This window comes from Myotis myotis, unplaced genomic scaffold (genome assembly GCF_014108235.1).
Source record: "Myotis myotis isolate mMyoMyo1 unplaced genomic scaffold, mMyoMyo1.p scaffold_m19_p_10, whole genome shotgun sequence".
Taxonomy (NCBI): domain Eukaryota; kingdom Metazoa; phylum Chordata; class Mammalia; order Chiroptera; family Vespertilionidae; genus Myotis; species Myotis myotis.
In genome coordinates, this window is record NW_023416314.1 from 575,364 (window position 1) to 643,751 (window position 68,388).

At 58.5% G+C, this 68,388-nt stretch overlaps 3 protein-coding genes across 9 annotated transcripts; 1 reads left to right on the forward strand and 2 right to left on the reverse strand.

The window, feature by feature from the left end:
- Positions 1-6,861: 6,861 nt before the first annotated feature.
- LOC118664095 lies at positions 6,862-21,824 on the reverse strand. Its single transcript, XM_036323970.1, has 4 exons — positions 21,724-21,824; positions 18,127-18,302; positions 7,942-8,971; positions 6,862-7,650 (listed from the first exon to the last, which is right to left on the reverse strand). Exons 1-4 carry the CDS (start codon positions 21,822-21,824, stop codon positions 7,608-7,610), a joined length of 1,350 nt encoding a protein of 449 aa, XP_036179863.1. The 3' UTR covers positions 6,862-7,607.
- Positions 8,706-38,692, forward strand: BCL9L (BCL9 like). 7 transcript variants are annotated; one of them, XM_036324083.1, is made up of 9 exons: positions 8,709-8,841; positions 26,018-26,116; positions 27,461-27,852; positions 28,505-28,624; positions 30,967-31,171; positions 31,847-31,931; positions 32,028-34,317; positions 34,711-34,989; positions 35,368-38,692. In XM_036324083.1, exons 2-9 carry the CDS (start codon positions 26,091-26,093, stop codon positions 36,456-36,458), a joined length of 4,488 nt encoding a protein of 1,495 aa, XP_036179976.1. In that variant the 5' UTR covers positions 8,709-8,841; positions 26,018-26,090; the 3' UTR covers positions 36,459-38,692. The 7 variants fall into 7 exon arrangements, with proteins under 7 accessions (XP_036179981.1, XP_036179983.1, XP_036179976.1 ...); XM_036324085.1 differs by having other exon boundaries at positions 34,813-34,989; XM_036324084.1 differs by lacking the exon at positions 8,709-8,841 and adding an exon at positions 9,860-10,092.
- Positions 38,693-39,880: 1,188 nt separating this feature from the next.
- On the reverse strand, positions 39,881-50,610 carry CXCR5 (C-X-C motif chemokine receptor 5). The gene is made up of 2 exons (XM_036324091.1): positions 50,390-50,610; positions 39,881-40,942 (listed from the first exon to the last, which is right to left on the reverse strand). Exons 1-2 carry the CDS (start codon positions 50,447-50,449, stop codon positions 39,881-39,883), a joined length of 1,122 nt encoding a protein of 373 aa, XP_036179984.1. The 5' UTR covers positions 50,450-50,610.
- Positions 50,611-68,388: the final 17,778 nt, after the last annotated feature.

Sequence of the window (68,388 nt, forward strand, 5' to 3'; positions counted from 1 at the left end):
AGCCCTTTGTATTCAGTATGTCTCTATCAAAATAAACCTACGTTTCTATGAAAATTGAAGCTTTTGTTATTTTTGCGGCCACATAAATCTTGTTTATTGGGCCTGTTGTTAGCCTTTGAGTTTGACATGCTTGCCCTAGAGTGCTACATACAAGACAGTCATGCAGTGGCTACTTCGACCCTGTGAGCGCTGTCTCAGCATGATGGCGGGAAGGCAGTGCAGGTGATGCTCTGACAGCCTCTCCTGGCCTCTGAACTCTGCCCTCCCTTCCCACGCAGACGCGAGCTAAGGGTGTGTTGTTCTCTCAACAGATCAAGCCTGCCATTTACTCCATCTATTTAATACCTTCCTGAGAAAGAAGAGAAGATAAACTCATCCAGCCCTCTTGTCTCACATGTGAAGACCCGAAGGCAGGGAGTGCATGGGCCGCGGTTACACACTTGTGACTCTCAGGCCAGTCTTCTTTCTTCTGGGACTCAGAGTTTATTAAAAATGGGTTATTTGCCCTGGCCAGTTCGGCTCAGTGGATAGAGCGCCAGCCTGTGGACCGAAGGGTCCGGGTTCGATTCTGGTCAAGGGCACATACCTCATTTGCAGGCTCCTCCCTGGCCCAACCCCTGGTCAAAGTGCATGCAGGAGGCAACAAGTCGATGTGTTTCTCTCACATCGATATTTCTCTCTATCTTTCCCTGTCTCTTCCACTTTCTCTAAAAATCAGTGGGAAAATATCGTCAGGTGAGGATTAAAAAAAAGGGGGGGGTGCTTATTTGAGCCCGGCCGGCGTGGCTCAGTGGCTGAGCATCGACCTATGAACCAGGTCACAGCTCAATTCCCTGTCAAGGCACGTGCCCGGGTTGTGGGCTCGATCCCCAGTGTGGATGCAGGTGCTTCCAACCACTTCCTCTCACCCTGCTCGAGGCTGCGTCCCTTCTCCCTCTATCCAGAAGCCCTCCTAAGTTAGTGAAGGGTTCCCTGTTTTTAGTGAACTGCCTTACTTTCCTCCATCTCCCCAATTCCCGTGATCCTCTACCTCAGACTGTCTGTTGTACAGGCAATTCTGGCTCCTTGTGGACTGTGATGTCTGAATCTACATGTACCATTTCCAAAGTGCATGCAGGAGGCAACTGATCCATGATTCTCTCTCATCATGGGTGTTTCTATCTCTCTCCCCCTCTCCTTTTCTCTCTGAAAAAAAAAATATATATTAAAAAAATTTTTAAGTATACTTTTATTGATTTCAGAGAGGAAGGAAGAGGGGGAGAGAGATAGAAACATCCATGATGAGAGAGAATCATGGATCAGCTGCCTCCTGAAAGTACCCCACTGGGAATTGAGCCCACAACCCGGGCATGTGCCCTTGATGGGAATCGAACCTGGGACCTTTCAGTTCGCAGGCCAACGCTCTATCCACTGAGCCAAACTGGCTAGGGCTAAAATAAATTTTTAATGGGTTGTTTGAGAATGCATCCTTAGAGATATCTCATAACATCTGGTGAAGATCCCTTGCTGGGATCTTGTTCTGTAGGTTCTGTAGGTGAGAGGCACTGAGCCCAGTCAGACCTCATCCTAGGCTGGAATCAGCCTCAGCTTAGATGCTGTTTCCTGCAGGAAACTTTCTCAGATTCCCAAGCCTGGACAGACGTCTCTCTAAGGTCTCCCCACGCCTCCATGACACGGAACCAAAACTGTCCATTCACTTGTCGTTTGTCCCCAACTAGACTGTGGGCTCTCTGAGGGCAGGGACCACGTCTGTCTTGTTTACCAGCATGCACGTTTGTCTACTCCCATGCCCAGCACATTCAGTAGTCATTGAATAAATAAGTAGGTAGGGTTGGTGAGGAAGAATTCCTGGAGGAAATGGTACATGTAGATCAGACATCAGTCCACAAGGAGCCAGAATTGCCTGTGCAACAGACAGTCTGAGGTAGAGGATCATGGGAATTGGGGAGATGGAGGAAAGTAAGGCAGTTCACTAAAAACAGGGAACTCTTCACTAACTTAGGAGGGCTTCTGGATAGAGGGAGAAGGGACGCAGCCTCGAGCAGGGTGAGAGGAAGTGGTTGGATGCACCTAGAATCTCTCAGGAGGGTCCTGTTATGGGGAGAAGCTCAGAGGGTGTCTGGGTGGAGGGGAGGAAGCTGGCGGTTAGCAAGAACCAGGCCTAGAGTGGGTCTGCTCTGCCAGCCTGGAGGATGTGGGACTCGGTGCAGGAAAGACTTCACACAACACATGTCCAGGTGGTGGTGCGAGTGTGTTCATTAAAGCTGGGACAGTGAAACAAGGGCTTAGGGTAGGAAGAGGCAACAGGAGGGGGCTGGGCCGGCTGCTTTGGTTCTTTGGAAAGTCAGAGAAAGGGGACGTTGGGGACAGGTTCAGGGGGAGCTGGGGACCAGGGCCGCTGCCCATTGCTCCCCTTGTTGCAAGTCTCCTGGGGACCCTGAGAGTTTAGAAGATTCAGGCCAGAGAGGAAAGCAAGACATAGGCGGAGGGAGAGCAAGCCTGGCTCTCGAAGGTGTTTTTTTTAAAAATATATATTTTTTCTTTATTGGTTTCAGAGAGGAAGGCGGGGGGGAGATAGAGAAACATCAGTGATGAGAGAATCATTGATCAGCTGCCTCCTGCACTCCCCCTACTAGGGTCAAGCCCAAATCCCAGGCATGTGCCCTTGACCAGAATTGAACTTGGGGCCCTTCAGTCTGCAGGCTGATGCTCTATCCAGAGCCAAACCAGTCAGGGCTCTCAAAGGTTTTAAAGGCGGGAGTTTAGGGGAGACCTTATAGGAGGGCCTCAATAGGATATTATGAGTTCTATACTGATGTGACAAAATGAGATTTATTCCCTGAACTTCATCTTTCCTTGGTGTGGTGGGCACAGTGGCGCTGATTGGAGTTCTCTCTGTCTCCCTGAATAGGGTGATTTAAGCTATTTGTCCTCTGGTTGGGGACTAGTGAAAACCATTTACTCCCAAGGGTCCTTGGTTAGGGAAGATAGGATTTTTCGATTTACCGGATGGTGGTAAACTGCTTGGCCATTTACCTATTTGTCTCAATTTCCCTATTTCACTTGTCCTGGCTGACGGGCCTGTCTCCACAGGAGCTGGAAAGCCTGGCCAGAGGGGTGAGTTTGCTGCTGAGGCCTGAAGGGCACAAAAGAAGAGGTGAGGGCAGCCTCCTTCTATGGAGCCCTCTGTTAGGTCTAAACCTTGGGAGGACTTCTGTTTGGCCTATGTCTTCTTTCTTCCCTTCCCGCCTGCAGGGGTCTGGGCACCTGGGACCCGCCTGAGTCCGCCAGGCCAGGATCTGGGCGTGGCTGAGGCGGCCTGCTGCCTGGGGCTCCCTCATCCATCAGCCCATCCGCAGGCGACTCTCCCGGACAGGGGCCGCGGGAGGAGGGAAGCTGTCCGCCAGCCCTTCCCAGCTCCACAGAAGCTGGCTCCTGCAGAGGCGGCTAAGCCACGCCTGGCCACCAGGGGGCAACAAGCAGCTTGAGGGGCACTCTCCCTCCAGTTCCCCACCCACGCGCGGGGCACCCAGAAAGGCGGCGCCTCACCTGGCCCTGCAGCCGGCAGCTCCGTTAACCCGTTCCTGCCGGGGCGGAGGCCATTCACAGCATCATGGGAGGGCAAATCTGATGGCGGAGCCCGGCCGTGTGGCTCCGGGGTGAGCATCCGCCTATGAACCAGGAGGTCCCGGTTGGATTTCCGTTGCGGGCTTGATCCCCAGTGTGGGGCGTGCAGGAGGCAGCTGATTGCTGGTTCTCTCTCATCATTGATGTCTCTCTCTCTCTCCCTCTCCCTTCCTCTCTGAAATCAATAAAAGTACAACATTAAAAGCACCTGATGGAGGAGGGGTGCCGTGGAGAAGTTAGCCTTTCCGATCACTGCGGCCCTCGTCCGGGCTGGAGCTGGGGGAGGCCGGCATATCTGCCTCCGGGGGTAGCTGCGCCCCCCAAACCCCCCGTGGGTGCAGGAGGCCCCGGAGGGGAGAGAGGCGTGGTTTCCCAGCGCCGGCCTCGCAGGCAGGATGCGGAGGCGGCTACCGAGCCCACGCTTCGGGGTTCCCCTCTGCCTCTAACTTCCAGGACCCCGTAATGCGGGGGCGGGGCGGGGCGGGGAAGGGGGCGTAAGAGGGAGGGTGCCGAGAGCGAGCGGGGAAGGACCGCGAGCGGGGCGGGCAGACAGGTACGAGTTGGCCGGAGAAAGGACTGGGTGAGGCGGCTCTCAGGCGCCCGGTGTTGTGGGTCGCTCATCGGGCCCCAGACAACCTTCCAGGGCTCGGAACCCCCACATTCTGAGCTCGCGTCCGGGCCGCGAGGCGTTACACTGCGGAGGGCGTGGGGTGGGCCGTCCCTCCCGCCCCTCCCGCCCCCAGGCGTCTCCACCTCGGCGTCCCGGCCGCGCGGAAGGGGTGAAGGCGGCCCGAGCCGGCGGGGCTGAGCCGGGAGGAGGAAGCGGAGGGCGGGCGGCGGAGGCGGGGACACACTGCGGGGAGACAGCGCCGCGAACCCCCTCCCCGGGGACCTGGCCTCCAGGCCCCCAGGCCCCCAGAGGCCCCGCCCCCCGGGGTCGCGCTCTCCCCGCCCCCCCAACCCCCCCGCGCTCCCCAGCTTTGTGTCCCGGGAGGGTGGGCTGCGGGCTTTGCAGCCGAGCCCCAGCCGCCAGCTCAGTTTTTCCAAACCTTCAGTGGGGAAGGCGGGAGCCCTGTCAGGATAAGAGTCCCTCCCCCTGCCCCTCGCCGGGCTCCCCGCGCCGGCCCCAGGACCTTTCCCAACTTCTGTCCCTGGGCGACCCCGTCCCCTGCACCCCCTGCCCCCACCTCTGTGGGCTCCTAACGCCAAGGACAGGTTGGAAGGCCCGGTGGGCCTCGCAGTCCTGGAGATGCTGGTAAAGCCACCCTCTGCAGGCTGACCCCGAGACCCGCCGGGTGCCAGCCGGGCTCCCCGCCCGGGGCCGCCCCATCCCAGGACTTGGCCCCAGGGCCGCCGGGGGAGGCGGCCCCGGAGTCCCCCGCCCTGGAGGGAGGTGGGAGAGCCGGGCAGCGGGCTCTGTGCGGTGGATGCCAGGCCCTGGGCAGCGTCGAGGAGGAGCGAGTGTTCCGAGCTGGCACGGCCCTGCCCAGAAGCTGTTATATAATCATCACCATCCATCGCTGGCGTGCGCGGGGCCCAGGACGCCCCAAGGTCCTCCTCCAGGCCCGGAAAATTGTCTGCATCCCGATGGGGCGGTGGGTGCATCCCCGAGCGAAGCGAAGTGGGGGCTGAGGGGCAAGTGCGGGCCCCAGGCATTCCGCAGACGCCCCGCAAACCCTGCCCCCGAACTCTGACTGACAGTGCCCCGAGCCAATGATGCAAGTCACGGCGGGGCGCACAGTTAACCCTTTCTTGGGCCCTAGTTCGGTTAAGGAATAGAGGCGCTTCCTACGAACCGAATCCCTTCCAGCCCCGAGTCCCACCCCTTCGCGAGGCCAGTGGGGCCCGGCTGGAAGGTCCTTGCTCCAGGCCCCCGCAGGAAGTCAGCCCAGGTCGTCAGCAGCCCCAGCGCCGCCCCTCCCTCTCCCAGCCCCAAAGTAAATCGTCTGACAACATGTGGTTGCATGTGCACACCCTGGGATTCCAGAGACAGGCCTCGTGGCGCTGGCACCCCACCCCGCATCCCCGCAAACAGGCGTCCGCACACACCACCACCACCCGCACGGCACTTCCACCACCACCACCACCTCGGGCGCTGACACACCTGTGACTCAGATGCCCAGGAACGCGGTGGTTCCCGAGTCGGCCGGTAGGGGGAGCCGCGCGATTCCATCCGCGGGCAGCGGCCTCTCCCACCTCTCCTCCCGCGCCCCAGGGTCCCACCCAGAACTTGTGGCTGCCCAAGCTCAGCTCCACACCCCGGCCTAGTGCCCACGCCGGGGAGTGAGTCACAGCCCCCGCCTGGGGAGCGCTCTACGCGGCTGCCCCACAGGACACGCCGAATCCACCGAACTGACAGTGGACCACATTTCAGATGCCCCTTGCAACCCAGCTATTACCCCACTGACATTGTGCTGTGAGCCCACCAGGAACTGGGCCTTGTGCCCTCGGATCAGGACAAGCCATGTAGCTTGTTATGTATGTAACAGGAGACTGATCCGCATACATGGGGTGAACCCTTCCTTATGACAAGCATCCTGTTTGAGAAATGGCCTTCTTGCTTTGTTGCTCATATTTTTTTATTTTAATATTTTTATTGATTTCAGAGAGGGAGAGGGAGAGGGAGAGGGAGAGAGAGACATCAAGGATGAGAGAGAATCATGGATCAGCTGTCTCCTGCACACCTCACACTGGGGATTGAGCCTGCAGTCTGGGCATGTGCCCTGACTGGGAATCAAACCCTGACCTTCTGGTTCATAGGTGGATGCTCCACCACTGAGCCACACTGGCTGAGTTGTAGCTCATATTATACCCACAGGACCCTGGAGACGGGAGAGGAAATTAAACCCTAATTACATGGGTCAGGTATGACCCTAGATCAGGGGTGGGCAAACTTTTTGACTCGAGGGCCACAATGGGTTCTTAAACTGGACTCAGAAGGAGCTGCGGCAGTGTTTCCCCACGTTGCCATGTTAACACTGCTGCTGGTGAAGGAGCGGAGGGGAGAGCAAGAGAACCCTCCGCTCTTTCGGCTCCGCGGGCGGATAGAACAGCCGAATGGGCCGGATCTGGCCCGCCAGCCATAGTTTGCCCACGGCTGCCCTAGGGCCTAGGCCAGTGATGGCGAACCTTTTGAGCTCGGTGTGTCAGCATTTTGAAAAACCCTAACTTAACCCTGGTGCCGTGTCACATATAGAAATTTTTTGATATTTGCAATCATAGTAAAACAAAGACTTATATTTTTGATATTTATTTTATATATTTAAATGCCATTTAACAAAGAAAAATCAACCAAAAAAATGAGTTCGCGTGTCACCTCTGACACGCGTGTCATAGGTTCGCCATCGCTGTCCTAGGCCCTGGGATTCTTTCACACCAGAGCTCAGCCTCTCTGGGATTCAGTTTGCTTTTCCTTTAAGTGGGAATAATACCAGCTCACAGGGTGTGATGAGTCAATCCCCAACCCAGCTGGGTGCTGGCGCAGCAGTTAGTAGGCACTGGGATGCTCTGTGGACTGGCCCAGCTGCTGGCACCACTCACCCATCCAGTGAATTTATGGAAGCCCTACTATGAGCCCAGCACTGAGTGCCTGGGGAATGTAGAGGCGTAGGAGGCATGGTTTGGGCCCCAAGAATCTTTTGGAGCAACCGGGTACATACAGGACAGGCAGCCATCCTCCTTCCTTGTTGGTGTTAATCCGGTGGGTGAGGGCAGTGGGGCCCGGAAAGCGCCCTGGGATACCGAGGCCCACATCTAGTCCTGGGCTTTCCATTTTCCAGCTGTGAAGCCGGAGACTTCCGTTTCCTCCCCAGTCTAATGGGGCCCTAATGGGGCCGTCACGTCTTTCTCACGGTTTGTGGGAAACACTGAAGTAACATGTGAAATAAAAAGTACAACTTCATTTTCATTGCATCTGCTCTCAGGGGAGTGTGTGTGTCACGCTGATGTGTGGAGAGAGTTCTTGGGAGAAGACCAAGGTTTCACTTCCACAAGCATTTTCTCAGCACCCACTCTGCCTGAGAACTGAGAAGAAAACACCCAGTCGATGTCCTCAAGAACGGCCTGGTCTCCAGGAGAGAGGACCAAAGGAGATGCCAGTGCGGCGAAGGTGGGTGGTACAGCCAGCGCCCGGGAGTGCGTGTGGGGTTGAGGGGGTGCAGGCATCCTGCTGCTTCCCATCCGTGTGGGTAGGAGGCGAGGGCAGTGCTGTCCAGCTCTCCCCCGCGTGGGAGGTTGCTGGCGGGGAGGGGAGGGGTAGCAGCCCCCGCCCGCCCCGACCCACCGGCCTCCCCGCCAGCCGGCACGGCGCCTTACCGAGTCAGGCCGCTGGGAGGCCGGGGAGCGGCTGGGCAGGCGGAGATGGGGGAGCTCTTATTTTGACAGGGGCCGCGCGGCTCTGGAATGAAGGCAGAAGGAGGCCGCCAGCGCGCCCGGTGCGGAGCGTATTGGGGCCGGAGCGGAGCCGAGCGCAGCGGGCCAGGCCCCGGCAGCGCAGCGGAGCCCGGGAAGGCGGCGCGCGGCGGAGCCAGAGGCCGGACATGCCCCGGACGCGGGGCCGCTGCACCCCCGCCGCCGCCCGCAGCCAGCCGGCCCGACGCCCGCACGCCCGGGTCCCCCCGCGCCGCGCCGCCCGGGGGCTGCGCCCCGGACCCTCGGCGCGCGGCCAACAATAAGCGCCCAGACAGCCCTCTCCCCGCCCCGCGCCCGCCGCCCCGCCGGCCTCGGGGAAAGTGAAAGGAGGAGGCGAAGCGAGGAAGGAAGGAAGGAAGGAAAGAAAGAAGGAAGGAAGGAAGGAAGGAAGGAAGGAAGGAAGGAAGGAAGGAAGGAAGGAAGGAAGGAAGGAAGGAGAAGGAAGGAAGGAAGGAGGAAGGAAGGAGGAGGAGGAGGAGAAGGAGGAGGAGGAGGAGGAGGAGGAGGCGGCGGCGCGGGAGCTGAGACCCCAGTCCCGAGACCCGGACGGACGGACGGGCGCGCGCTCCCCGCCGCCCACGACCATGCTCCGCGACCGGGAAGCTGGGACCTAGGCGCCCGGCGAACCCGGACACCCTCGCCCCGGCCAGGCCGGTGTTGAGATCAAGGCATCCAGGATCAAAGGACCACCTCCTGCGCCCTCCGCACCTCCGACCTGCGAGCAGGACCCCCTTCCACCCACCGACCCGGACCTGGTCATGGCGTCCAGCTCCGGCCTGGCGTGAGGATCCCGACCCGCGAGAGGTGAGGGGCGGGCTGGGCTGAGGGCGCAGGTCCTGCCGAGCCAGCAGGGGCGCGAGGAGGGAGGTCCAGCTCGACCTGGGGAGGGGGACACAGTCGGAATATCGTTTGCCCTCGGGAACGCACCCCCGAGCTGTTTAATGGGCGGGGGCGCCCCCAGGGCTCGTGGAGGTTACGCTTGGGCCCCCAATCCGGTAGCAGCCCCAGAGCACAGTGGGGAGGGCTCAGGGGCAGCCAGCGGACCCTGCCACCCTAGAGCAGAGAACAAGGCCGGCCTGGGGCCAGCTGGAGCAGCAGCCCTGCCCTGGGGGCTTCTGGGAGTTGTAGTCCCCCTCCTAGGGTTCCCTACCCCTGGGGTCCCAGCACCCCTCCATGCCTGATGGGAGCCTTCCGAAGGAGGTGCATTGGGTTTGGGGATCACTGGGGCCACCCTCTGGCCCCAAGCACTGCCTGGGGCAGCAGGGGCTGTGCCTGGAGGAGTCTCCCCAGCCGAGTTCTTCGCGGTGTGGGTTTGGCTGGGCGGTGGGGGTGGGGCCATCAGAGTTCCTTGGAGGTGTCCCTGCGCTGCAAGGGGAAGCGGCCCCTGCCTTGGCCCAAAGGAGTGTGGGGAAGAGAAGGGAGGCTCGGCTTCTTGCTTGCCTGAGGCGCCTTCTGTCCCGGGGCTGCTGGGATTTGGTCTCAGGAGGGACCGTGTCTCCTCTCCCTTCTCCCCTGGGAGCTGAGAGGAGCGGGCTCCTGACGGTCTGGGATCTGGAGGCTGCCTCTCTGGAACAGTAAAGCCAGGATCAGCTTCTGTCTGTCTGTCCAGCTTCCTTCCTTCCGGGTTTCTCTGACACTTTCCCCTTCCTCTCTTTCTATCTGTCTGTCTGCTGCTGGGGGTGTATGTCTGCGTCGGTGTCTGGTGGGGAGGCCTGTGCTCAGGGAGGGAGTGTTGCTCTGGGAGAGGTGGGCTGGGCAGGTGATGGGGCACACCTGGGAGAGCTGCTCCCCACTGTGTGCTGCAACCCATCCATGTCTCCAGGCAGCTTTCCAAACGCGACCTCGGAGTTCGGTGGGCGTCCCCTGCCCTTCTGCCAGCTCCTCTTGGGAGCAGCCACTCCTGGGCTAGGGCTGCTGGCGGCCTCCTCTCCTCCTCTGGGTCAGGACCGATTCCATGGCCCCAGGCGAAGGACGTGTTCAGGCCCTGTCTTTCTGGTGTCAGCTCTGAGGCGCCTGCTGAGAGAAGCCTCGGGACCGGAGAGGATGGCAGAGCAGGTGAAGGGTTGGGGCTTCTGGTGCCAGGAAGGAAGGTGCCGCCTTCCCCAGGGGTCGGGCCTGAAGGCCAGCCTTCTGACCGCGTTGCTCACCTGTGTTGCTCTTAATGTGGGTGGGGTCGGGCTGATGTTGGGAGGGGGGCTTGTGAGGGCTAGGCTGCCTCTACTCTTGGGTCCAGAGTCGCTCCTGTGCTTGGGGCAGCAGGAGGTGGGTTCTGGAGGTCCATATGGAGACTCCCAATGAGGCTCTAGTGACTGGGGTGGAAAGTCAAAGTGGGGAGAAACCGCAGAGGCCTGGGGAAGGATTGCTGGTCCCCAGAAACTGGGACGGGCACAGCAGTGGGGATGTGGGACCTGGTGAACTTGCGATTGATCTGTGTTGGGCCTCCTTGACTTTGGGGAGTTCCTGCCTCCCAGCTTCCGGGTCCCTGGCTTAAGCAGGAGCTCTGGGCTGGGGACTCAGTTTCCATGAACAGGCAGGGGTAGCATTCTGGGCAGAGGCCTGGTGGGTGGCAGTGTTGACTCAGCAGAGGCTGGAATGCCTGGCACCTGCTTTAGATTAAAGGGGATGCCTGCAAAGAGGGGCTGCCCACTTTGGGGTGGGGGGGAGTGGCTGGGAGGGAGTTCCCTGGAGCCCAGGAGTGGGGGGCAAGGAAAGGACCCGAGTTGCAGGCAATGGCAGCTCTAGCAGGAGCCCCAGACAGGAGCTGAGGGTACCCCCACACTGCCTCTGGTGCCAAATTCCATCCTAGTGCCAGGGGACAGTAGCGGGGCAGCTGTGGGGGCCAGGATGTCTGAGTGAGGGCCTGAAAGGAGGTGGGGGCACTTTGGGGTTCTCATTGCCTTGACGCCATGTTTACTCTTCCTGGGGTGTCTTGGCTGCTCACAGTGAGGTGCTCCTGGAGCCTGGGCACTCAAGGGTGATGGGGAAATAGCATCCCTTCCTTGTCCTGAGAGCTTTGGGCACTGCCTGGGCGCTGACCTAGGGGGAGGAGGCAGAGGGGATGGCAGCGTGGGAAAGTGGGCAGCCACGTGGGGACAGGTTGGGTGCCTGGGGCAGGGAGCCTCTGCCAGCCCTGCTCTCCCAGGGGTGGGGCTGTTCCAGGGACTGGCTCAACCTGTTGAGTGCCTGGCTGCGCTAGTTTGGCATCTGGGCCTCTGCCTGCCGGCCCTGCCAGCTGCCCACCCAGAGCCACACTGCGGGCTGCCCAGGGACCTGGGGAAAGGCTGCCTGGCCGAGGCGCCAGGATGGGCCGTAGAGGCTCCGTCCAGGTCCTGCCCTGTGACTCCCAGAGCTGGAGGGCCCGGGTGGCTAAGTAGCTGGGAGTTGAGGGGCTGGGGAGACCGCGGGGCTGGCGCTTGATCGGGGGCTCTGGAGCCAGAGCCTGGAATCGCCTCTGCTGGGTGCGAGGCTCCGGCTTCCACCCCCACCCCCCGACTGGTCTGCACTCCTCCCCCCCCCAAGCACTGCCCACTCCCTTGGAGGGCGGGGGAAGGGTCTGAGGGCACTCTGTACCCTGGGAGGAGAAGGGTGGCTTCCTGCCCATCTTCCTAACACCCCGCCCCCCACAGAGAGGAGGGGACCCCCACCCCGCCCTGAGTGTGGGAATTCCCTGACACCCCCCCCCCAGGCCCTTGCTGCCCCTGCCCCACCCCTGAGCTTTAGGCCCACCACGGCGAGGTGGGGTGGGGAAGGGGTGCCAGTACCGGTCTGTAGGGGAGAAGGTGGTCAGCACAGCCTGTGAGTGGGGGCGGAGGCACAGGAGGGTTCTCTTCCCTCCCAGTCCTGCGGGGAAGGAAGCCTGCCCCACCTTCTTGTCTAGCGGTGGCTGAGGCAGAGGCTGTGTCTCCTTTCCCTAGGCCTCCCTGCTGGCCCCGGGCACCTGCCTTTCCTGATGCTGTACCTTCCAGTCCCCTTTCCTCAGGGCCTGGGGCTGTCCACCCCCCTCCTCCCAGGGGCTGATTGGCTGATCTGCACTGGCCGACTGCCCTCCCCCTGGCTCTCCACCCCCAGGCCAGGAATGGCCCTGGGTCCAGCATTTCGAAACCAGGATTGTTTTGAAATCTCTGAGTGTCTCTCCACCCCCTCCTCTCTCCCCACACCCCAGAGCCTAGTCTCCTAACCTGACGCCACACTGTGCATCCTGTGTCCTGCCAGGGTGCATGCATGCGCGCACACTAGCACATGGCCACATGTGTACTCCCGTGTGTGTGTACGTGAGTGTGTATGGAGTATGTGTGCTAGCACATGGCCATGTGCATACTCCTGTGTGTCTGTGTGTGTGTGAGTATGAGTGTGAGTGTGAGTATGCTAGCACATGGCCATGTGCATACTCCTGTGTGTATGTGTGTGTGTGACTATGAGTGTGTGTGCTAGCACATGGCCATGTGCATACTCCTGTGTGTGTGTGTGTGAGTGTGTGTGCTAGCACATGGCCATGTGCATACTCCTGTGTGTGTGTGTGTGAGTGTGTGTGCTAGCACATGGCCATGTGCATACTCCTGTGTCTGTGTGTGTGTGTGTGTGCTAGCACATGGCCATGTGCATACTCCTGTGTGTGTGTGTGTGAGTGTGTGTGCTAGCACATGGCCATGTGCATACTCCTGTGTCTGTGTGTGTGTGTGTGTGCTAGCACATGGCCATGTGCATACTCCTGTGTCTGTGTGTGTGTGTGTGTGTGTGCTAGCACATGGCCATGTGCATACTCCTGTGTGTGTGTGTGTGTGTGTGTGTGCTAGCACATGGCCATGTGCATACTCCTGTGTGTGTGTGTGTGTGTGTGTGTGTGAGTGTGTGTGCTAGCACATGGCCGTGTGCATACTCCTGTGTGTGTGTGTGTGTGTGTGTGTGTGTGTGTGCTAGCACATGGCCGTGTGCATACTCCTGTGTGTGTGTGTGTGTGTGTGTGTGTGAGTGTGCTAGCACATGGCCGTGTGCATACTCCTGTGTGTGTGTGTGTGTGTGTGTGTGTGTGTGTGCTAGCACATGGCCGTGTGCATACTCCTGTGTGTGTGTGTGTGTGTGTGTGTGTGTGCTAGCACATGGCCATGTGCATACTCCTGTGTGTGTGTGTGTGTGTGTGTGTGTGTGCTAGCACATGGCCGTGTGCATACTCCTGTGTGTGTGTGTGTGTGTGTGTGTGTGTGCTAGCACATGGCCGTGTGCATACTCCTGTGTGTGTGTCCCAGTGTGGTGCCTCTTGTCAGCCAGCAGCTCTGTGCACTGGCCCTCCCCTCTCGTTCCTGAGCTCTCCTGGGCCTTCTCTGTGAGTGTGAGAGCCGCCGCGGTCTGCAGGAGCCCTCCCTGGGTGTGTGGGTGATGTTTAGGGGTGCCTGGGTGTGTGTGTTTGGGAGTTGTGTCTGTGCGTCTCTCAGCTACACATGTCGGGGAGTATCTCTGAGGAGCGTGCAGTTGTCTCTTTGATGAGTGCGTTGCTGGTGTGCACACAGGGTGCTCCGCGTTTTCCCGCCTTCTCCTCCCTGGGAACATGTCTGGGGTGTATAGTCACGTCTCCCTGGAGCTGCCTGGGACATGGAGTCCCCTGTCCTTCCATAGGGAGCTTGCTGGCGTGGGGCCAGGCCTCCTGGCAGTTCTGTGGTCCTTGGAGAGAAAGTGGTAGAGGGGGGAGGCTTTGGGATGAATTGTTCCCAGGGCTCGCCTCTCTCCCTCTGTCCCTCATGGATACCCAGTGCCATGAGGATCCCAGCATGACCTACCGGTCCCCCCTCTTCTGGTCCGGAGGCTCCATGGTGGGCGTCACCGGGAGGCCCAGTGCTCCGAAGGAACGGGCATTAGCCCTCCACCCTGGGGTCACTTGCTTTTTGAGGACAAGAAACAGCCAGCTGCACCGGACCAGGGAGCTTGGTGGCTAATTTAAGGTCTGAAAGCTGACTTCTCAGCTAGAGGCAAAGAGCAAAACAAGACCAGCCTCCACAGAGGAGTGAGGGGCCTGAAGTCCTCGGGGTGGTGCCGCCCCAGAAATGTGAAGTGTTTGGGGGGCCAACTACCATTGCAGCAGATCCTGGGAAATACTTCAACAACAACAACAACAACACACATACTTTTATTGATTTCAGAGAGGAAGAGAGAGATAGAAACATCAGTGATGTGAATCACTGACCGGCTGCCTCCTGCATGCGCCCTGCTGGGGATGGAGCCTGCAAACCGGGCCTGTGCCCTTGCCCGGAATTGAGCCCAGGGCCCTTTAGTCCGCAGGCCACTGCTCTATGCACTGAGCCACTCCAGCCAGGGTGGGAAGTCCTTTAAAAAAATAAAAAAGACTGGCTTGAGAGAGAGAGTCATCGATTTGTTCCGCTTATGCATCAATTGGTTGATTCTTATCTGTGCCCTGATTGGGGATCAAACCTGAAACCTTGGCACCTCAGGACGGCCCTCTAAACAACTGGGCTACCTGGCTGGGCCTGGGCCGTCCTTCGTGTGCAGTCTCACTCCTCCCCTGCCCGGAGAGTGCTCTGCGGGGGCAGGTTCCCTGGTGCTTGTTGTTGTTGCCAAACCCAGGTAGTGGGGATGGCAGAGTTACCAAAGCCCACACCCCCTGTGCCACCCTGGGGTCTCAGGCTGGAACCCAACCAAGCTTTCCTCTGGCAGCTCCTGTGGCCAATCAGCGACGAAGAAGAGGGCTGGGCAGGGGCTATGTGGGGGACAGGGGCTGTGTGGGGGGCAGGGGCTGTGTGGGGGCAGGGGCTCTATGGGGGGCAGGGGCTGTGTGTGGGGGGGACAGGGACTGTGTGGGGGGGCAGGGGCTGTGTGTGTGGGGGACAGGGACTGTGTGGGGGGGCAGGGGCTGTGTGGGGACAGGGGCTGTGTGGGGGGGCAGGGGCTGTGTGTGTGGGGGACAGGGACTGTGTGGGGGGGACAGGGGCTGTGTGTGTGGGGGACAGGGGCTGTGTGGGGGGGCAGGGGCTGTGTGGGGGACAGGGGCTGTGTGAGGGGCAGGGGCTGTGTGGGGTGACAGGGACTGTGTGTGGGGGGACAGGGGCTGTGTGGGGGGCAGGGGCTGTGTGTGGGGGGACAGGGGCTGTGTGGGGGGCAGGGGCTGTGTGGGGGACAGGGGCTGTGTGGGGTGACAGGGACTGTGTGTGGGGGGACAGGGGCTGTGTGGGGGGCAGGGGCTGTGTGTGGGGGGACAGGGGCTGTGTGTGGGGGGACAGGGGCTGTGTGGGGGGCAGGGGCTGTGTGTGGGGGGACAGGGGCTGTGTGGGGGGCAGGGGCTGTGTGTGGGGGGACAGGGGCTGTGTGGGGGGCAGGGGCTGTGTGTGGGGGGACAGGGGCTGTGTGGGGGGGACAGGGGCTGTGTGGGGGGGACAGGGACTGTGTGTGGGGGGACAGGGGCTGTGTGGGGGGCAGGGGCTGTGTGGGGGTGACAGGGGCTGTGTGGGGGCAGGGGCTGTGTGGGGGCAGGGGCTGTGTGGGGGGCAGGGTCTGTGTGAGGGCAGGGGCTGTGTGGGGGGCAGGGGCTGTGTGGGGGTGACAGGGGCTGTGTGGGGGCAGGGGCGGTGTGGGGGGCAGGGGCTGTGTGGGGGGACAGGGGCTGTGTGGGGGGACAGGGGCTGTGTGGGGGCAGGGGCTGTGTGGGGGGCAGGGGCTGTGTGAGGGCAGGGGCTGTGTGGGGGGCAGGGGCTGTGTGGGGGGGACAGGGGCTGTGTGGGGGGACAGGGGCTGTGTGGGGACAGGGGCTGTGTGGGGGACAGGGACTGTGTGAGGGCAGGGGCTGTGTGGGGGGCAGGGGCTGTGTGGGGGTGACAGGGGCTGTGTGGGGGCAGGGGCTGTGTGGGGGGCAGGGGCTGTGTGGGGTGGCAGGGGCTGTGTGGGGGCAGGGGCTGTGTGGGGGGCAGGGGCTGTGTGGGGGGACAGGGGCTGTGTGGGGGCAGGGGCTGTGTGGGGGGGACAGGGGCTGTGTGGGGGCAGGGGCTGTGTGGGGGCGACAGGGGCTGTGTGGGGGCAGTGGCCTCTGGTCCCAGGGAGACAGGCAGGCAGGCAGAGCGCCGGCTCAGGGACCCAGCATGGGGAGGGCCTTGGCAAGGCATTTTCGGTTTATTTCTCAATCTCTGTCTCTGAGACACGCACACACACGTCACTGCAGACACCTTCAGGAGACGAGCCCAGAACTCCCCCCGGGGCAGGGCAGGGCAGGGCAGGGCAGGGCCGGGCCGGGCCGGGTGTCCCAGATGGGCTGTGTGGCACCAGCCTTGTTCTGGCAGATGCCTGGCCATTGCTCCTGGACCTGGAAGCAGAGCCCAGCACAGGCCAGTCTCCTCCCGACGCCCCATCCTGTGTCTGGGAGCAGCACAGGCTGGAGAGGGTTAAGTCTGGTTGGCAGGGACATCCCCTCCCTCCTGCCAGAGAGAGAGAGAGAGAGAGAGAGAGGTGGTTAGCAGCTTGCTCTAGTTGGCCTCTCTCCCAGAATTCTTTGGAAAAGAACTCCCCTTTGACCCCCAGTACAAACTGAGCCCAGCCACCAGCCTCCCTCCCGCCCGCCTGTGGAAGCTGCAGCCCCGCGTCCTGACGGCTGTGCTGATCCTCTGACCCCAGGCCCTCCTGGCCAGGCCTGGTCCCCAGGATTTTGCATCTTCAGGGGAGAAGGGATGTCGTCAAGGAGACCTCGCAAGGACAGGGGACCCACCTCACTCTTTCCCTTGACACAGGATCACCCTGGGGGTGACTGGAGCCAGACCCTGGGGTCCTCCACCTCCCCACCCCTCCCTTTCTCCTTCCAGGCCCTCCGGCCAGGCGGCAGGAGCTGGCTGCCTGTCCCGCTCTCCTGGCAGAAGGGGCAGAACTCTGAGGGATCGCTAGGCTCTTCCCCAGCTTCTTTCCTGCTCCTGGGACAGGGAGGGGAGCAGTGTGAGGGGAGCTGGTAGTCCTGGCTCCCAGCCAATTCACCAACGTGGGAGGGGGCGGGATGGGAGTGGGTGGGGGTGTCTCAGGAGCTCAGGGACTTCCTGGAGCTGCGGCTGTGTGTGCGTGTGTGCATGTGTGTGCATATGTGTGTGTGTGCGCGTGCGTGCGTGTGCGTGTGTGCGTGTGTGTGTGTGCGCGCATGTTTCTGTGGTGTGTATTGGGATGGGACTGGGGTTATGGGAGGAGGAGAGGCAGAGATCCTGGCCTGAGAGATTTGCTGGCCTGGGGCTTCTCGCTGGGACCTGCTCCATAGGGAGCCCCAGGCCCAGACCACACCCTTGAGCCTGAGCCCAGACACACAGCTGCCCTGAGGGAGGTCCCCTGCTGGTGTGTGCCCCTCACCCGCTCCCCACAGCCCCTTGCTGATCAGCCGGGGCTCCTGCGAGGCTTTTTGTCATGGGACCCTCCTCCGGGTTTCTGACCTCCCCTTCTTCATCCTCCCCCAGAGGAGGCGCTCACAGCCAGCCCCCTGGAGGCTGGTAGGGAGTGGGGGCGAGGCCACGGTGGGATTTAGCCTCTGGTTAACTAACTGGATCCCTCCCCAGGTTGGGGGTGGAAGGTGGGGGTGGGGGTTGGGGTCATCCCAACCACCCCCGGAGGGCAAGGTACAACTTCCTGGTCATCCCAAGCTCTTCTCTTTGTTGCCTGCTTTGGCCTCAGCTGGCAGAGTCAAAGCCAGGGTGGCCACCAGCCACCATAGTGTGGGTTCTGCCTCAGCCCCTGGAGACACACACTCTCTTCTGCTGCCACCCCCTCTTCCCTCCCTCCCTCCCTCCCTCCCTCCCTTGTTAGCAACAACTCCCTGAATTCACAACAAACATGCCTCTGGGCTCCAGGTCTACAGGGAAAGCTGGACCTGGAGGAGGCCCTTGGAGGCCGTCCTCAGGAGGGAGGACTCCCCCGCACTCCCAGCCACTGCCAGAGGACACACCCCACAGGGACCAGCAAGAAGTGGTCCTGTTTGGGGAGCAGTGACAGGTGTGGCTGAGGAGGTTTAGGGGTGGGGCTTGGACTCCACCCCACTTGACCTTTGACCCTCACCTGCAGAGTGGGAGGGGCAGCAGACTCCTTTTCTCAGGGAGGGGGGGCTGTGCTGCTGTCATGGTAACTTGCCTGATTCTGAGAGGCGGGGATCACAGGCATCACGGATGAAGGGTGGGTGGGCTGGGGGCAGCCCAAGGACTTTGCTCTCGGAGCTCCAGGTGGGCTGGGCACCAGTGCTGAGGTGGGCGGAGTGGACCCCCTCTTTGACCTCCTCCCCGGCGAGAGCTGTGGTCTCTAGCTCCAGCCTGGTGCACAGCAGGCATCGGGGAGTGGAAGGAGTGAGCAGACACCACTTGCCTCACAGCACGGAGTGCTGGCTCCAGGTGCGTGTGGATTGTGCACCGGTGAAGAACCCAGTTGCTGGAGTGCATGGGCTGTCCTAACTCTAGCTCTGGGCTGCACCTTAAGCGGGTGGCCTAACTGCTGCCGCCTTCTCTGTGAAGTGGGGAGCAGGAGTGCTTGGGCAGGCGCTGTGCTGAGGGTTAAATGAGAGCCTGTGAAGCCGCAGGACAGCCTGTTAGAGACGTCCTTGGTAGTTTTATCAGCTCTTAGGGGAACTCCGACCCCCAGGGGCGTTTGCAGGGGAGACCTGAGGCAGGTGAGGGCATGGGGGGTGTTGGGAAGACACCAGCTAGATTCTAATGCCCCCCCCTTTTAAAAATATTTTTATTGATTTCAGAGGAAGGGCGAGAGAGAGAAACATCAATGATGAGAGAGAATCATTGATCGGCTGCCTCCTTCACGCCCCACACTGGTGATTGAGCCTACAACCCGGGCCTGTGCCCTTGACCGGAATTGAACCCGAAACCCTTCTATCCACAGAGCCAAACCAGCTAGGGCCAGACCTGTCTTCTTGCTGCCTCAGTTTCCCCCACTATTGGTGCTGGCTGTCATCTTAATTACAGTTTGCCAAGTAGCTAATGGCCTGGAGGGGGCTGGGGCCTTAGGTCAGTTCTTCCCCACTTCTCCCAGCCTCTCAGGCGGAGGCCGCCCCCCCCCCCCCCCCCGGACTGTGAGCAGACAGGTCAGCTTCAGCACCTCCCCAGCCACCCCGGGCCTCGCTGCCCTGCTCTTTCACTGAGCAAGGCATTCTGTCCTTAAACGCCTTAAATGGCTGCTTCCTTTCCTTCTTGGCTAAGGGGTCAGGGACCTTCCTTGGGGAGAAAAAAATGGCAGCATGGAGCTCTGATATGGATGGTACCGCTTAGGCCTGCCTCGGTGCCCAGGTTCCCTGGCTCCCTGAGTGGGCGGGGCAGTGCTCATGCCTGGGACGTGTGTGGAAGCCGGGGTGGGCATGCCTGTCACCTTGTGCACACAGATGGGCAGGGAGGAGGCGTCCTGAAGCCCCGAGGACGGGCGGGGTATCAGCATCTGTGGTGTCTGAATCCTTTCCTAGGCTGCCGGGTGAGTGGGGCAGTCAGTCCTGGGTGCCCTGGGGCAGGGGAGATGCTGAGTGATGCTGGTGGGCAGGGCTCCTAAAGGCCCTGGGATGGGAGTGGGGGTGGAGGGCTGCGCCTGGACCTTCTGGGCGAGGACAGGCTGGGCAGCAGGGACATTGCTCCCACGAGGGGAGCTCACGGACAGGTGGTTTGGGTCTTCTGGGCAGTCACTGGCCACAGCCCTAGAGACAGTTGATCAGCAGGTGGCCAGAGTGCCTGGGACATGCGGGCACCCGGGTCTGAGGCCTGGCTAGGCTGGCAGGTGCTTTCTCTGGCCTGGGACCAGGGTGTGGGCTGGAATCCCTGGCTCCGCTCACCTCCTCCTCTGGGAGCAGAGGGGAGCACTCCCCTGGGCCCCGCTGTGGCTCAGCACTGGCCCGGCCTGCGCGGCGCTGATGGGCCACACTCCTGGGCCCGGCCCCTGCAGCCTGCTCCTCGGGCAGGTTGGGGCTATTTTTGGGATCAGCTGGGGCTCTGGGCTGCTTTCAGATGCACCAGCGTGAACAGGAGAGAGGGGAACAGATGGCTGGTGGGTCCCACTTGGTGGGTCCTGCTGGGAGCAGGTTATTTTTAGGGTTTGTTAACCCACTGGGGGCATGTGGAGCCACCTTGGAGGGAGAGCCCTCTAGCTGAGAAGAGAACAGGCCTTGGACCCCAGATCCCGGAGCCGTGTATCCCAGCTGCTCCTCACTCCCCCTCAGACCTCCACTGTTGTGGTGGTGCTATTGCTAATCCTCACCCAAGGCCATTTTTCCATTGATTTTTAGAGAGCGTGAGAGACAGAGAGAGAGAAATATCAATGTGAGAGACACATTTTGATTGGTTGCTTTCCACACACGTCCCAGCCAGGGCCAGGATCCAACCTGTAGCTGAGGTACTTGCCCTTGACCACAGTCGAACCCTTGACCCTTCAGTCTGAGGGTCGACGCTCTAACCACTGAGCACACTGGCCAGGGCCGACCCCCCCACTGTTTAAAGAGGTCCATGGCAAGAAAGTAGACGCCAGCTCTGACCCAGCCCAAACAGAGAGCCTGCCCGGGTCAGGAGAGAGGGGCCTGGCCCTGGGGTGCTCGCCTCCAGTGGTTTTGAGACAGACCTGAGGCTAAGCGAGTGGTCTGCTGCTCTCAGGGTTCACACTTGAGGTCTGCGTGTTTGTCAGTAAACCCAGGGGTGCCTGGGGAGTGCGCGCCGGTGCCTGGCCTCCGCGAGGGGTCAGAGGGAGGGCCAAGTTCTGTGCTCAGACCACCAGTGTGATGCCCAGGGGCTCCTGGGTAGGTCAAGTACAAATACCCGGCAAGGCCTAACTTCACCAAATGCCCATGGATTTGGGTGCCATTCAGGCAGGAAAAAAGGGGACGTCATGGTCAGAAGTGGTTTGTTGAGGGCTGAGTATGCCATAGGCATTCTTTTTAAAAAAAAAAAAAAAAAATATATATATATATATATATATTTTATTGATTTCAGAGAGGAAGGGAGAGAAAGAGAGAAATAGAAACATCAATGATGAGAGAGAATCATGGATCGGTTGCCTCCTGCACGCTCCTTACTGGGATCGAGCCCACAACCCAGGCCTGTGCCCTGACCGGGAATCGAACCACGACCTCCTGGTTCATAGGTTGACGGTCAACCACTGAGCCACACTGGCCGGCTGCCATAGGCATTCTGTTAGATAGTTTTACTAACAGGATTTCACTCTATGAATTTATCCTCCTTTTGCAGAAGGGGAAACGGGCTCAAAGGGCCGAAGGGGTGGAGAAGGTCCTGCTGCTCAGAAGGGGAGGGCTGTGCCTGGCACCATCCCCCTGACTACACCCAGCTCTCAGTCCCTGCACCGGGCCGCTGCCTGCAGGTCCTGGCCCCTGGGCCCTGGCGCTGGACCCCCCTCAGAAACAGGTTTAGGGAATGCGTGTGAGAAGGGAGGCCTGGGCCCAGGGGACCCTGCCAGTCACTGCTCTCCTAATGCCCTAAGCTCTCCTTGCCCGCGGGTGCCAGGACCGACACCGGCCACCCCATTTGGCCTTCCTGTCGTCCTGGCAGGAGGATCACACATCCTGTCCTGTCCGCCCCGCCCCCACCCGCCTGCCCACATGCCCTGCTTCCTGGAGGGTCAGCGTCTGGATGTGAACAGAGGCAGAGCCCGAGGGCCTCCAGGTGCGGCAGGTGCTGAGCTGGGGCCAGGCAGGCGGGGGTGGGGGTGTGGGGGGTGTGTGTCCCGGCCATGGCTGACCTGGGGGAGCAGAGGCCGAGGCCGCAGCGGTGAGGCGGCCTGTGGTACAGGCGGCTGTGCCAGCAAGTCTGCTGCCGCCGCTCCTCCCACAATGGCCCCATTGTTCCCGCAGCCAGGCAGTTGGGAGGAGGTGCCTAGGCCACCCCTAACCTCCACCCCCCCAACCAGGGGCCAGATTAACCCCTCGGAGGCCAGAGCTCCGTGAGGGCCCACAGGTTGCTCTCTTCTCGGGATACAGGCCTGGGAAGTCACCTCTCCCCTCCTGTGCCCAGCACGGGCTGCTCTAGAGAGTGGGGTGTCCCCCGGGTAGGGAGCAGCACTAGGACCCTCCTCCCCACCTTGGTGCAGGTGCCAGGGGCCAGGAAGTGCCGGTGGGCGGGTGGGCGGCCGCCGGCCCAGCTAGTTGGGCCGGTGGGGCTAATCCCGCCACCACTGCCTGCCCCGCTGGCTCCAGCTCCTTCCTTCCTGTGAAACCAGAGCTGGGTTGGGCCTCGCTCAGGATTTCGGTGGATTTAAAGAGGCAGCACCATGCCTGCCAGCTTGGCTTCCTCCCCTCCCCAGGTAGGGTCTGGGGCAGAGAGGGGACTGGAGGACTGCTGGCTCCTCCCTTGCCCCGGGGTGACCCCTGGCCCTTGCCCTGTTTGGGGACCAGGCTGTGGCCCTCCTCTCTCCCAGGCTCGGGCGGGTGGGGTGGGCGGGGTGGGCTGTGGTTTCCTGTGCAGGCTGTTTGCCTGGCCCACAGTGCCCGCTCTGCCTGGGCTTCCTGCCTGTCTTGGTTCACTGTGCCCCCCTACTGCTCCCCGCGGGGGGAGGGGACAGGCAGGGATTGGGCAGCAAACTTTGGGGCACCTCACTGCCAGGACATGCCCGGCACTGTCTGAAGGAGACCTCAGGCTTGTCCAGGCAATGCCACTGGCCCTGCAGCCTCCGGAAGGTCCAAAGGGCACAGACCCCCCGTAGAAGCCCCCTGTGCAGAGACCCGGCCTGGGAAGGCCCGGGCCAGGAGTTTCCGTGTCTCCGTAGGGTTGGGGTTGCCTGACATGACGCTGGGGCGCAGGTGGGGCTGGGCTGGAAACTCCCAGGCAGAAATGGTTGATTTGCATGGTCTCCTTTGGCAGGAGGGGGCGGGGAAGTGGGGGGCACTGCTAGGAACCTGGATGGGGAAACCCCTCACCCCAGCTCCTGGCCTGGAAGTTCCCACCGAGGGTCTCTGAGCCACACCTTGGTCCCTGAGCAGGTTTCCTGCTGGGCTGTGATCCTTGACCTCCCGTCCAGCCGGGGGACCCAGGAGGAGGAAGTGCCGGGTGCTAGAGGAGAGCTTCTAGGGACCAGGGAGACCTGCTGCCCTGGAGAAAGGGGGCTCAGGGGCTTGTGGTCTTGGGGGCTGCACCCCTTTAGCCAGAGGCCAAGGATCCCACCCCTTTTGCTCCCAGCAGGGCCCTGTCCTTTCAGCTGTCATTCAGGGCCCTAGCCATCCACTTCCTCTCCGAAGGCGTTTGCCCACTGAATGTGGGAGCGTGGACCCCCGAGTTCTCTCACTGGGTGGCTTGGAGCCAGGCAGGGAGCCAAGCAGAGGCTCTCTAGGCGGGGACAGGGGCAAGAGGCAGGTGGCATGGGTGTGTGAATGCCCCTACACCTGTGGCGGTTCTTGCTGAGCCAGGAGCTGGAGGGCTGGGCATCCATGGAGACGCTCCAGTCGGGTTGCCCCAGCTCCAGCCCTGCTTCCTGCCCCCCCCCCCCCCCCCCCGTCCCCGTCCCCAAGTTACACAGGGGGGCAAATGCTCTCACCCTTTGTCGCAGCCGCCTGCCTTTCCCTGAGGAGGGCACAGCTCCCTGTCTGTGAGCATGGCTCACTCCGCCCCCCCCCCCCCCCCACCAGCGGAGCCAGGGCACTGGGCTCCCAGAACCCCACCCCTTGCTTTTCACCATCACAGGGGCTCCCGGCCTGGCCGGGGGAGACTCTTCACTCATGGGGTGGTGGTCAGAGTAAAGGGGGTATGATATATGGTGACAGAAGATGATTTGAGTTGGGTGGTGGGCCATATACCGGTCTTGTCACGTAGAAATCCACACCTGACACCTACATGATCCTCTGAACCAGTGTCACCCCAATCAGTTTAATTTAAAAAACTGAACCCAGAGGAAGGACCCAGCCCTCCTGCCTAACATCCCCAGGCCTTCCCGCACTCTCCTGGGATTGTGTAAGGAGGCGGGCCTCTGGGAGCTGGGCCCACTCCTGGGGATAAAAGTGGGAGGGGGTGCGATGGGAAAGTCCTGACTCATCCCTGCCTGACTCAGCTTGCTCTGTGGCAGGAGAGCTCAGAGCCTTGGCCGCGGGAGACGCTGGAGAAGCCCATGTCCTAACAGCCCCCCCCCCCCCCCCCCCCCCCCCCCCGCAGCTGAGTACAGGTCCAGTATTCACAGCTGTAAACCTAGGAGGGGGGTGGGCCTGGCCCTGGCCCTGCCCCCAAGGGGCCTGGCCCAGTGGCTGGCATGTGGGAAGCCAGCCCGCCTGTTACAGGCTCCACGCGCTGTCCTGGCCCCGCAGAGGGGCACTGCTGTGTTGGGGACACCATGGGCGGGGGTCTTGGCACTTCCACTTCTTGGTCCCTTCCTTTTCCTAGACCTCAGTGTCCTCATGGTGAAATGGATGACTAAACCCGACCCTCGCCCTGGCCAGCTTGGCTCAATGGCGAATGTCACCGTCCGACTGAAGGGTCTCAGGTTCAAGTCTTGGTCAAAAGCACGTACCTCCCCCGTCGGGGAGGCAACCAGTCACTGCCTCTCTCACAGGACGTTTCTCTCTCTCTCTTCCCTTCCACTCTCTCTCAGTGGAAAAATCTGAGGATTAAAAACAAATAAACAAACTACCTCCCAGTAGGTGGTAAGCAGTGAGGCTAAAGGATAAAGGAGGTGGTGGAGCCTGAGACCCACCTCTGCTCCAACCCGAGCTGGTGCCGGGAAGGGCCCTGGACTTTGAAACCTTCTCCTGAGGCCCCTCCCTTCCCAGAGACAGATCTGAGCCCGAAGACTCATGTGCCCGGGGTTTAGTTAGGACCGTTAGACTCTCACGGGGGCCCAGGGGGGTCCTGGTCCCTGGTCCCAGCCTAGCCTAGCCTCCAGCCGCCGGGTGGGGAGCAGCGCCGGGTGGGGAGCAGCGGGACTGGGCACCAGTGCCTGGTGGGTCTGGTCTGTCACCTGGTCTAGGCTGCAGGCCCAGGACCCTCCCTACTCCCTCCCCAGCATCGGCGGGGGGGGGGGGGGGGGGGGACGGAGCGAGGCTTCTGCTGGTGTGTTTGTTGGGATGTATCCATGGCCCTGTGTGTGTTTCTCTGTGACTACCGCTGCTAGGGCTCCTCTGGGGCGGGCCTCAGTCTTTCCATCTGTGCAATGAGCCGGCAGGGCGCGCGCTCTGCCCTGCGGCAGCCCTAGGGCCGGGGCGGCTGGGTGGCTCCCTGGGTGCGCCCGGCGCCCTCCAGCACCCCCGCGAGGGGAGGCGTGGGCGCTCCTCCGCTTCCCGGGCTCCGTGCGTGTCTTTGTCTCCCGTCCACGTGGGAGCTGGGAGTGAGTCAGAGTTCGGCCGCCGTTGCTCCCGCAGCCCCTGCCCCGCGGCGCCCGCGCTCAGCCGGGGCCCTGCGGCCGTGCAGCCCGGGCCGAGGGCGCCGCCGTCCCGGCGATCGGCTCCCGCGCCGTCGCCGTCGCTCGCTGGCTGGCTCTGCGGCCTCCTCTGCCCCGCGCGGGGGTGGGGTGGGCGCGGGGAGGGCTGCATTCTTGCGGTTGGGGAGGAATCCGAGCCGCGTCGCCGGTCTCCAGCCGCGCCAGCTGCAGCCGGGCCCCAGCCTCGCTGCCCGCCCGGGCCTGCCGGGATGGGCTCGGGCCCGGCCCCGGGCTGAGCGCGGCAGAGCCCGCATCCCCGCTGCCCACGTCGGGGGCGCCTGGGAGGGAAGCTGCGCTGGGGAGTGGGTGGGTCGCGAGGGGCACCCTGCCCGGGGTGCGGGGTGTGCTGGGAGAGAGAGGGCCCCAGGGTGCCAGGCTGCCCCCCGTGGGCACCATCGCACCCCCTCTCTCCAGTGCTTTCCGCCTGGCCGGGCCGTGCTAGAGAGGCCAGCTCCCTGCGGGTCAGTGCGGGCGGGAGGCTAGGACTAGCCTCTAGGACAGACCCCGCCTAGCAGTCGCTCCTCTCCATCACCCTGTCCAGGTCCCTAGTCTAGGGCTGCTGGGTCCTCCCTCTGCCCCTCCCCTCCTCACCCCCTCCCCAAGTCACAAGTTTTCTCTTTGGGGCTTGTTGCTGCAGTCCCTGCTCCAGTACCGAGTACCTGCTGGGCCCTGGGCACGCAGGGGCCGTAGCCCCACTGTGTGTGGGAGCCATGAGGATCCTGGCTAACAAGACAAGGTGTGTGGGTGTCATGGAGGGTGGGACGTGTGTGTGTGGAGTGTGGGGAAGGGAGGGGCCCAGGAGCCATGGGGCTGAGCTGTGCTGGCTTGGGGATCCGGCTCCCTGGCACCCAGCTCAAGGGGGGTCCGAATGGGAAGGCCTGCCCTGAGCCAGGAGCCCAGCCTGAGCGCCTGGACCCAGGGGGCAGGGGATGGCACCCAGCTCAAGGGGGGTCCGAATGGGAAGGCCTGCCCTGAGCCAGGAGCCCAGCCTGAGCGCCTGGACCCAGGGGGCAGGGGATGGCACCCAGCTCAAGGGGGACCCAAATGGGAAGGCCTGCCCTGAGCCAGGAGCCCAGCCTGAGCACCTGGACCCGGGGGGCAGGGGGATGGCACCCAGCTAGGCCTGCTGTGTAGTCCCTTCAGCCTTTTCTGCTGAGAAACAGTTTGAGTGGAACCCCTACCTCCCACCCCACTGTGGGTCCCCTGGTGCCCTCTGGCCCCAGTCTTGCTGGGAGGGGGTGGCCAGCCTTCCTCCCTTCCCCAGGAGGAGCCTGCAGACAGGCCAGGCGGCTGCAGGACAGCGGAGCTGAAATAAATCTGAGCTGGTGTGGAATGAGGGGGATAAATATCCTCTCCCAGTGATGTGATCTTTCCAGCGGCTATTAATAGGTCTCCGGGGATGGGGAGGTGGTGGGGGGAGCCAGCTGGATCTTAAAGGGCCCACAGCCTTGGAATCCTTGGCTGTGAGCTGCACTCCAGTCTGCTCCACACACCACTCCCCTTCCCCTTTCTTCCTGCTCCCGCCTGCCCGCCAGGCCTCTGGAGGCTTCCCCTCCTGCTCTGGGGAGCTGTCTGGACCAGTGGGTACCAACCACTCGGTGGTGCTTTCCCCCACTTCCCCGGGGACCAGGGCTGGGCATGAGTGGTGACCCTCAGGTCCTGTGCCCCTCCCTGTTGGACTGGGACACGTGGAAGTTGAGGTTTGGGACTTTGGAAGGAATCCAGACAGCAGACCCTAGAAAAGAGGATGCTAAATGTTGGTCAGGTGCTAGCGTGTGAGGGTGGTGGTGCCTGGAGGCTTGCAGCCTGAGGGGTGTTGGGCTGTGGGTGGATCTGCCAGGAAAGGCTCTGGTCTTCATTTGAATTGTGGGGACTGAGGGTGGAGGGTGCCCCATCTTCACTCTCCAAGGTGAATGGCATCAGCCCTTGTCTGAGGAGCAGGGGAAGGAGGTTGGAATAAGCTGGGCATCTTAAGATGCCACTCAGCCCTCCCTCCCCTCCCAGTAGGTGAGGCAGGAGGGGCAGGCGTGCTAAGCCCCTGTCACGATTAACCTTTCCTGTCTCTCTTGCCTTCTCCCAGGTTGCCCCACCCCAGGAGGAGAGAAGCTCCAGGGAGCCCACCACTGTCCCCCCGTGGCCACTGCCCCCCTGCCCCATCCAAACCAATGCACCCAGAAAATAAGCTGACCAATCATGGCAAGACAGGGAATGGTGGGGCCCAATCCCAGCATCAGAATGTGAACCAAGGACCCACCTGCAACCTGGGCTCGAAGGGTGTGGGGGCGGGGAACCATGGGGCCAAGGCCAACCAGATTTCACCCAGCAACTCCAGTCTGAAGAACACCCAGGCCCAGGCCGGGGTGCCCCCTTTCAGCTCGCTCAAGGGCAAAGTGAAGAGGGAGCGGAGTGTGTCTGTGGACTCTGGAGAGCAGCGTGAGGCTGGGACGCCCTCCCTGGACTCAGAGGCCAAAGGTACCCCCTTTTCTGACCCCCAGGAGTCCAGCATGTTCGACAGCCCATGGCCCACACTTGTGCGGAGCCCATCTTTCTGTCCCCTTCCCAGTCCTCATCCCCTGCTTCTCTCCAGCATGTATGTGGGGACACCTTTCTCTTATCCCCGTTACACCCACCCACCGGTGGTTTTCTCAGGATTGGGAGTGGCCAGGGGGGAGATTTGTCATCCTTAGGTGCCACCCGTGCTGGGGCCACCCAGTGGTGGGGTTCCCAGTCAGTCTCTTCCTCTCCGGCTGTCCCACCAGAACCTCCAGGGGAGGAGGAAGGTGCTCCGTGAGGAGGAGCAGGCCCACACCCCCCAGGAGCCTCCTGGCTCTGGGCTGGTGGGAGCTGCTGCAGCCACTAGCCTGGAAGAGTAGCAGAGGCCTCCCCCTCCCCCGCCCCAGCCTTAATTAGAACCAGTTGTGCTTGGTGCTGGTTGGGGGAGGGGAGGCAGGCCGTGGGGCTGTAGAGAGAAATCAGGAACAAATGGTGGTGTGGTGGGGGCCAAGGGCTGGCGAAATGCCCACCACAGCCTGGGCATCGCCCGGGGGTATCTGGGAGAATGGGCCTGGAGGTGGAGGACAGGCCGAGGCGCTCGCTCTGACCGCCTGCCCCTCCTGCCCAGCAGAGGTGGCGCCCCGCAGCAAGCGGCGCTGTGTGCTGGAGCGGAAGCAGCCGTACAGCGGAGACGAATGGTGCTCAGGACCAGACAGCGAGGAGGACGACAAGCCCATCGGGGCCACCCACAGTGAGTGCCCATCACGCCAGGGTGCTGTGGCCCACGCTGCCCTTGGGGGATGGCTGCCCTAAGGGAGCCTTCCTCCCCTCCCCTCGGGCTTCAGAGTGCTGAGCCTGGGCAGACAGGGAGCCAGGGTCAGGAGCCAGGCTCCTTCCTTCTGATCCCACCTCCATACTGTTGCTCCCTGCACTGTGACAGCTCTGCCCCGGCCTCCCAGGTGCTCAGTGCCCCCCTTTCCCTAAGGACCAAGGCAGGGTGGGGTGAACCTCAGGTGGCCCCTCCTGGCTCTTCCACTTATACCTCCAAGAATTGCTGGCCTGTGCTGCCACCTGCTGGTCAGTGGAGGGAGGACAGCGAGAGTCCAGCATCACTTGGAGTGGGACAGTTGGCTCTGATGTCCGTGCCGTTCCCGGGTGTGAGCTAACACTGGCTGTGTCTCTGGCGCACCTCCCTGACCTTTAACTGACTCCTGGCAAGTGCCCAGAGTACGTCACCAGGACAAAGTGTGGGTGGGTGCCCACTCCTCTTATTCTCGGTTCATGAGCCCCTGGCTGAATCCTTCCCTGATAGATGAGGGTGGTCACTGCCTCTAAGGACAGATATCCCTCCTCTATCTTATTCACTTTTAAAAAAGTAATTTTTAAAAATTGATTTCAGAGAGGAAGGGAAAGGGAGAGAGAGATAGAAACATCAGTGATGAGAGAGAATCATTGATTGGCTGCTTCCGGCAACCTGGGCGTGTGCCCTGACTGGTAATCGAACCATGACCTCCTGGTTCATAGGTCAACACTCAACCACTGAGCCACGCTGGTTGGGCTGTCACATTGACTTTTATGATGCTAGCCTGCACCATTGTAAAAATGCGGGGAGACACTGGGAAATACAGAGAAGATGTTGCTAACACCTCATACTCAGTTCCAAGGCAACCATTAGTACTATTTTAGTTGTATTGCCTGCCGATTCTCAAAGAGTTCTTTTTGTTTTAAATGTTTTTTTTACATTTATTTTTAAAATCTATTTTATTGATTTTTTTACAGAGAAGAAGGGAGAGAGAGGGATAGAGAGAAACATCGATGAGAGAAAAACATTGATCAGCTTGCCTCCTGCACACCCCCTACATGCCCTTGACCGGACACGACCTGGGACCTTCAGTCCTCAGGCCAATGCTCTATCCACTGAGCCAAACCAGCCAGGGCTAAATACGTCTTTATTGATTTTTTTTTAGAGAGAGAGAGGAAGGGAAGAGGGATAGAGATATAAAAACATCGATGAGAGAAACATCATCAATTGGCTGTCTTCTGCACGCTCCTCTCTGGCATGTGCCCTGACTGGGAATCGAACTGTGATCTCTTGGTTTCTGGGTCAATGCTCAGCCACTGAGCCATGCCAGCCAGACTCTCAAAGAGTTCTTAATGGTGGGGCAGTATAGTGCAGAGTGAATAGCACAGACTCTTCATTCAGACCACCTTGGTTTATAGACCAGGTTTTCACTAATTATTTGTATAAATTGGGGAAAGGGCCTCGGTTTATTCACCTATAAAAATATTTACCTCATAGGGTTGATATGTGGTGAGTTGGTACATATAACACACTTAGAACGATGTTAGCTTTTCAGAGAGGAAGGGAGAGGGAGAGAGAGATAGAAACATCAGTAGCGAGAGAGAATCACTGATCGGCTGCCTCCTGCACATCCCCTACTTGGGATTGAGCCCACAACCTGGGCATGTGCCCAGACTGGGAATGAACCAGTGACCTCTTGGTGCATGGTTCAATTCCGACACTCCACTGCTGAGCTATACTAACTAGGCCCCAGTGGTTTTTTAGCTAGTGACTTGCTTTTGAACTTGTTACAAAAAATAGATTTCTTTGACTACCCCTTATGCAGGACAGGAGAATTGAGGCTGAGAGAGACTAAGTGTCTTGTTCATAAGGTTACACAGCCAGCTAGTTAGCGGTAGGGCTAGTTAGTGGTGAAAAATCACTCATTGTCTGAATCCTCAGTTGGTGCACCCTTTTTGCCTTCTCCCCTCGCAGAGACCAGGGCATGAGGATGGAGCAGGGCTAAGAGCAGGTTTCGCAGACTCTGTGGGCGTCGCATTCGGGGTGGCAAACCTTTCCCTTTCTTCTCATCCACATGGTCCCCACGATTGCCATCCTGGTCAAAGACTGGTCTAGGGCAAGTACGTGTGGAAAGCAAGCTGGGAAACCACCAGAATGTGGCAGCAAAGGGCCCCGTGGGCACCACCTTCCACAGTGCACCTTTCCCTTGGCGCCTCTGGGCGATGGGGGTGCCAGCTAGTTCTCCTTTCTAAATCTGGACTGCTGACCCTCTTTCCTTCCCTTCCCTGCAGATTGTAATGTAGGAGACCCTGCCATGGCGGCCCCACAGCTGGGTCCCGGCCAGACCCCCCAGCTTCCCCTCAGTGAGGGCAGTGCCCCAGGCCCCCCGCATGGGCCCCCAGCAGCCCTGCGGCCAGATGCCTCCGGGGGCAGTGGTGTCCCCGGAAAGCCTCCCTCACAATTCGTGTATGTCTTCACCACCCACCTGGCCAACACGTAAGTGCCTCACAGACTGCACTGGCTCTCTTTACCTAGCAACCTGGAGCCTGGGGTCTCGTGGGAGTGTCTGTGGGGCCAGGGTTGGTTAGGGTTGGGTTGGTTGGATTGGCTTGAGTTGGTTGGGTTGGATGGTTAGGTCGGGTTGGGTTGGTTGGGTTGGTTGGGTTGATTGGGTTGGGTTGGGTTGGTTGTGTAGGGTTGGTTGGGTCGAGTTGGTTGGGTTGAGTCCGGTTGGGTTGGTTGGGTTGGGTCGGGTTGATTGGGTTTGGTTGGGTTGGTTGGGTTGATTGGGTTGGGTTGGGTTGGGTTGGTTGTGTAGGGTTGGTTGGGTCGGGTTGGGTTGGTTGGGTTGGGTTAGGTTGGGTTGGGTCGGGTTGGGTTGGTTGGGTCGGGTCGGGTTGGGTTGGTTGGGTTGGGTTAGGTTGGGTTGGGTCAGGTTGGGTTGGTTGGGTCGGGTCGGGTTGGGTCGGTTGGGTCGGGTCGGGTTGGGTTGGTTGGGTTGGGTTAGGTTGGGTTGGTTGGGTTGGGTTAAGTTGGGTTGGGTCAGGTTGGTTGGGGTGGGTTGGGTCGGGTTGGTTGGGTCGGGTTGGGTTGGGCCCAGTTGGGTTGGGGTGGTGAAGGTGAGGGGCCCTCCTGCCTCCTCTCTGAGCTGTTGTGTCGAACCCCGTGCAGGGCTGCGGAGGCTGTGCTGCAGGGCCGGGCCGACTCCATCCTGGCCTACCACCAGCAGAACGTGCCCCGGGCCAAGCTTGACCAGGTGGGTGTAGTGCTGGCTGGCCTGGGGCCTCCACTAGCAGCCACCTGGGCCGGTGCGCCCTGCCCTGTCTCACACTCTGCCTCTGTCCTCTTGCAGGCCCCCAAAGCGCTCTCCACCCCAGAGCCACTCCCCCTGAGCACACCGTCTGCAGGCACCCCACAGTCCCAGCCACCTCAACTGCCACCACCGCCCCCAGCCCCTGGCAGTGCCCCCCCTGCTCTGCCTTCTGAGGGGCCTCCTGAGGACACTAATCAGGACCTGACACCCAACTCAGTGGGAGCTGCCAGCACAGGTGGTGGGACTGGGGGTACCCACCCGAACACCCCTACAGCTGCTACCAACAACAACCCGCTGCCTCCAGGAGGAGACCCCAGCGGCGCCCCTGGCCCTGCCCTCCTTGGGGAGGCCGCCCCCCCAGGAAGTGGGCAGCGCAGCCTGATGGGCTCGGAGGGGCTGTCCAAGGAGCAGCTGGAGCACCGGGAGCGCTCCCTGCAGACTCTGCGGGATATTGAACGGCTGCTGCTCCGCAGTGGGGAGACCGAGCCTTTCCTCAAGGGGACCCCGGGAGGCGCAGGTGAGGTCGGACCACCAGCACCAGCCCCTCCCGCGCCCCCGCAGCCCCCCACTGCCCCTCCTGGCGGGCTGAAGAAGTACGAGGAGCCCTTGCAGTCCATGATTTCGCAGACACAGAGCTTAGGGGGCCCCCCACTGGAGCATGAGGTGCCTGGGCACCCCCCAGGCGGGGACATGGGACAGCAGATGAACGTGATGATGCAGAGGCTAGGCCAAGACAGCCTGACGCCCGAGCAGGTGGCCTGGCGCAAGCTGCAGGAGGAGTACTACGAGGAGAAGCGGCGGAAGGAGGAGCAGATCGGGCTCCACGGGGGCCGCCCGCTGCAGGACATGATGGGCATGGGCGCGGTGATGGTGAGGGGGCCGCCGCCTCCCTACCACAGCAAGCCTGGGGACCAGTGGCCGCCCGGGATGGGCGCCCAGCTGCGGGGGCCCATGGATGTCCAAGATCCCATGCAGCTCCGGGGCGGACCTCCCTTTCCCGGCCCCCGTTTCCCAGGCAACCAGATGCAACGGGTGCCTGGGTTTGGGGGCATGCAGGGCATGCCCATGGAGGTGCCTATGAATGCCATGCAGAGGCCTGTGAGGCCGGGCATGGGCTGGACCGAAGACTTACCCCCCATGGGGGGGCCCAGCAATTTTGCTCAGAACCCCGTGCCCTACCCAGGTGGGCAGAGTGACGCAGAGCGATTCATGACCCCCCGGGTTCGTGAGGAGCTGCTGCGGCACCAGCTGCTAGAGAAGCGGTCCCTGGGTATGCAGCGCCCCATGGGCATGGCCGGCGGCGGCGGCATGGGGCAGGGCGTGGAGATGGAGCGGATGATGCAGGCGCACCGGCAGATGGACCCAGCCATGTTCCCCGGGCAGATGGCGGGCGGTGAGAGCCTGGCGGGCACTCCCATGGGCATGGACTTTGGCGGAGGCCGGGGCCTTCTGAGCCCCCCGATGGGGCAGTCCGGGCTGAGGGAGGTGGACCCCCCCTTGGGGCCAGGCAACCTCAACATGAACATGAACGTGAACATGAACATGAACATGAACCTGAATGTGCAGATGACCCCGCAGCAGCAGATGCTGATGGCGCAGAAGATGCGAGGCCCTGGGGACATGCTGGGTCCGCAGGGCCTCAGCCCCGAGGACATGGCCCGCGTGCGGGCTCAGAGCAGCAGCGGCCTAGTGGGCGGCCCGCAGAAGATGCTAATGCCCTCGCAGTTCCCCGGCCAGGGCCAGCAGGGCTTCTCCGGAGGCCAGGGGCCCTACCAGGCCCTGCCACCGGACATGGGCAGCACCCAGGACATGTTCAGCCCCGACCAGAACTCCATGCCCATGAGCAATGTGGGGACCACTCGGCTCAGCCACATGCCTCTGCCCCCTGCATCCAACCCTCCGGGGTCTGTGCACGCAGCCCCGAGCCGGGGGCTGGGCCGACGCCCTTCAGACCTCACCATCAGTATTAACCAGATGGGCTCACCGGGCATGGGGCACCTGAAGTCGCCCACACTTAGCCAGGTGCACTCCCCGCTGGTCACCTCGCCCACTGCCAACCTGAAGTCACCCCAGACTCCCTCACAGATGGTGCCCTTGCCTTCTGCCAACCCGCCGGGACCTCTCAAGTCGCCCCAGGTCCTGGGCTCCTCGCTCAGTGCCCGCTCGCCCACGGGCTCTCCCAGCAGGCTCAAGTCTCCCTCCATGGCGGTGCCTTCTCCGGGCTGGGTCGCCTCGCCCAAGACAGCCATGCCCAGCCCTGGGGTCCCCCCGAACAAGCAGCCGCCTCTCAGCATGAACTCATCCTCTACCCTGGGCAGTATGGAGCAGGGTGAGTCAGCATGCGGGTGTGTGGGCACTGGGCCCAGGCGCGGGGCATCTCCAGGTGGGCTCGTGCGGGGCAGGTGATGGAGGAGGCCCCTGGATAGAGGTGGGAGGCTCTGCTGGGCTTTCCCAGGAGCACATGCTAATCTCTAGGCATTTTGAGGGGTCACACTTGGGATCTCCCACCGCCTGGGCCCCCAAGGCTGTAGGAGCTGCTTGGAGAAGGGTGGGCTGTAGTGACAATAGTGGGAGGGCTTGTGTGTAGTGGACACCCGGGTGGAGGTGTGCCTGGAGGACCTGGTGGAGGTATGGGGCTAACCTCTCCTGCACCCCCAGTATGAACAGCCAGGTTCACCCCCCCCCCCCCCCGGTCACCCTGCTCTGTCTCCCGCTTCTGTAGGTGCCCTCCCGCCCAGCGGTCCCCGGAGCAGCTCCTCCGCGCCTCCCGCCAACCCCACCGGCGGCCTCATGAACCCCAGCCTGCCGTTCACTTCCTCCCCAGATCCCTCGCCATCCCAGAACCCGCTGTCGCTGATGATGTCCCAGATGTCCAAGTACGCCATGCCCAGCTCCACGCCACTCTACCACAACGCCATCAAGACCATCGCCACCTCAGACGACGAGCTGCTACCCGACCGGCCCCTGCTGCCCCCGCCACCACCGCAGGGCTCCGGGCCAGGTGCGGGGCTAGGAAAGGGCCCAGGGGGAGAGCTGATGTGGGCCCTGGGGGCGAGGAGAGCGGGCATGGCGCGCAGTCACCCCTGTGGGCGTGCTGGCTGTGACGTGCTTCCCCCACGGCCCTTGGCGTAGGGGCGATGTCCGGCTGCCATTCCCACTCGCACAGTCATTTGGGGAAACTAAGCCCAGGCCACTCAGGGGTCTGTCCAGCACCCAGAGATGTGTCCGTGGCAACCTGGTCCAGACCTGGATCTCTCGGCTTCTCACCTTCATGCCTCACGCCCCTTTCCTTGTAGCTGGGGCAGGCCGATGTGAGGTCCTCCCTGCTGGCACCGGCTGGCACCCGGAGTTCCTCATCCCTTTTTCTCTTTCCCCACAGGGATCAGCACTAACCAGTCCAACCCGATGCACCTGAGCTCAGCTGCTGCCCAAAGCCCCATGGGCATGACCCTGCCAGGCCAGCAGCCTCTGTCCCACGAGCCCCAGCCTGCCATGCTCCCCTCCCCCACTCCTCTGGGTTCCAACATTCCACTGCACCCCAATGCTCAGGGGACAGGGGGGCCTCCTCAGAACTCAATGATGATGGCTCCAGGGGGCCCAGACTCCCTGAATGCTCCCTGTGGCCCTGTGCCCAGCTCCTCCCAGATGATGCCCTTCCCCCCACGGCTACAGCAGCCCCATGGCGGCGGTGCCATCCCCAGTGGGGGTGGGGGGCCGGGCCTACAGCAGCACTACCCCTCGGGCATGCCCCTGCCCCCCGAGGACCTGCCCGGCCAGCCACCTGGCCCCATGCCCTCCCAGCAGCACCTGATGGGCAAAGGCATGGCTGGGCGCATGGGCGACGCGTACCCGCCGGGTGTGCTCCCAGGGGTGGCATCCGTCCTGAACGACCCCGAGCTGAGCGAGGTGATCCGGCCCACCCCGACGGGGATCCCCGAGTTCGACTTGTCCAGGATCATCCCCTCGGAGAAGCCAAGCAGCACCCTCCAGTACTTCCCCAAGAGCGAGAACCAGCCCCCCAAGGCCCAGCCCCCCAATCTGCATCTCATGAACCTGCAGAACATGATGGCGGAGCAAACCCCCTCACGGGCCCCCAACCTCCCAGGCCAGCAGGGTGTCCAGCGGGGGCTCAACATGCCCATGTGCCACCCCGGACAGATGTCCTTGCTGGGCAGGACAGGTATGCCCCCGCAGCAGGGCATGGTGCCCCACGGTCTGCACCAGGGGGTCATGTCCCCGCCGCAAGGCCTCATGACCCAGCAGAATTTCATGCTGATGAAGCAGCGGGGCGTGGGGGGCGAGGTCTACAGCCAGCCCCCCCACATGCTCTCCCCGCAGGGCTCCCTCATGGGCCCCCCGCCCCAGCAGAACCTCATGGTGTCCCACCCTCTGCGGCAGCGCAGTGTGTCTCTGGACAGCCAGATGGGCTACCTCCCCGGCCCGGGCGGCATGGCCAACCTGCCCTTCTAGCACTCTCTGCCGGGGCCGGGCAGCACTGCAAATAGTGTCACCTGAAAAGTGTCTTCCCTCCAGTGTTGGGGTGACCTGGGGTCCAGGGTGGGTCGGAGGGTGGGAGGGGCTTGTGTGGGGAATGGCATTTGTGGCAACCAGATGTGCTGGCAGCTGAGTGGGATGGCAGTGGGAGGGCTCTGGGTAGGGAGTTGTTCCATTGTGGCCATCAGACCATCCCACCCCACCCCCAAGTCTTTGGAGCCTGTTTCCCCTGTGTCTCTGCACCCCTCATTTAGCTCTGTGTTCCGAGTCCTGTGTGGAGTCCTTAGAGGGGAGAGGAAGAGGAGGTGACATCTCCCTTCTCCATCCCCCCTTCCCACCACTCTCTCCAGTGCTCCAGCCTTGCTGCTCCTGGTTCTGCTCCCACCTGGTTCTTCTCTTTTCCTGCCTCATCTCCTCTCTCTGCTGCTGTGGCTGACCCCCTCACCCGCCTCCCCCCCCCCCCCGCCCCCACAGGTGGCCGGCCAGGTGGGCGGGGCTGCCGCTGGCGCATAGAGAGCTGCGCTTTGTGCTGGACTGTGTGCGCCTTAGTCCTGTGCTTTGATAGAAGTCACCCAAAAGAGGGATGAAAGAAGCTCTTCCCCTCTTTCAGATTACTGCCCCAGGGCCTGCAGCCTGACACACCTGTCCACTGCTCACAGCATCTCTGGGTCCCTAGAGGGTGCCATTCTGGTCCCCCCAAATGGGGAAATGACAGAGCCCACACCTGATGCATAGCCCACACCTGATAGAATGTCCAAACCTGACAGATGGCCCACACCTGACAGAAAGCCCCCACACCTGACAGAAAGCCCCCACACCTGACATAGCCCCCCACACCTGACAGAAAGCCCCGCACACCTGACGTAGCCCCCCACACCTGACAGAAAGCCCCCCACACCTGACAGAAAGCCCCCCACACCGGATAGATGGTCCACACCTGAACTGAGGTCAGACCACCTGGCTTTTCCCTGGTGAGCCCAGCAGGGCTGAGACCTGTGGAACAGCAGGCTGCTGAGTGAGTCAGGAGCGCGTGCGTGCATGCGTGCGTGCGAGTGTGTGTGACGTGCGTGCGAGTGTGTGTGAGTGACACGCCCCTGGCTTCTGGTTGTGGATGGCTGACGTCCCCCTAGCTACATCTTAGCCAGACCTTGAAGTCCTGGGTCCCCAGGCTGAGGGGAGGGAGAGAAAAGGCAGGGGCTGTGTGGAGCCTGAGGAACAGTGGGGGGCCCAGGGGCCCTGTGCCTGCGGCAATGGCTCTGGGCCAGGTCACCCCCAGGGCCCCCAATCTCCAGAGGCTGCCACCTAATTCTATCACCGAAGAAGGGAGGGTGTGGCCGAGCCTGTCTCTCCCGGCCTCTGCGAGCAGCGGGGCGTCCTGCTGGCCTGTCTGCCTGCTGCCCATGCACTGGCAAAGCCCCTCTGCCCAGGGCCCGGGCTGTGCCCACCCGGGCGCAGTCACTGTCTCCCCCTCCGAGCTCCCCCCACCTCAGTCGAGCTGAAGCCATACACACTGGGTGCTGTGCACCCCCCCCCCCCCCAAACACACACACCCAGGAGTAAAACTTTCTCAATTCCCTTCCTGCTGTGGGGCAGGCCGCTCCCCGGCCTCCAGGGCCACGTCTAGACAAGGTGTCCTCTGCCAAGGCCTGGCCCCACCTCGGCAGCTGTCACACAGGGACTCCCCCATTTCTCCGTCTGGTGCTGTGCTCAGTCCACTGTCAGCCGGACCCAGCGCTTCCTCGCGGCTGGCTGCAGGCTCCTGCCTCCCAGGACCCAGGCCTCAGGCTTGTGTGTCCAGGAGCCACTGCCACCCTCCAGCCAGGCGCCCTGCCTGCGCTGCCTGCACTGGGCCTGTATCGCTGAGCCCCCAACCCCCACCCCAAACTCTCAAACTGACTCAGTGTTGCCTGCCCAGAGGGGAGGGACGGACTGCAAGGCCTGACATTCTCCTCTTCCCACCTGCTGTCAGAGTAGCTTTTCCAGGTGAACTCCACAGGCCAGCCTCCTCCATCCAAGGCCATCCCCAGCCATTTTGTACCATTATATAAATATATATAAATATAAATATATAAATACAATATGTGAAGACATCCTTTGGGTTTTTATTTTGAAACAATTTTTAGGCTTGTTCCGGGGGTCTCTGTGCTGCCTGTACTGTATTGACCTGTTTTATAGGTGCCTTTTTATTAAAAAGAAAATGCAAAACCTGATCTCTTGCCTCTGCTTCCATGTCTGGCTCCGCTGACCAGCTTGCTGTTGGATGCCGGGAGACAAAAGCTCTGTCCCCGCGTGGGGGCCTCGTCGGGAATGCGGCCGGTTGGCCTGCGTGGGAGTGGGCAGCTCAGATGTGCCCTGGCAGGAGCAGGGGCCTGGCTCTCCCACTCCAGTCGGACCGCAGGCTGGGGGCAGGGGAGGCAGGTGGGCCGGTGGCGAGCAAGCAGTGCGAGAGCCACTTCCCCTTCCCTCAGAGGAGCAGCCTCCGGGCAGGGCCGCTGCCTGGGGCCTGTGCCCGGCCTGGCCTCCCGGGGCTGGGGAGTTGGCTCCAGAGGCTTCTCTCTGGCTTTCCGCTCAGGTCTGCGTGTTGTCCTGACCTTCCTCCTGTGGGGGGACCCTCCTGGCTGAGGCACTTCCCGGAGGGGCAGGGAGCCTCCGCCTGCCTCCTGCCTCAGTGCCCAGGCCCACCCCCGGGCAGAGGAGGGGGCGGCTTTGGTGTAGTAGAACGTCCCTCCTTGCGGTGGGGGCAGGAGACCCCCCCACCCCCCGCCCGCGGCTCCTTTCCACTGGCTCGGCCTGAGTTCCCTGGGACACTGGCTGCTCCGAGGTGCATGCGCCTGCCCTCCCGGGGCCCAGGGACACGGAGCTGGCCCAGGGACAGCGTGGTCAGAGCCGGGGACAGCTGCCGGGGTTGAATCGGTCTGAGCTTCCTGCGGGCAGGAGGGGTCCGTGTGTCCGAGGCTGAATCAGGCTGAGGCCACACCTGCCTTTCCTCAGCCTCCACCTCCAACCCGCAGCTCAGCGTTGCCTTCGGGGCGGGCGGGAGGCGGCCGGAGCCGCGGGCCGGTGGCCTGTGAGAGTGGTGCATTCTGGGGGTTGATGGCTTTCCACTTTGGTGAAGACAAAAGCAAACCTGTTTCCCGAGGTTTGGGTGGTTCCGATGAGGAAGGCGGGCGGGGCCCTCTCAGCCCGGGTGACTCAGGTGGGCACAGTGCCTTTTGGGCCGTGGAGCTGCCTTCCCTCCCTGGACCCAGCCCAGCCCCGGGGGAGGAGAGCCGCAGGGATGTCCCGGAGGCAGCGTCGGCGCCTCTCTGGCCAGGCGAGCTCTTGGGATCCCATTCCTGCGAAATTCCCAGAGTCAGGGTGCCCCTCAAGAAAGTCAAAGCAGAAAGGGGGGCTGGGACCTAGAAGGTGGTGAGGGAGGTGGCGTTCTCCGACTCGGAGAGGCTGCTCTTGCGCCAGGCGGGGAGGAACTGGCAGAGGGCGGCGGGCCCCGCGCAGCCCAGCTTGGCCAGCACCCGCGACAGGTCGCTGCGGAACTTGACCCCTGCGAACGTGTAGAGCACGGGGTTGAGGCAGCAGTGGGCCAGGCCCAGGAACTCGCCCACGGTGATGGCCACGGACAGATAGCCGCGCAGCGCACAGCTGCCGCCCACGGCCCGCAGCCGGGACAGGGTGTCCAGGAAGATGGCCACGTGGTAGGGCGACCAGCAGAGGAAGAAGACGCTCGTCACCAGGATGGCCACCCTGACCGCCTTCTGGCGCTGCGGGCGCCGCTGGGCCTGGCACAGCCTGCGCACCACCCCCGCGTAGCACCAGCCCATCACCAGCATGGGCAGCAGGAAGCCGCCGAAGTGGTAGAGGAAGCGGGCGGTGAACCAGGCGCGGGCCTCGGCGCGGCTCTCCTGGGAGAAGGTGCAGAGCGGCAGCGAGGTGTTGCGCGAGGGCTGGCTGACCTTGGCGAAGAGCAGCTCGGGCAGGGCCAGGAGGCAGCCCGCCAGCCAGACGGCGGCGCAGGTGGCGTGGACGGAGAGGCGGCGGCGGTGGCGGTAGGCGTGGACGGCGAGCACGATGGCCAGGTAGCGGTCCACGGCCACGCAGGCCAGCAGCAGGCTGCTGCAGTAGAAGTTGACCTTGTGCAGCGCGATCACGGCCTTGCAGGGGACGGCGCCCAGGACCCAGCCCACCGAGCCCTCGGCCACGGCGAAGGGCAGGATGAGCACCAGCAGCAGGTCGGCCGCCGCCAGGTGGAACAGGAAGGTCTCGGTGGAGCTGCGCGTGTGCCGGTGCCGCTCCAGGACCGCCAGCACCAGGATGTTGCCCGTCAGCCCCAGGAGGAAGACCAGGCCGTAGGCCACGGGCATGAACACGGCCTTGAAGGAGGTCAGGAGGGGCCCCTCGGCCGCCGAGCAGACGTGGTTTTCCACGGGGGCGGTCTCCGTGCTGTCGCTGTAGTTTCCTAGTTCCTTGGGCGCAGGAGTGAGGAGACAGGAAGGCAGAGAACTGAGGACCCGCCTTGCTCCCTGGAGAGGGGCCCCGACTCCCCGCAGATTGTCCTGATCCCCGACTGATTGCTCTTGCCTGCACTCCCTGGTGTCCCACTGACCACACCCCAACTTCCCTCCGTGTCCTTGACCACATTGCTCTGAGCGCCTTTTCCCACTTCAGTTTTCATCTGTAAAAGAGGCCGATTGGCCCGGCTGCTGCGGCTCAGGGGTTGAGCATCAACCTATGAACCAGGAGGTCACAGTTCAATTCCCAGTCAGGGCACAGGCCCAGGTTGTGGGCTTGATCCCCAGGAGGCGGCGTGCAGGAGGCAGCCGATCCATGATTCTCTCTCATCATTGATGTTTCTCTCTCTCTCCCTCTCCCTTCCTCTCTGAAATAAAAAATATATTTTAAAAATAAATAAAAGGGACTGATAGCTCAGGGGAGTGATGGGGATGAAAGGACACACAGGGTGGCACGGCCTCTGACGGGCTGTGCCTCGAAAGCTACGCGTGTCTGTGCCCCCGCGTGTGCAGGCGCAGCTCGGGGCTGGAATCCAGGCTCCAGAGTGGGAATGGCTCCAGCGGGGCCAGAGCTGTCTGTTCCATTCGTAAAGCCTAGAGTCCCCCGCAGGGACGGTGCTGCCGAGGGCTGCTGGCCCCTCTTGATGTGCCCTCTCTCCCCGTCTGCCTTCAGTGTCCTTGAAGCTGCAGTAACAGCCTCCATTTCCATTCATCTAACAACAGGCTCAGGCAGGCGATGTTCCTAGTTTACCAAGGCATCTTGCTCAAGATCAGCCGTTTGAACCACTTGACCTAACTCCAGAGCCAGTGCCACCACCACCAGGGGCAAGGCCTGGGCTGCCCTGCTGGACACTCCCATCGCTAGAGTCCGGGCTCGCTCTCTGCTCCCCTGGCAGCCTCAGAAGCAAGAGGAAGGGAGGGAGACCAGGCCCAGGGGGCAGGAGGGAGGAGCCTGTTCCCAGGGAAGGGGGTGTGCCCACTCTGTCCTTGCTCCCCTGCCCCAGCTTCCTCCTCCTCCTCCTCCTCTTCCTCCCCCCCCCCGCCCCCTCCGCCCCCCGCCTCACCCCCCCCCCCCCGCCCCTCCCCGGCACTCAGGTTGCTTACCCAGCTAACCGCAAAGGAAGAGGGGGGTTGGCTGTGCCTTTTCATACCTTTCACTCACAGCTGGCCCCCTGCACCTGCTCCACCTCCCTCCCGCCTCTCCCCTCACCAGACCTCTCTCTATGGCATTTTCAAAACCAATGATAACCAAAGAGTGTCGGTTACAAAAGACACTGCCTATCATCAAGGATCCCAGGGAGGGAGAGGCTGGGAGAGGTCCTGGCAGCCTGGTTCTGGGGTCCCGTGCTGCCCTCCTTCTGGAGAGTGAGGTCCTGCACAGCCAGGCGTTTGCAGCGCCCCAGGAGTCCCAGTTTCCGGCCCCCAGTCGGGGTCTTTTCCTCCTGGTCCCTGGGGCAGGTGACTCTGGAGAAGTGGGTGAGGGGATACATTCGTACCATGGCAGACCCTCTGCCCCCCATCCCTCTGCCATCCCCTCCATCCCACCGACACCCTAATGCTGGGGACCAGTGTCCCTCTGTGGGTCTTCACTCTGCCTGGCTCCTACACAGAGGAGGGATTTTCCAACCCCAAATCCCCATCGCACCAGGGTCCTGCTCGTTCCCAGTTTACCTATAAACAGTGGTTTTTTAATTTTTCTTTTCTTCCCAATTTCACACTGAATAGCAAAACCAATGATGAGGAAAGTCATGTTTGTGAGAAAGTGCCTCAAGATCGAGTAAGCCTTGGACCCAGAGAGCATGACGCTGAGCAAAACAAGTTAGTCAGAGAGAGAGACAAGCATCACAGGGTCTCACTCATATGTGGGATCTAATGAGCAACATGAACTGATGACCAAGAATAGACCCAGAGGCATAGACGCATCGCTCAGAGGGAAGGCCGGGAGGGTGGGCGAGGGGGAAAGAGATCAACCAATGAAGTCATATGCGTATATGCATCAGACACAGGCAATTGGGGGGGGGGGGGCGGGGAGAGATGAATGAGGGAAAAGGGGGACATATGTAATACTTTCAACAATAAAGGTTTTAAAAGAAGATTGGAGTAAGCCGCCGTCATGCATTCACACATGGGATGCAATGTGGGGCTCAGGAAGAAGTGGGGTTCACCTCCAAGTTCTCTCAGGGAAAGAGAGCCAGCCCTCTTGCTACACTGCCACACCATGCGGGCACTCCCGCAGCGGTCCGGGCGCGGACTTCTGCGGGGAGGGTGGGCGGGGCAGCCTCCAGCCCCCACCCCGTCCTTACACCAGGCTCCTCCACTAAGGTGGTGTTTCCCACTAAGGCTTTTGTTTAAGAAAATGGTTCTATTTTCATTTGAAAACCCTGGAATTGCAGGGTGAGGTCTAAATGCCTCCAAAGGGCCTTTAACTCTCAACAAAATACACCTTCCTCTGACCTTTGAAACCTCACATTTCACTTTATGGCTTTAGCCTGCTGCCCGGACACCCAGCACATCCTGGTCTCCAACACTTGGCCCCACGCTTCCTTTGGCTGAGCAGTCCTTCCTGACAGCCTGATGCCTGGGCCCGTCAAGGTCAAGGCCTGCTCCAGCGCCTCCTCCATCCCTCCCGGCTCTTCCTTTGGCTGCACATCTTCCCTTCTTACAGGACGTGCGCCTTTGCCACAGGACCAGGGCGGGCACCTGCTCCTTCCCTGCATGGCCAGCTCTTTTATTTTTATTTTTTAATGATTTCAGAGAGGAAGGGAGAGGGAGAGAGAGAAACATCAATGATGAGAGAGAATCATTGATCGGCTGCCTCCTGCACGCCCCACACTGGGGATGGAGCCCGCAACCCGGACATGCGCCCTGACCAGGAATCAAACATGACCTCCTGGTTCATAGGTCAATGCTCAACCGCTGAGCCATGCGGGCCGGGCGGCGGGCGAGTTCTTGGAGGCAGGCCTCTGCAGCCCCCTCACGAGGCGCATTTCACTCTCCAGGGCGTGCAGCAGGTGTGTCCTGAGCGGCTCTGAGAACAGTGCCCCAGAGCAGGCTGGGCCCTTTATCCTGGGACGTAGAAAAGTCTCTCTGTGTCCCAGGGGACATTTGGACACTGCTTGCCACCCTCTGCAGCTCTTGCTTCCTCCAATACCCTGCAGAGCCTAGCGCCTGCCTGGGGTTCTCTCCACATTACGAGCAACTTCCAATGTCGTTACTGAACACAACCATTTGAGTCATCCTGGAATCCATGCACAGCAATGCAGTTCAGAGGCAGAAGAGAGGCAGAGCTGGGAATAGCCCGTGGGGCCGGGCTTGGCCTGCACTGGCTGTGCTAGGAGCTCAGCGTCCCTGGCCCAGGGGAGAGCTTGGGTACAGCCACCTGTCTGGCCAGAAGCCCTTTCTGAGAAGCACTTCAGTCCTCCCTCTCGAAAGCGTCCTGGTGGATTTGTTTTCCCTCTCGAAAGCGTCCTGGTGGATTCATTTGTTTTCACTTAAAGCCCGCACAGTGGGATGGCCTGGGACCCCAGGGCCCCTCTCCCAGGAACCCAGATTGTGATGCAGGTTGCGGGGAGGGTCTGTATCTCCTTTCTGGCCGGGAGGGATTTGCTTGGTGAAGCTCTCGGGCAGGAGGGGACAGAAGGACCCTGTTCTGCGAACACTGGGAGTTGGCACATCTTGGCAGGAGCATCAAACAGCCCATCAAACAGCTGGTCTGAGGGCTTGGGAGTGGCAGGTAAGGAAGCTGGTGTAGAAACCACTTCCCATACCCGGGGGATCAGGCACTCCATCCTTCCTCAAACCCAGCAAGGCTGGCTCTGGCCTGGTAGGCGGTGAAGAATCAGGAATTCTGAATACCAGGAAGAGTGGGATACAGAAGGGCGCTCTCCAAGACTTACACCCAGAAGCAGCACATGCCGGCAATTGGCCCAGCAGTAACCATCCTCTCCTCTTCTACATTCTCATGCGTGCACACTACTCATGCACACACACTCTCATGCATGCACAACTCTCCTGCATGCACTGACACACTCTAATGCACGCACACCACTCATGCACGCACACCACTCATGCACGCACACCACTCATGCACGCACACCACTCATGCATGAAGCACTCTCATGCATGCACACCACTCATGCATGAAGCACTCTCATGCATGCACACACTCTCAGGCACGCACACCACTCATGCATGTACACCACTCATGCATGAAGCACTCTCATGCATGCACACACTCTCATGCACACACACGCTAATGCATGCACAACTCTCCTGCATGCACACACTCTATGGCGCAGCACGCACCCTGTATAGGTACAGATGTGCCTAGGTGGGGCCACAATAGCCCAGGTGTAGGTAGGTACCTGGTGGGCAACCTTATACATTGGCTGGGGACCCAGGCCCCAAGGAAGGCAAGCACACATGTGGCCTGGGACTCTGAAGCAGGTGGGCAGGGGCCGGGCTGCCCCAGGGATAGGCCTGGACCCGCTCCTCTCACACTCTCCGCCCTGGCGTGGGCGGAGGGTTGGGGGACACTCCAGGACAAGGCAGAGTCCTCTCCACGCTGGACTGGGAGCACACACCGACCAGATGGAACTGATAGGAAAGAAGAGAGCGCTAGACTCAGGGTTCAGGCCTCAGCTGGGCAGAGACAAGCTCGGGGAGACCTGGCTCAGTGACAGTACCTGAGAAGAGGACCTGAGAGTTTGCTGACTGAGAGTGTAAGTGAGTCAGGGGGTGACATGGCTACCGGAAGTGCTACTGTGACCTCACTCTAGGCAGGGGTGGGGAACGTCCGGCCGGCATGCAAGGCCCACAGAATCTTCTGGTCTGGCCCTGCCACGGTGTTAGGGGTGAGTTAACTGAATATTTGACCAAATAGAGCAGGCTAATTTTTAAGTCGATAATTTTTTTAAAAAATCGATTTAAGAGAGGAAGGAAGTGGGAGAGAGATAGAAACATCAATGATGAGAGAGAATTATCCATCGGCTGCCTCCTGCACGCCTCACACTGGGGATCGAGCCCACAACCTGGGCATGTGCCCTGACCAGGAATCGAACTGTGACCTCCTGGTTCATAGGTCGAAGCTCAACCACTGAGCCACGCTGGCCGGGCTAAGTTGATAATTTTGTGTGGCCTGGGAATGAGGTTGTAAATACCCACGTGGCCCCAGCAGAACAAAGGCCCTGCCCTGCCCTTGGTGAACAGAAGCCTGCAGGTGGCGTCCAGCCCCAGCCCATGTCATTTGGTCTGGACACGAGTGGGCAGCTGGCAGTGGGGGGACATTCTCATCCGGGGGTGAAGAGGAGACGTGAGTCTCGGAGAACTGTCTTCTTCGAGGACTGACAAGAGCCCAGTGGGCGAGAGGGCAAGCTGGGCTTGTGGTGTGGGGCTCAGAGGGCTGACCAGGAGGAACGGGCAGAGGCTGGGGTCAGGGGCTCCAGGCGGAGGAGAAAGAACCTTTTAACAGGCATCGGGGTCCAACATCGGGGGTTCTTGGGAGGAAGAGGAAGTTGAGCCCCCGTGTGTGGGAAGGGATTCCTACTCCAGAAAGAAGGCTTTGCCCTGCCCTCCAGCGGCCTTTGCTCCCAGCTCCTAGCTGCGTGGATCCCCTGGCTGCCACCCCGCCCAGGGCGGAGCTGGGCCTCAGCCTGACCTTCATGTGGCTCGGACCTGAGTGGGAGCTGTTTTGTTTTCTCACTGGTCTGTCCTGCAGCCAATGAATGCCCCAGCCTGACTGCTTCTCAGCCCCGAGTTGGGGGCAAGGGGCCGAGCCGGGACGCCCGGGCAGAGCAGCTGCACACAGGTGTAGACCACGGCTGACTACAGGGAGCACACACGTGCCTCTGTGCATGTCCCCGTCTGGATAGCCCAGCCGAGAGGGGGGAGCTGTGAGTGGAGTCAGCCAGTGTGTCTCTCTCATTCTACCCTTGAGGAGGGGCTGGAGTCTGGAAGAATGGGCCTGGGCGGAGGGTGAGACAGAGGTCTGTATCCCTCACCACACTCTTCCTCTGAATATATTTTTATTGATTTCAGAGAGGAAGGGAGAGGGAGAGAGATAGAAACACCAATGATGAGAATCATTAATTGGCTGCCTTCTGCACACCTCCTACTGGGGATCGAGTCTGCAACCCCGGCATGTGCCCTTGACCAGAATCGAACCTGGGACCCTTCAGTTCCCAGGCTGAAGCTCTACCCACTGAGCAACACTGGCCAGGGCCCCCACTCTTCCTTTGGAGGATCGGACTCCCCAAAAGAACACCTGGGTCACTGGCTTGCCCTTCGCCAAGCTTCTCCTCTCCTCGCCCGCCCCCCCCCCCCCCCCCCCCCCCCCCCGCAGGAGCAAGCCCGCAGGCTTACGGGTCTCGGCTCTTAGGAACAGGGCGTGGCTCTGGCTGTGGCTCTGAGGGGAGACTTTAGACTACCCCTACTTCCGCACTGAGGCTTTAGGGTTAGGGGTCCCCTTGGGCGCCCCACACTAATTTTCACTTTGGAGACAGAGCCACTCAGCCCGAGGGCAGGTTGGTGCCTCCTGGGTGTGCACAGCAGCCTCTTGTGGCCGCGGCCTGGGTCAGGACCGATCACTCCGAGAGGACACTCACCGGGCCTGGGGCCTGATTCTCAGTGCGCACGCCGTTGCCCTAGAGTGGACCCGACTCGAGGCAGCGAGAGTTCCTAAGGGGGCTGCGGCCTGTGCCTGAGCCCAGATGCCCCCAGTGCTGACCCTCCCGGGCTGGCCCTGGTCTCCCTCATCTCCAACTCCTCCAATCACACCCAGGGGGCCTCCTCCACTGAGGTTCTTCTGGGACTTTTGAGCTCATTGTAGGGGCTCCTTCCTTCCCCCCAAGATAAAGCTCAGAAACGCTCGCACCGGTTTGGGGTCCTTGTCGCACCTGCGGGGTGAGATGAGAGGAGATGGCACGTGGATGGGCTCTGCAGCCCGTGCTGCTCTGATCACACTGGAGCCAGAGTTTATGGGGCTGTCCCTGGCGAGGGCCCAGGGGTCAGGGGTCAGGAGCTGGGGATGGGCGAGCTTCTCCCTGCTCTGTAGTCGCTACCCCCTGGGTGGATGCAGGGTGGGGCCGGAGGTGCCGTTTAGGATGCCCTCCCCCGCCTGTAGGTGGCCCAGCTCCTGGTTCTGTCATGAGGAGGCGCCTGCTCTCAGATCCAGGTGCCTGTGGACCAGGCTTTGCTAGTCTGCCCTTCCCAGCAGGACGGGTCCTGGCACGCCCACCCCGGCCGGCTCCTCAGCCCTGGCACTGGGCTTCTTGCTGTGCTCCCTTTGGAGCTTCCCCTCGCGGGAGTTCGCAGCCAGCTTCAGAGGGTGGCCTGTAAGCTGCTGGCCTGCCGCTTAGGTGTCCAGAGGGGAAAGGACACAGGGTGACCACAGGCATGGGGCTGACGGCCTCGAGCCCCAGGTCTTACTCAGCCCTGGAGCATGGAGACCAGGGCTCTGGGACCGGGAGCATGTGATGGGGGCAAGGCCGGGGGTGGGGTGGGCAGGAGGCAGCAGGCGTTGAAGCTGGACTAACGCATAGAGAAACCTTCGATAAATCGCAAACCAATCCATACTTATTGAGAAGCGACTTTGTGCAAGATCCTTCTACTCTGCTACCGAGGGTCTCGTACAGGGACAGTCAGAAAGGCCGTCAGCGGGCTGGGGTCCGTGCGTCGGGGGCCACAGCCCGGAGGCGCGCCCAGGAGCTAGGGAAGGTGACGCCAGGCGCTGGGAGCTGGTTGCAGACGAGCCCCACAGCCGCCCTAGATGGGCCCTGACTGAGTCACTGGGTCACTGGGACATCTGGCCTGAGACCACTCGTTTGAAGTGCGACACGAAGCAGTCCCCAGGCGCCTCCCCGGGCTGTGGGTCCTCTGGTGGACGGGACCTGCCCCTGTCTCCCTGCCCCCAGCCACCACCTGTCTAGTAGGTCACGCAGTGGAGCGAGGCGAACAGTTAGGGGAAATCGTGAGGGTTCTCAGAAGCTGGGACCAGCCGGGCCTGTCGCAGGTTCCTGATAGCCAACTGGGTCAGGGCTGGTGGTCAGCTCGAAGCTGGGAGCAGAGGAAGACACCCAGTAACCTACTCGGGGCGGGGGGCGGTCAGGGCTGTGGGGGTTTAGCCTGATTCAGGGTATTGCCCAGACTCTGTGCTTGAGCTCACGACCAGCTTCGTGGGCAGGAGGCCCGGGCACCCACGCAGGGCCCCGCGCTAAGCCCTGCGCCTGGCAGGTGCTCAGCTGTCGTGAGACGTTGAATAATGTTTGAAGAAGAGGCCGTTTCCTTTTCACGGGGTCTGATTAGACTGATGGTTCTGGCTCGACTGTTGTCCGGGGCTGAGGCCACATGGCAGGCAGCTAGCCCTGCCCTCAGCTTCTCTCCCACGCCCTATTTCATGCCCACGTCCCGGGACCCAGGCGGGCGAGAGGCAGACCTTTCCAGTAAGTCTGAGGACAGGGTGGATGGAGCTACAATATGGACTCCAGCCAGGGGAGCTGGAGGGTGAGGTGAAGGTGAGGAGAAAGGGTTTGGTTCCTTCATAGTCCAGCCCAGAAGTGCCATTGGCCGTGGGGGAGGGGAGAAAAGACCACAAAGAAGTTTCCAGAAGATCCCTAAGGCAGTCCTCTGCTGCCGGCAAGCAGGAGTCCTGGGGTCTCTGGTTAGATGCTCCACACACACATTCTCTGGGATCCAGTGACCACCCAGCCCGCGGAACCACTCGCTTCACGGGAGACGCTGGGGTGGGGCAGAGTGAGGCCGGGACCTGTCCTCAGCCCCCCAAGCACCGGAGCGCGGGGGCCGGGCCTGCGGGGAGGCCGCACCGTGTTCTAAGACATTTCTAGGATGAACAGAGTCCTCTCACCAACTGGGACCCCTGCCCCGACTCCGGCCCCCAGGCGCTCTCTCGTGCTGACCACCTGGGCTCAGACCTGCCCCGCTGAGCCGTGATGATGGTCTGAGAGCGTCTGGGGAGTCATTTGTCTTTTCTCGGCCAGACCGCAAGCCAGTGTGGGGCTGAGACCAAGTCCTCAGCAGAACGGAGTGCCCCTGATAGAACTGTCCAGCAAGAGGCGAGCAAGTGCCAGCCCCCTGAGATTAAGGACCCTCCAGAGTCCTTCCCAGGCTGAGCCCTACATCAGCCCTGAGAGGCAGGGAGAGCAGGCAGGCACGGACTGGTCCCAGGCCACAGAGCTGAACCCCCACCTCCGCTCCCGCTAAAGGGCGTCTAGGTAAGGCACCGGCTCTGCTCATCTGCTCCGTCATGGAATGGGCCCATGGGAGTGTCTAAATTCTGTCCTTGCAGAGGGGGAGGGGACTCCACAGCCGTCCCCTCTTCCAGGGGCTCTGGGCACAACATATTTAGAATTCCAGCTAGGGCCTGGGCAGCCATTTGTCCCTACTCACCAGGTCCTCCAGGTTGTAGTTGATGATGAAGTCCATGTCCAGGGTTAAGGGGTAGTTCATAGCTGTAGCTGTTTGTCCCCAAACTGGCCACTCGTGGTCTGATGCTGAGAAACTTGCAGGCGGCACCTATAGGAAGGTGGCAGCCGACAGGTGCAAATTTAAGCAAATGAGCCGTGCGCAGTCGCCCGGGCGGGCCAGGCTGCGTAGGACCCACTGCCTGCCTCACAGCTCATCACTTTTTTTCCACTGGGTCTTTCTGTGTGTGTGTGTGTGTGTGTGTGTGTGTGTGTTCGCGTGTGTTTTTTTTAAGAGAGGGAAAATCCCCGCAGCCTTTGTGCTAGTCAAGCATTTCAGCTTCTTTCCTGGCAATCGCTGTCTCATTCGGGGCGTGTGATTTGTTGAAAGGCTGCCCCGCACTTCTCCCTGGACCTCCACCAGCTCCCATCAGGGAGTGTACCTTGTAATGAAAACCACACCAGTTCGTGGGGCAACGAGGGAAACTCCACAGAGACAGAGAACAGGAAAGCCCTCCCAGGACCACTCCTCCAAGCCATGGCCCAACCTGCGTCTTCTCGCCACCAGGGAGCCCGATCACCCAGTGCGCCTGGGACTGAAAGTCCCTTGTCCTGGGAAACCCCTAAGTCCTAGGCAAACTGGGACCCTGGCCCACCCTACTTGCCACCATCCTTTTGTCGAGGCTGAGAGAAAACCCATTCCTTCTTTATTTTTTTTTAAAATATATTTTTATTGATTCCAGAGAGGAAGGGAGAGGGAGAGAGAGAGAAACATCAATGATGAGGGAGAATCACTGATTGGCTGCCTCCTGCATGGCCCCTACTGGGGATCGAGCCCACAGCCCGAGCATGTGCCCTTGGCTGGAACTGAACCCAGCACCTTTCGGTCTGCAGGCCGACGCTCTATCCACTGAGCCAAGCCCTCTTTAGCTCAAGTTTAGAAGAAATAGGTGAGACATTTTCAAAGGGAAAAACACCAAAATATTAGTAGAGGACAAAAATGGAATTATCCAAATTACCAAAGCACGAAAACAAAAACAGCCACAGAGCTATTTTCTGACTAAAAAAAAAATAATAATGTGCTAGCTAAAAATGAAGTTGGTTGGCATCTAAATTATTAACATCCTGGAATGACTACCAGCTAGAGTAGATTTTACTCAGAAGGACCCGAGGCCGAGGAGAGTGCTGTCCCCAGGACCGCCCCCCCATTCCTGCGCTCCAATCCATTGACATATTCACCTTAGCCTTTGCCACTCCAAGGACATTGATCAGGAAGGAATATAGGATATAAAACCATGTAGGAATTAGATGATTCGTATAGGAAATACAAGATTCTTGTCACTCCGTCCTCACCAGACGGTCACCAGCATTGAACAAACACCATCACCTGTTCCTTCCAAGAGCCGGTGTGTTCCTGTGGGAAGATGGAATCGTCAGACACGCGCCCCTCACGCCGAGTCCGAGCATGTCTCCCTGTCACGCATCTCCAGGGCCCTGGCTCTGCCTCACGTGCAGGCGTCTAACTCCTCTTCGCAGAAGCATCCTCTGGAGCCAGTTGTTGCCTCCTCACTAGACTTCTCACGCGCACCCTCCCGGGCCCTCGGCCAGCCTTCAGGGGACCTGGCTTCCGGCCCTCAGCAGCCTGTGCTTGGACATCGGGGTGATTTGAGGTTAATGGTTGACATCTGACCAGGACAAAATAGAGGAAGATAACAGTTTTCTTACTGAAGATCTGAGCTTATGTCACTGCAGTTAAGATGGGCTTCCTGTGGCTCTCGCCTGCCTTGGCAACATGCCTAGCACACGCCGTGTGACGGTTCCAGTCCATCATGTTGGCTTAGAAAGAGCAACTTTTTAAAAATATATTTGTATTGATCTCAGAGAGGAAGGGAGAGGGAGAGAGAGAAACATCAATGAGAGAGAGAATCATTCATCGGCTGCCTCCTGTCGATCGAGCCCACAACCCGGGCATGTGCCCTGACCTCCTCGTTCATAGGCCGACACTCAACCGCTGAGCACCTCCAGCCGGGCTCCTAATGCGTCTTGTACCAGGGACCCATCACGGTGTCCCTTCCTGTCTCTGAAGATGCTGGCACATTCAATCGACAGCTTCCCAAGGCCCACTTGCCCCAGGCACTGACTTGCTGGCCAACTCAGTTTGCCCTCAATAGGCAAATGCCTAGTGACCACGAGTTCTAATGGTGCTGTGCGGGGTGGGGAGCATTTCTTCTGCCAAGGGCCACTGGATATTTATAACATCGTTCGTGGCCCACACAGAATTATCAACTTAAAAACTAGCCTGCCGCGTGTGGTTAAACATTTAATTCACTCTCCCGAACGCCTCGGCAGGGCCAGACCCAATGACTTTGCGGGCCTGCTGTGGCCCGAGGGCCGGACGTTCCCCACTCCTGCTTCAGAAGATTCAGAGAATAACTGCTGCGTTGGAAAAGATGATTCTATCATCTTCAAACCCAAAGCCAGACTAGCCCCCTGGCATAGAGGGGCAGTGCCTAGGGTGTGACCTTCCCTCGAAAGAGGAGAAGGAAGGACCCCGCCCCGTGTGTCGTCAGCTGGAGGGTGCTTCCAGGGGCGGCAGCCCGGATGTTACCTCAAATGCAACCTGGTTATATTTTCACTCTGTGAGCTCCCACCCCGCTCGCCGACAGCCCACCGGAGGCGAGGCTGTCCCCGGCTCCTCTTCAGAGTGGCACGGGGTGTCAAGCCCCAGGTGGCCGGCTGCTGAGCGGCGGCCCGGTGGGTTTTTCTCTGTAATTTTACTCCGAAGGCCAGGGACTATATTATGTTTCTGTTCATTGAAGATACTTGCTGCCATCACTAGTCTTGGGGTTCATTTCCCATCTTCTACATAAAAATTAGGTTTTTCTCGGAGTGTTCCTTTCACTGACTTGGGCCTCTCTCTCTCTCTCTCTCTCTCTCTCTCTCTCTCTCTAACTGGGTGGAGATCTTGTTCTCTTTTTCCTCGGGGGCTTTCACAGCCGCTCAGAACAGAGCCCCTGGTCCCCACCTGAGCAGCGCTCAGCCTGGAAGTGTCGGGCGTTCCTCTAGGCCCCCGAAAGGATAACAGTAATATTAACATAGCATTTACCTATCTACAAAGGCCTACAATTTTTAACTTTAGTTTTACCTAATCTTCATATTTAATTTAATATTTAATTATATTTAATCCTCAAATGCCTCGTGCAGGAGGTCCTGGCACCATCCCTGGCCATACTTTTTTTTTTAAAAAAAAAATATTTTTATTGATTTCAGAGTGGAAGGAAGAGGGAGAAAGAGATAGAAACATCAATGATGAGAGAGAATCAATGATGAGAGAGAATCATTGATCGGCTGCCTCCTGCACGCCCCTATCGGGGATCGAGCCTGCACCCCAGGCATGTGCCCTGACCCAGGAATCGAACCGTGACTTCCTGGCTCATAGGTCAATGCTCAACCACTGAGCCACACTGGGCGGTCCCTGGCCACGCTTTGAAGAATATTTTCATTTTTATTTTTGACACTCTTACAGGTGCCCCCCATTTCCTGGCCGCACTTTTGAGGGGCTGAGGAAAGGGGCTCAGCTCCCCACTCAGGATGATGGGAGCGTGATCGCAGAGCAGGGTCCGAGGCCCCGCCCCCCCCCACCGCACAACGTGCTCCTGCAGATTTCGTTTTGCAAAGGACGGCACCTGCCCGGCTGGCAGGGCAGCGCTGCCCACGCCCCGTGGGCTGTGGACCAGGTGCTGCGTGTGCCTGACCTGTGCTGAGCTCTTCACACTCCTCGCTTCCTCTCACCGCGGCCGCCCCTGCGCGGTATTTTGATCACATCGTCGCACCTGTGGGAACTGATCAGCAGTGGGAAGCAGTTGTGAGTGTGAACAGCTCCCGCAGACACCAGAGACCCAGAAGCCCATGCAAAACACAGGAAGTGGAGGGCACAGCTCTCAGGGCTGGGCGCCCACACCCACGCTGGCGCCTCTCTTGTAGGTAACAGGTAGGAGTCCGCGGGGAGGGAGGAAATGGGCCGCAGGTGCAGGAGACACAAGTTTACCTCAAGGTCATAGGGGCCACGGGTGCGTCTGGAGGCCAGACCCCGAGTCTGCCGCATGGCCAGGGTTAGGGAGCCAGTCGGGTGCTTGTGTCCTGAGGACAGCGGAGTGGCTGGAGCAGGGATGGGAAGGTCAAGGAGGTGGGACTCAGGCTCTGTCCTTGGAGCATTTTGTCTAACAGAGGAGGACAGACACATGGATGCAAGTCAGCACACTCATGGACACAGGCAAGTTGAGGACCCTTTCATTTTATTTATTTTTTTATTGATTTCAGAGAAGAGGGAGAGGGAGAGAGAGAGAAACATCAATGACGAAAATCATTGACTGGCTGCCTCCTGCAGGCCCCCCACTGGGGATTGAGCCCACAACCCGGGCAGGTGCCCTGCCCGGAAATTGAACCCTGACCTCCTGGTTCCTAGGTTGATGCTCAACCACTGAGCCACGCTGGCCGGGCCACACACATGCTTTCTCAAAGGGGCCTGGAAAGGAAGTGCAGGCAGGACGCGGGGAAGGGAGGTGCACAGGTACAGGCATATCTGGGGAGGGGCAGGAGGGCAGTGGGCTGGGCTGGAGCGAGGAAGACCTGAGGAGGATGGAGCCCATGGGGGTGTGCTGCACTTCAACTCCCCAAACCACCGACTACTTGCCTGCTAAGTGCTGGGGTGGAGCCGCGAACAAGACAGGCCTAGTGACTGTCGCTATGACGGCTCCTTCCGTCACTGAACAGGTACTTCCTCCATCAGCCGTCAGCTCCATGACATCCGCGCACTGGGCCAGGGGCTAGAAAAGTAGCGAGACACAAAGCTGAGCATGGCGCCTGCCCCATCATAGCTCACGGTCTGGAGAGGAGGCGGCGTTCATGACAACCTATCGCTATAAAATTCTGGGGGTGCTCTGAAGGAAAAGAACAGGGTGCCGCCCGGCCGCCGTGGCTCAGGGGTTGAGCATCGACCTATGAACCAGGAGGTCGGGGTTTGATTCCCTGTCGGGGCACATGCCCGGGTGCGGGCTCCTTCCCCAGTAGGGGCGTGCAGGAGGCAGCCGATCCGTGATTCTTCTCATCATTGATGTTTCTCTCTCTCTCTCCTCCCTTCCTCTCTGAAATAAAAATATATATATATATTTATTAAAAACAAACAAACACAAAAAACAGGGTGCCAAGAGAGCAAACAATGACGTCAACTCAGTCCTCACAAACTGGTAAGCGCAGCTGTCAGGCCCTGGGGCTGGGCGGTCCTGAGGCCGCGCCACCCGGTGCAGGGAGAGCCTCTGGCGGGAGCCTGCAGGGACCCTGGCCTGCTCAGCCCGTTTTATTCATGGGAAAACCAAGGCTCAGCCCTCTCAGGAGTCACGTCAAGTCTGTCCAGTGGGAAAGGAAGCCCCGTCAGACCTCGGACAGGGGGTGCAGCTCTCTTCCCTCCAAGGAGCAAGAGATGAGCCCGGCCTGTGGGGCCGTTCCCGCTTGTTCTAGAGGAGAGTCAAGTGGCAAGAAGTTCATCTTTCCCTGCGAGCCGCTCAGTGAGGGGAGTGCGAGCTGCGGTCAGCGGTGGGTGGAGTAGAGGTCTGGCTTCGGTGGCTGAGCGCAGCCAGGATGGCAAAGGCCGAGGCGGGCTGTGCAAAGGCATCACCAGAGGCATCGCCACGCCCTGGGCAGTGAAAGTGAGCTGGGCCCAAGGCAAAAGGTGAAACTCACCTCCGCGCAGGGGCAGGGTGAGCTGGCCCACCGCCCTATCCGCACACATCACAGCTCATCAGAGAGTTTCCGAATGACTCGCCCTCGCCCGGAAAGGAAGCTTCCTGGGCTGCACGGGGGCTGCTGGTGTGGGCCAGGCACTTGAAAGAGAGTAAATGATGACACAGCAGTGGGGACAGGGCTCCTGGCACCGAGACCAGCTGGCAGAAGGCAGGGGTGGCCCAGATAGAGCAGCCGTTGGGCCTCAGCCACCTGAGGATGGTGGCAAACCCGTCAGGGCTCCTGGGAGCAAGGCAACAGGTGCCAGACGCGGGGCCTGGCAGAGAGGTCCCTGCACGCTGGTCCAAGTGCACTGCTCTTGTGTTTTCTGTTTGTGTGCTTTTAAAATATCTTTTTATTGATTTCAGAGAGGAAGGGAGAGAGAGAGAGAAGCATCAGTGATGAGAGAGAATCATGGATCAGCTGCCTCCTGCACGCCCCACAGCAGGGATCAAGCCCACAACCCCAGCATGTGCCCTGACCAGGAATCGAACCCTGACCTCCCGGTCCATAGGTCAACGCTCAACCCCTGAGCCACGCGGCCAGGCTAAGTGTGCTGCGTTTGCTTTTCAGATAACAAACATTTATGAAATGTCTATACATTTTCCAAATGTAAGTCTTGCTGCTCCCCTGTAGGCACATGCTCCTCAACCACACAGACTCCTGCTCCCCCTCCCTCCTGCCTCCTCACTGTTGCTAAGGGGTCTCCTGACATTTGACGTCCTTCCCTCTCCTCTGGGCTGAAATGTCCTCCGTGTTCCTTTTGGCTTTCCTTCCTCCACAAAGATTCTCCTGCATCAAAGCTGTTTTTTCCTCCCTTGAACTTGACCTAGCATTTTACCTATATTTCTCACTTTTACCCTGCATTGTAGTTATTCAGGTACTGTATTCTCCTATGAGTGTCTCTGGTGACAAAGTCATTCATGATTCATCCTTTCTCTGTCCCCAGGAGCTCTGCACTGAGTAGGTACACAATAATTGTCTTTGAGCTCAGCTGGTGTGGCTCAGTGGTTGAGCGTTGACCTATGAACCAAGAGGTCACAGTTCGATTCCTGGTCAGGGTACACGTCCGGGTTGCAGGCTTGATTCCTAGTGGGGGGTGTGCAGGAGGCAGCCAATCAATGATTCTCTCTTCTCATTGATTTCTATCTCTCTCTCCTTCTCCCTTCCTCTCTGAAATCAGTACAAATATGTATATTTTAAAAAGTTGTCTTTGACTGACTGACTGCAGAGGGAAGGAGGTTGGGGCAATGGAGGGTGGAGGAGAGGTGGGGTGTCTGGGATGAGCCCCTGGTGGCTTTCTGGGGGTGGGGCCTGTAGTGCTTCTCCTGGGACTGCCAGTGAAGCCAGGAGAAAACTCGGGCGTTGAGTCTCAGCTTTGTGACTCAGCAGCCGGTGAAGGTAGATAATACTATACCATTTACACTTGAGGAAAAGGAGACGTCTCTGTCTTCTTCCTCAAGTGTAAATGATATAATAATATCCCTCTTAAAAGATTAGTGTGAGGATCAATAAGGATCAATACATGCAACACCCAATACCTAGTAAGTGCTCAGTGCAGTTTGTTGAGCAGTTATCCAAGGGAGAGTAATGTTTTTAGCTTCTTTTTTAGGTGGAGATGGGGGTGGGCATTTGCTTTACTCCTCTTTGCAGTAGAGACACCTGTGTACTGGCCAACTCTTCCTCATGATGATAACCTTGCTCGGTGCCAGCAGAGGCGAGATGAATGGGTGGGTAAACACGTGCATGAAACGAATCAACGCCTTTGGAATCTAAAATACTACTTCCAGCCCTGGTTGGTGTGGCTCAGTGGACAGAGCGTCGGCCTGCGGACTAAAGGGTCTTGGGTTCAATTCCAGTCAAGGACACATGCCTGGGTTGTGGGTTTGATCCCCAGTGTGGGGTGTGCAGGAGGCAGCCGATCAATGATTCTCTGTTGTCATTGCTGTTTTTATCTCTCTCTCTCCCTCTCCCTTCCTCTCTGAAATCAATAAAAAGATATTTAAAATAATAGAAGAAAATCCTGCTCCTAGCTAAGCCAGGTGTTCTGGAAACTAAACAGCAGAAGCTGTCGCTTGTTCCTGATGAGTCTCTGGCAGAGGCATTCCCGCCCCTGTCCCTCCAGGACCAGCAGGGCAGGGCAGGGCAGGGCGGGAAGGGTTGCCCTGAAGGCAGAATTAGGAGAGAGGCCCGGCTTATCCACAAGGGCGGCGCCTGACCCGCCTGACTCAGAACCGAGCTGCTCCTCTCTGCCCTCGCTGGCCCGCCCGGGTGGGAGCAGGAAGCCGGATACACCGAGCCCCACAGAGGAGCCTGCCTGTGGAAGAGGAGCTGGCCCAGCTCTGTGGCTGTGGGACTCACTGTCCCGAACAAGGTCCGGTGGCTGGGGCCTGGTCAGCTAGAAAGAGAGGCCATTTGGGGCTGGGCAGGGGGGACACGGGCCTTGGGGAGGTGCCTGGGGGAGGGGAGGAGCCCCAAACGACTCCACCACTTTCTATGGAGCCAGTTTCTCCTGGGAGGTGAGCCGTTTGGGACACATCAGAGAGAAGAGGTTCTCAGACAGCGGCCCCAAAGGTGTGTGAGGGCTCCTGTCTGAACGCGGGTTAACAGTGAAATGGAGGAAAAATCACAAAAGATACCTTGAGCCCTGGCCGGTGTGGCTCAGTTATTTGAGCGCTGTCCTATGCCCCGAAAGGTCGTGGGCTCCTTTCCCCGTCAGGGCACATAATGGGGTTGCAGGTTTGGTCTCATACAAGGGACAACCAGTCAATGTTTCTCTCTCACATTGATGTCTCTCTCTCTCTCTCTCTCTCTCTCCCTTCCTCTCTCAAAGATCAATAAACATATCCTATTCAATAAACATCTCCTCAGGTGAGGATTTAAAAAATGCTAAAACACAAACTTAGCATTAAAAAAATACCTTGAAACAAATGAAAATGGTGGGAATGTAGACTGGTACAATCACTATGGAAAACAGTCTGGCGATTCCTCAAAAATTTAAGAACAGAGCTACCATACGACCCAGCAATCCCTCTCCTGGGTATATACCTGAACAACTCGAAATCATGTAATCACAAAGATATTTGCACCCCTATGTTCATGGCAGCATTATTCACGGTGGCCAAGACACGGAAGCAGCCACAGTGCCCTGCGACAGAGGACTGGAAAAGACGTGGTCCATGCACGCAGTGGAACAGCCACCAGAAAGGATGAAGTAGCGCCATTTGCAACAGCATGGAGGGACCGTGAGAACATTATGCGAAGTGAAATGTCAGAAAAAGCCAAGAACCATCTGATTTCACTCGTATGTGGGATATAAAACGGAAACTCATGAACACAGTTTGGTGGTTGTCAGAGGGAAGGCGTGGGGGGAGGAGGAGGGCCTACTGTATGGTTAGAGGAGAAGAACTGACTCTGGGTGGTGACAATACACAGATCTTGTCACATAGAAACCCACACCTGAAACCTGTATGTTCATGTTGACCAATGGCACCCCAATCACCTTAATGAATAAATATTTTTAAAAGTATTTTTATGCAATTATAAGTACACACACAACACACACATTACAAATGCTTTTTGGTGTTGTTTTTTTATATCATGGAGTGTTTTTGTTGTTATTGTTTGTTTGTTTGTTTGTTTTAAATAGATTCTTATTGATTTCAGAGAGGAAGGGAGAGGGAGAGAGAGAGAGAGACAAACATCAATGATGAGAGAGGATCGTGCCCTTACTGGGGATCGAGCCTGCAACCTGGACATATGCCCTGACTGGGAATCAAACCGGTGACCTTTTGGTTCCTGGGTCTACGCGCAACCACTGAGCCACACCCGCTGGACTATCATGGGCTTTTGACATCAGTGTGTAAAGCAGATCTATGCCATTCCTTACACAGGCTACACAATTCACTGTATAGGCCTGCATTTAGTCATTTCATCACCACATTTGGATGAGCAGGGTGGGGAGAAGTGGTTTCTACATGAAACCAGTAGCCTAGACAAAAAGGGATTTGGCAACTCCAGTCATCAAAGGAGTGAGAACAGCTCAGCACTGAACTGTGGGTTCAAAGTCAGAGTGAATGGCAAGGAGGGGACTTTACCAGTGTCTCAGCTTACAGGAAGCCTTGCCCCATTCAAGGACCAAAACAGAGAGCGCAGAAGAGCTATCTGAGCATGAAACTGAACTGAGCCAATGACACATGGGCTACCATGTCTGCCCCTAGTCTGTGGGTGCGGATCCCTTCCCACAAATCAGCACCGCTGTAGTGCCAGGCGGCTGCCAGGCGCGGATCGCCCAGCCGCTGGCAGCGGGGAGCGAGTGAAAGTGGCCCGGGCGTAGATGCGGTTCATCTGGGAGGAGAAAGCCCCACAGGTTTCCCAGTGACAACAGAAAGTGACCCAAGCAAGTGCTGACAGAGCTCCCAGCAGACGGCTGTTCAGAGGGTCTCACTGGTGCCACCCGCTGCTTTCCCTGCCCATTGCTCAGGCACAGACACGCCCGCTCGCCCTGTCGCCCACCCGCCTCTCTGGGAGTCCTCGCCGCCCTCACAATCCAATCCATGTCCCCCCAAGTTCTAACGCCCAGTTAGTGCTCCCAGACTGTCACTGTGTCAACTGAAAGATGATGGACGGCATTAAAGCCATTGAAACGGTGGTACTATCTTTTTTTAACTTTTTAAATGTCCCCCACTGGGGATTGAATCCGCAACCCGGGCATGTGCTCTTAACTGGAATCGAATTGGTTCCTGGGTCTACGCGCAACCACTGAGCCACACCTGCTGGACTATCATGGGCTTTTGACATCAGTGTGTAAAGCAGATCTATGCCATTCCTTACACAGGCTACACAATTCACTGTATAGGCCTGCATTTAGTCATTTCATCACCACATTTGGATGAGCAGGGTGGGGAGAAGTGGTTTCTACATGAAGCCAGTCCACAGGCCGAAGCTCTGAGCCACACCAGTGAGGGTGCCACTTATTATTTTTAATCAAGTTTTTATTATAAGGACAATTATAAAAAAATAGAGGAAAAGGGGGAGAATGAGAGAAAAAATTACCAATGATTCCAATACCTCAACACAACCACTGTTAATAAATTAGTATATTTTATTCTTTCTTTGTTTCTGTTTTGGGGTTGTTTTTTTTTAACATATCTGAGAATATATATATATATATATATATATATATATATATATATATATAATTTTACCTTCTGCTCTTTTTACTTAACATTGAAATAAAAGCATATTCCCATGTTACTAGAAACTTTACAAAACATTTTTGCTAGTGGTTCCATTCATGTTTTACTGTGGAAATATGCTACATATTTTTGAACCAGCCTCTTATATTTTGGCACCTAAGTTTTTATTTTTTCAGGCTTACAAATAACACTGCATCTGTGAGTAATTCTGTGTATATATTTTGGATCGTTTTCCCAGGATAACTTGGCAGGAGTGTCATTGATACGATCACCGAGTCGTTTCCCTACGAGTGGTGTCAGTTCATCTCGCCGCCGGCGCCCCAGGACTCGCCAGTGCGCTGCCGGCCTGTCATCGCGGATATTCCTCTTCTTCTTCTTTATTTATTTATTTTTTTACTTTTGCAAGTTTGATAGAGGAAAATGATACCTGGTGCTTAAATTTGCATTTTTTGTTATTAGTGAGGTTGAACATTTCCCATGTGTCTTCTAGCCCATTTATATACTGTTTCCTCTTTTGTGAACTGTTCAGGTTTATTTATTTTTCCCTTGTTTTCGGACTAATTTCTCTGGTTCTTGGCTTTCTTATCACTAACCAACTCTTAACACACCTGGGTCAAAACATAGAAAGGGGCTTTCTGAGTAAAGAAGATATTAAAGAATATAGCGATATCCGGAAAGGTGCTTTTCTTAGAAAGTGGAGGGCCCTAGCCGGTTTGGCTCTGTGGATAGAGCCTCGGCCTGCAGACTGAAGGGCCTGGGGTTCGATTCCAGTCAAGGGCACATGCCCGGGTTGCAGGCTTGATCCCCAATAGGCGGCGTGCAGGAGGAAGCCAATCAATGATTCTCTCTTATCATTGATGTTTCTTTCTCTCTCCCCCCTCCCTTCCTCTCTGAAATAGACACACACACACACACACACACACACACACACATACACACTGAGTAGCCAGATTATTATGACCACCTGATGTTTGTAGGCAAATTAGGTAAAATTTCGCGCTGAAGTTGCTAGAGGGCCAGACCATTATAAATAGGGAAGCATGTTGTTTACCACGACAGTAGAAGTGATTTTTTTCTGAAGATATGGGTAAACAACACGATTTAACAGCCTTTGAACGTGGGATAGATTATTTATATATATACTAGAGGCCCGGTGCACAAAAATTTGTGCACTGGGGGGGGGGTCCCTCAGCCCCGCCTGTGCCCTCTCGCAGTCTGCAACCCCTCAGGGGTTGTCCCCCACTCCCCAGGGGATGGGGCCTAAGCTGGCAGTTGGACATCCCTCTGGCAGCCCAGGAGCCCTCGGGGGATGTCCATTGCCAGTGGGGACCAGGCCTAAGCTGCAGTCAGACATCCTTAGGGCTGCTGAGGAGACAGGAGAGGCTCCCACCACCACCACCACTGTGCTGGCAGCCGTCAGCCTGGCTTGTGGCTGAGCAGAGCACCCCCTGTGGGAGCACACTGACCACCAGGGGGCAGTTCTTGCATTGAGCGTCTGCCCCCTGGTGGTCAGTGTGTGTCATAGTGACCAGTCATTCCCAGTCATTCTGCTGTTAGGGTCAATTTGCATATTACCCTTTTATTAGATAGGATAGAGGCCTGGTGCACAGGTGAGGGCCAGCTGGTTTGCCCTGAAGGGTGCCCTGGATCAGGGTGGGGGTCCCGCTGGGGTGCCTGACCAGCCTGGGTGAGGGGCTGATGGCTGTTTGCAGCTGGTCACATCCCCTTCAGGGTGGGAGTCCCCACTGGGGTGCCTGGCCAGCCTGGATGAGGGGATGATGGCTGTCCTTTCTTTCTTTCTTTTTTTCCCCTGGGATTTACTTATCTTCTATAATTAAAACTTTGAGCAGAGCCCAGGTCAGCTGGGCAGAGCCCAGACCCTCCTTGAGCAGAGGCCACAGCGGCTGGAAGCAGGTATCTGGGATTTATTTATCTCCTATAATTGAAACTTTGTAGCCTTGAGCAGAGCCAAGGGCTGGCAGGACAGGCGGGAAGCTCGGCTTCCTTTATCGCCAGGGGCAACCCAAGCCTCCTGCTCACTCCAGCTCCATGGCTGCCGCCATCTTAGTTGGGTTATTTTGCATACTCGCTCCTGATTGGCTTGTGGGCGTGGCTTGAGCATAGTAGAGGGATGGTTAATTTGCGTGTTTCTCTTTTATTATACAGGATATGTACTGAGCGGCCAGATTATTATGACCACCCCATCAGTACTTCATTGGGCCACCTTTTGCCTTCAATACTGCAGCGGTTCTTCTTGGCATTGACTCCACGAGATGTTGAAAGGTGATGCAAGGAATCTGACACCATGCCTGATGAATAGTACTGTCCAGTTCCATGAGATTTGATGGTTGTGGAACCAGCTGCCTGATGGCTCTTTTAACTTCGTTCCACAAATGCTCAATTGGATTGAGATCTGGTGATTGTGGGGGCCACCTAAGCAAGGTAAATCTCCCTCATGTTCTTGAAACCACTCCTGCACAATACAAGCACATGGCGCATTGTCTTGTTGGAAGAAGCCATCTCCATTGGGATACACCATTGACATGATAGGATGAACCTGATCAGCAACGATACTTAGGTCTGTTGTGCTATTCAGACATTGTTCCACATGAATTAAAGGGCCCAAATCATGCCAGGAAAACATGCCCCAAACCATAACACTGCCCCCACCAGCTTGAAGGTTGTACTCATGCATGTGGGGTCCATGCTTTCATGCTGTTTCCGCCAAATTCTCACTCTGCCATCTGCATGATGCAACTGGAAATGTGATTCATCGGACCACGTGACGTTTTTCCAATGCTCAACTGTCCAATCCTTGTATTCCTGTGTAAACTGGAGACGTTTTGTCTTGATAACTGCAGAGAGCAAAGGTGTTTGAACAGGCCTTCAGCTTCCATATCCCATACGATGCAGTGTACGGCTAATTTGCCTACAAACGTCAGGTGGTCGTAATAATCTGGCCACTCAATATGTGTGTGTGTGTGTGTGTGTGTGTGTGTGTGTGTGTGTATTTAAAGTAAGTGGAGAGATTAAAGAAAGATAAGACTGTCCATTTCTGTAAGGGAATTAGCCCTCTCTGACCAACTCCCATTGCCAGAACAGTTGAAAAATATATCCCTGGGCAAAGTTCTAAGGTTTGGGGCGCCCCCACACTTAAACATCTCTACGTTTAAAATTTCCCATTTCTTACACATAACTTTAGGGGGACAGGGTTGCTGAAAAAAAGGATTCAAAGCCATTTTTTATTTATGCCCAACACAAAGAGAAAGGCTGAACTTCAACTGTTTTAGGACAGGGAGGGTTAGATATCTGTAAGCATAGCCCACTGTCCGAGGTGTGAGTCTCTGGGACAAATAACTGTGAAAATAAATCTGTGCAGGTCTGTTTGGTGACCTGGAGGGAGGAAATTGATCATTCCTGGGTAACTCTTTGTCACAGGCTTGTCTTAACAGAGAATGGGATGGGCTAACTCATTTAGATTCCAGCGGGTCCATGGAAGGTGAGAAAGTATGACCTCAAGGTCCATGACATCATCACATCCTCCTGCCGTTTCTGAACTAGACAAGCCCATTAACATGCAGGGATTCTGGGCAGCAGTGGGAACCCCACAGAAGTCACACTATGAGGTCGAAGGTGAGGGGGATACCAGGCCGGAACATGACATTTCAGGCTGCTTCCCTTCGGGGCCTTTTCAAAGAAACAGGAACTGAGATGTAGCTTGAACTGGCATGCAAAGCAGCTGCTATTTCAGTCTGAATCACACGTAGGGCCCCGGTAGGTACATCTGAAGCTGAAGGGCGAAAGGAAGCCGAACGCCCAGGTATGAACGGCCTGTGATAAAGAATTGAAACTGTCCAGGCAACTAGACAGGCCCAAGCAGAGGCTGTGCTGGGACCTGGCCAGGAAGCAGGGCTTTCGAGCATGTTCCTCCTGGTTAGAGCCATGCCACAGGGTTGTTCTCCCGGCCCCTTCCTCGGGACCCTGCTGTCCCCGGGCCTGAGGCAGGGCAGCAGGGCAATGGTCTGTCATCTGCTCTGCCTTGTGCTGCAGTGTTGCCACATCATCGGGTGCTCTGCCCTGGCCCCGGAGGGAGCTGGCATCCCCCAGACCCAGAGGGCAGGATTGTGGCTGTAGTGCCAGCCGAGGAATCTGCAGCCCAGAGTATCTACGATCGCTCCAATCCCACAAGGCCTGGTCTGCCAGGATCCTCGCGCGTGTTCTTTCTCGGGCCTTCCAGACGTGTGGAGCTATGATGAAAACAAAGCCAAGAGGGGACAGTGTCTCCAGGCTTCCTTCTTGAAGCAGCTTCCCTGCCATTTGCCTGCTCCGTCACCTTCCTCCCTCCTCATGCTCCTGTGGACCCACCTCGCCTTCTGGAAGGCTCCCTTCATCTTAGGCCCACTGACCAAGGCTCCTGCTCGTCTCTGCTCTGAGCATCAAAAAATAATTTTCATTCAAGGCCCAACTTTCTCCCAACCAGGGAAGTAAACGGAGCATTTAGAGAAAGTAAATTAATTTTAATATTGGCTTAAGTGATACATACATCTTCAGGAAATAGTAGGCACCAAGTGTATTTAACTTAACTGAAATCAGAAGCTGCCCAGCCGCCGTGGCTCAGTGGTTGAGCGTCGACCTATGAACCAGGAGGTCATGGTTGATTACCAGTCAGGGCACATGCCCAGGTTGCAGCCTCAATCCCCAGTGTGGGGTGTGCAAGAGGCAGCAATCAATGATTCCCTCTCATCATTGATGTTTCTATCTCTCTCTTCCTCTCTGAAATCAATAAAAAAATATATATTTTAAAAGAATGGTTCTACTTTACTGACGTTCCAAAACAGGCAAAGCTAATCTGCGGTGTTTGAAGTCAAGATAGAGATTATTATTGGGGCTGGAGACTAAAATGGACACAGGGACTCCTGGGGAGCTGGTAATATTCTATTCCTTTGATTTGGGTGCTGGTTACCTCTTTGATTGAGATGTCCACTTATGATTTGTGCACCTTTACATACGTGTACTACACTTCAATAAGACGTTTTCATAGAAAATGGTATAGGGCAGTCTGATTCCCTGATTAGTCCAGAGCTAACCCTCTCGTGAGCTTGGATTGCGTCATCTATGACCCACTCTCAGACAGGACGATGCCAAGCACTTTGCAGATGTTCCTGTTTCCCTAGTTCCTTACACACAGGCTGGGCGTGGCTGCAGACTGATTTCCCACCCAGAAGAACCAATGTCTAAACATCTTTGTCCTCTGGGTGGCTTGGCTGACCATCTCCCTGGGTCAACCAGCCACTGTATGCTTCCAACCAAGGGGTTTTTCAGAACTCAGAAGATCAGTGGGACTATGGTGAATAATTAAGTGGATAGGTATATTATTTGTGTGAAATCCCAGACTCTGTATCTAAGAGTGGCTATCCAAGGACCCAGCCAGTGTGGCTCAGTGGTTGAGTGTCAACCTATGAACCAGGAGGTCATGGTTTGATTCCTGGTCAGGACCCATCCTTGGGTTTCAGGCTCAGTACCTAGTAGGGAGAGTGCGGGAGGCAGCCGATTAATGATTCTGTCTCATCACTGATGTTTCTATCTCTCTCTTCTTCTCCCTTCCTTTCTGAAATTATATATATATATATATATATATATATATATATATATATATATATGTTAAAAAAGAGTGACTATCTATGCCCCTAATATAAAACCAATAATAAATTAATACTTTAACAAAAAATAATTACTGCATTCATACCATAAGTTTCCCCCACCTATAGAGAACAAGCTCTATGAGAGAAAAATTTTGTTTTATTTGCTGCTTTATTTTTAAAATAATTTTTTATTATTCAATTATAGTTGACATACAATATTATATTAGTTTCAGGTATATAATGTAGGTTAGACATTTATATAATTTACAAAGTGATCACTCCAATAAATCTAGTAACCATCTGACACCATATATAGTTATCGCAATGTGATTGACCATACAGGGAGGAGCAAAAATAGGTGTACAGAGAACCAAGAAGCTGGCATAAGTAAACACTGGTACTCACCACCTCCCACCACCACATCAAAATTACAACTACAATACCAAACAGCCATCATTCAGAACTGCCTGAAAGCTGGCTGAATGGAAGTCCTATGACTGGAGAAGTAAAGAAACACACTGAGACTGGCAGGAGGGGCAGAGGTGCAGAATGGGCTGGTCCAACACCCACATGTGGCTTGTTTTTTAATCAGGAGAGATATCTCTGCTGTGAGAAGCAAGGGGTCCCAGTCCCACACCAAGCCCCCAGCCCAGAGTTTCAGAGCTGGAAAGAGAAGTCCCCATAACTTTGGGCTTTAAAAACCAATGGGGGTGGAAAACCAAGATGGTGGCATAGGTTAACACCTGGAATTTCTGCCTTGCACAACCACTTCAAAAATACAACTAAAAGACAAAATGGACATCATCCAGAACCAGGGGAAGGCTGGCTGAGTGGAAATTCTACAACTAGAAGGAAAGAGAAAAGCACACTGAGACTCAGAGGAGGTGCGGAAGTAAAGTGCAGAGGTACGGAGGCGCATGTGGAAAGGGCTGGCAACTGAGGACACAGTTGTCTTTTTCAATCAGGAGGGGAAACAAGCTCCTGACTGCTCTGGACTCCAATTCTGAGTGAGCCTCTGGGGATCCGGACTCATACAGGGAGAAACTGGACTGTCTGGCATCGGGCAGAACTCGAGGGCGACTTTCTCTCAGAGGTGCTTGCAGTGATTACCGAGGGACACTGAGACGCGGGGCCCCTTAGGGAGGGCTGAGGATCAGCCATAGCTGTTTTCTCCCCCCTGTTGATTCCCTGAGACCCCACCCCACCCAAGCTGTGTGCAGAGGCTTTTGCATATGAAAGGCCTGGCCCTTTGCAATCTGAAAATTACCTAACAAACTGCAGCTGGGTCAGAGAGACCCAGAACATCCAAAAGAAGGCCCAAGGCCCCACAGCAGCTTGCATTGCTTTACAGCTGGGCCTCATCTAGG

Excerpts from the sequence above, each read along its gene's own strand:
- LOC118664095 (XM_036323970.1), bottom strand. The coding sequence starts at position 21,824 with ATGGGGCCATTGTGGGAGGAGCGGCGGCAGCAGACTTGCTGGCACAGC. Across the intron at positions 18,303-21,723 it reads CTCGGCCTCTGCTCCCCCAG|GCTGGAGCTAGAGACCACAG; the intron begins GTCAGCCATGGC and ends GCTGTGCACCAG. Across the intron at positions 8,972-18,126 it reads TCCCCGCCTCTCAGAATCAG|CTCGGGGGTGCGTTCCCGAG; the intron begins GCAAGTTACCAT and ends CCCATTAAACAG.
- BCL9L (XM_036324083.1), top strand. The coding sequence starts at position 26,091 with ATGAGGATCCTGGCTAACAAGACAAG. Across the intron at positions 31,932-32,027 it reads CCCGGGCCAAGCTTGACCAG|GCCCCCAAAGCGCTCTCCAC; the intron begins GTGGGTGTAGTG and ends GTCCTCTTGCAG. Across the intron at positions 34,318-34,710 it reads CCTGGGCAGTATGGAGCAGG|GTGCCCTCCCGCCCAGCGGT; the intron begins GTGAGTCAGCAT and ends CCGCTTCTGTAG.
- CXCR5 (XM_036324091.1), bottom strand. The coding sequence starts at position 50,449 with ATGAACTACCCCTTAACCCTGGACATGGACTTCATCATCAACTACAAC. Across the intron at positions 40,943-50,389 it reads ACTACAACCTGGAGGACCTG|GAACTAGGAAACTACAGCGA; the intron begins GTGAGTAGGGAC and ends CCTGCGCCCAAG.